The sequence below is a fragment of the Helianthus annuus genome, chromosome 7 (genome assembly GCF_002127325.2).
Source record: "Helianthus annuus cultivar XRQ/B chromosome 7, HanXRQr2.0-SUNRISE, whole genome shotgun sequence".
NCBI lineage: Eukaryota > Viridiplantae > Streptophyta > Magnoliopsida > Asterales > Asteraceae > Helianthus > Helianthus annuus.
This window is the reverse complement of record NC_035439.2, coordinates 138107474-138178237: the sequence shown is the minus strand read 5'-3', so window position 1 is coordinate 138178237 and position 70764 is coordinate 138107474. Positions and strand designations below refer to the sequence as shown.

General features: G+C 36.6%; 7 protein-coding genes across 11 annotated transcripts in view; 5 read left to right on the top strand and 2 right to left on the bottom strand.

Moving 5' to 3' along the window:
• LOC110868742 (ubiquitin-conjugating enzyme E2 22) overlaps window positions 1–2744 on the bottom strand; it is a 3373-nt gene extending 629 nt beyond the window's left edge. Inside the window, exons 1-6 of the mRNA XM_022117988.2 lie at window positions 2593–2744; window positions 1307–1387; window positions 758–902; window positions 571–648; window positions 208–320; window positions 17–120 (exon numbers count right to left, since the gene is read on the bottom strand). Of these exons, the coding sequence (XP_021973680.1) occupies window positions 17–120; window positions 208–320; window positions 571–648; window positions 758–902; window positions 1307–1309 (443 nt within the window). The 5' untranslated portion in view covers window positions 1310–1387; window positions 2593–2744. The remainder of the gene's footprint in view (window positions 1–16; window positions 121–207; window positions 321–570; window positions 649–757; window positions 903–1306; window positions 1388–2592) is intronic.
• Window positions 2745–5088: 2344 nt separating this feature from the next.
• Window positions 5089–12033, top strand: LOC110868743 (probable 2,3-bisphosphoglycerate-independent phosphoglycerate mutase). 4 transcript variants are annotated; one of them, XM_022117990.2, is made up of 6 exons: window positions 8424–8688; window positions 9934–10258; window positions 10367–10512; window positions 10637–10913; window positions 10993–11781; window positions 11845–12033. In XM_022117990.2, the coding sequence occupies exons 2-5, from the start codon at window positions 9950–9952 to the stop codon at window positions 11743–11745; spliced, it is 1485 nt and encodes a 494-aa protein (XP_021973682.1). In that variant the 5' UTR covers window positions 8424–8688; window positions 9934–9949; the 3' UTR covers window positions 11746–11781; window positions 11845–12033. The 4 variants fall into 4 exon arrangements, with proteins under 4 accessions (XP_021973683.1, XP_021973682.1, XP_021973681.1 ...); XM_022117991.1 differs by lacking the exon at window positions 8424–8688 and adding an exon at window positions 5089–5221 and having other exon boundaries at window positions 10993–12033; XM_022117989.2 differs by having other exon boundaries at window positions 10993–12033.
• A 10332-nt stretch (window positions 12034–22365) lies between these two features.
• On the top strand, window positions 22366–28411 carry LOC110868744 (protein FLX-like 2). Of its 2 annotated transcripts, none has more exons than XM_022117993.2 (5): window positions 22366–22519; window positions 24359–24945; window positions 26057–26202; window positions 26289–26392; window positions 27556–28411. In XM_022117993.2, the coding sequence occupies exons 2-5, from the start codon at window positions 24377–24379 to the stop codon at window positions 28198–28200; spliced, it is 1464 nt and encodes a 487-aa protein (XP_021973685.1). In that variant the 5' UTR covers window positions 22366–22519; window positions 24359–24376; the 3' UTR covers window positions 28201–28411. The 2 variants fall into 2 exon arrangements, with proteins under 2 accessions (XP_021973685.1, XP_021973684.1); XM_022117992.2 differs by having other exon boundaries at window positions 26286–26392.
• Window positions 28412–36131: 7720 nt separating this feature from the next.
• On the top strand, window positions 36132–39155 carry LOC110868745 (probable endo-1,3(4)-beta-glucanase ARB_01444). The gene is made up of 2 exons (XM_022117994.2): window positions 36132–37493; window positions 38226–39155. The coding sequence occupies exons 1-2, from the start codon at window positions 36287–36289 to the stop codon at window positions 39050–39052; spliced, it is 2034 nt and encodes a 677-aa protein (XP_021973686.1). The 5' UTR covers window positions 36132–36286; the 3' UTR covers window positions 39053–39155.
• A 2392-nt stretch (window positions 39156–41547) lies between these two features.
• On the top strand, window positions 41548–46886 carry LOC110868746 (proline-rich receptor-like protein kinase PERK8). The gene is made up of 8 exons (XM_022117995.2): window positions 41548–43019; window positions 43424–43834; window positions 44344–44430; window positions 44508–44578; window positions 44695–44771; window positions 46012–46159; window positions 46242–46403; window positions 46476–46886. Exons 1-8 carry the CDS (start codon window positions 42161–42163, stop codon window positions 46665–46667), a joined length of 2007 nt encoding a protein of 668 aa, XP_021973687.1. The 5' UTR covers window positions 41548–42160; the 3' UTR covers window positions 46668–46886.
• Window positions 46887–48560: 1674 nt separating this feature from the next.
• LOC110868747 (transmembrane protein 33 homolog) lies at window positions 48561–52286 on the top strand. The gene is made up of 9 exons (XM_022117996.2): window positions 48561–48798; window positions 49046–49169; window positions 49294–49388; window positions 49476–49601; window positions 49695–49815; window positions 49899–49983; window positions 50490–50603; window positions 50694–50733; window positions 51930–52286. Exons 1-9 carry the CDS (start codon window positions 48589–48591, stop codon window positions 52083–52085), a joined length of 1071 nt encoding a protein of 356 aa, XP_021973688.1. The 5' UTR covers window positions 48561–48588; the 3' UTR covers window positions 52086–52286.
• Window positions 52287–52503: 217 nt separating this feature from the next.
• On the bottom strand, window positions 52504–58588 carry LOC110868748 (protein CROWDED NUCLEI 1). Its single transcript, XM_022117997.2, has 8 exons — window positions 58115–58588; window positions 56980–57189; window positions 56622–56875; window positions 56266–56536; window positions 56100–56183; window positions 53641–55583; window positions 53136–53232; window positions 52504–53046 (listed from the first exon to the last, which is right to left on the bottom strand). The coding sequence occupies exons 1-8, from the start codon at window positions 58316–58318 to the stop codon at window positions 52795–52797; spliced, it is 3315 nt and encodes a 1104-aa protein (XP_021973689.1). The 5' UTR covers window positions 58319–58588; the 3' UTR covers window positions 52504–52794.
• Window positions 58589–70764: the final 12176 nt, after the last annotated feature.

Here is a 70764-nt window from a genome sequence, read left to right as displayed (position 1 = left end):
TGTTTGACCAACTAACCTAGCATGCCTAGCGTACTCTTCATAGTTCTCGAGCAGCATTTTTCCGGCCTGTTCGTTCAATGCGGATTCTGGAAACGGTTCAATCAACAAGCATCTGACTACCTGCACGTGCAACAAGGAACACGTTGACTACATATACACACGATAACTTTTAATTTGAAAGTGGAAAATAAAATTCTTGAAACTTACGATTAGAACATGACGTAAGCCGAGACTAGGGTTCCAATCCCTTTTCAATGTGTTGACACATATTTCACCATTTGACGCGATGTTTGGGTGGAAGATCTTGGTCAAAAAATAACCTACAAGTAGAAAAAAAAGTTTCAAATTTGATATGCGCATGAATAAAGAGTTAATTACGTTTTTCGTCCCTGTGGTTTTTTGAAATTAAGTATTACAGTCCGTTAGTTTAAAAATTGCCAAAACAGTACCAAGTACCAGCACTTTCACTTTTGTAACAATTACACTCCACCTCTGTTAACCCCATCCAATTTACCGTTAAGTATTTGTTGAAAAGACTAAAATACCCCTCATAACAAAACGTTGACAAACCTTTAGGAGGTGAGTGGGGGAAATCGCGAGACAGGATCAATTTCATCCGAAAAACGCCATTTTCGTATGGAGTGCCAGCTGCACACCAATGATAATCAGTTAGAACAAAAGAATTATGTCTAAACTCTACATATATATATGTTTGTGGTATATATACATATGTACACACACATAAGCTAATACGCACCCGGGCCTTCTATATCAGCGTATATTGTCGAAAAATCATCGTCGTTCACTCCTACTTTAATTCCTTCTGGTGGTGTTTCATCAAGATTCTTTAGCTCCCTAGCAAGTTGTTTGATTACATTTGGAGGAAGATTCTCGTTGGTTGCCTGCGACGATTACATAGTAAACTTTACGAGTCACCTTCCGGTTTACACAAATGGAGTGTATTTAATATTTTAGCGTAACCAGTGGCGAAGCTTGAGATTTCCGACCGGGGGGTCGAAAACTTATATACCCAAAATTTCTATAAGACTGGGGGGTCGAAAACGTCTATACCCAAAAATTTCTATACGAAAACTACATACTCTCCACTACTGAGCTAAAAGTTCGGGGGGTCGGCCGTCCCCTCCCGCCCTATAGAAGCTGCGCCAATGAGCGTAACGCACATGAAAAGGTGTTATTTTGAACAAAAAAGATTCGTTTGTGTAAAAGTTTCAATCTTGGTATTGAATAAATAAGTACAAACTTGATGTGCATAAAAAGAAAGATACAGGCTTGGTTTCGAACATACCATTAATCACAAAAAGAATATTCTCAAGCGTCGAAAGCGGAAGGCGATAACAGGAATGAATCGTCAGTGAAACCGAGTAACCTGTTAAGATGATAAATCATTTCAAAGTTCATATGCATCTCCGAAAGATAAAACATCAAACAAAAGGCCCCGAAGTACCAAATATGATCGCCAACATTGTTCAACTCTAGACGGGTTATTTAAAAACCCGAACTTTATCAACCAATTCGCTTCATAATGTTCACGTAGAAATGGCTAAAACATATGATTGTACAATAGCAACTCTATCTCCTTTGTAAAAACAAAGATCTCCCTAAATTCAATTAAAAAAACCCTAACCCATCAATTTGAAACCCTAAAATCCAAGAAACCCACACAAAGACAATACATTTTTGCATCAAATTAACTCAATCATAGGCAGAAATTAAAAACCCTGATTCTGAAAATCAAGATTCCTTCAAAATTAACCTAATTTAATCTTCAATCACCATAAATGAAACAACTTTAAACCAAAAAAAAAAAAAATCTCTTCTTTTACAATCAACACAAAAAGAGGGCAAATTAAAAAAAAAAAAAAAAAAAAAAAAAAAGCCTAATCAAAACCAACAAACCCCACTTCAGTAATCAGCTTCAAATTTCCATAAAAATAAACCCTAACCCATCAATTTGAAACCCTAAAATCCAAGAAAACCACACAAAGACAATACATTTTTGCATCAAATTCACTCAATCATATGCAGAAATTAAAAACCGTAACTCTCAAAATCAAGATTCCTTCAAAATTAACCTAATTTAATCTTCAATCACCATAAATGAAACAACTTTAAACCAAAAACACAAAAAAAAAAAATCTCTTCTTTTACAATCAACACAAAAAGGGGGCAAATTAAAAAAAAAAAAAAAAAAAAAAAGCCTAATCAAAAACAACAAACCCCACTTCAGTAATCAAATCAAATTTCCATAAAAATAAACCCTAACCCATCAATTTGAAACCCTAAAATCCAAGAAAACTACACACATTGTCAACAAATTTACTCAATTATATCCTGAGAACAAAAACCCTAATTCCCAAACTCAAGATTCCTTCAAAATGAACCTAATTTTGTCTTTAATCACCATAAATGAAACAACTTTAAACCAAAAAAAGTCACAATCAACACAAAAAGGGGGCAAATTGACAAAACCCTAATCAAAACAAGCAAAACCCATTTCAGAAAACACACAAAATCAAGAATCCCACAAATAATCAACTTCAAATTTCCATAAAATTCAAAAAAAGCACACACCTGAAGAGTCAAATCAGAAGCACCCACAACAAAGATTTCAAATCTTTAACAATTATTCATGATAAATCAAATGATTGAGAGGAGCGTTAAAAGTGTTCTTGCACCTTGCATATAGATACAGATGATATAGATATATACACAATGAACAAGAGTTTACCGTTGAGGGTTCTGAAAAAACTTTGATATTGGTACTTTGAGTTATGACTTTTTATAAGATAAGCCCCTAAAAGGGGGAGATTTTGTTGTTTTTGTATAGTTAAGGGGGTAAAGTGGGAAGTTTGTATTTTTGTTCGTCGGTACAAAGACAAATTAGGAAATTAAAAAAGTGTCACTGTCAATCACAGCTTGCTTTTTTATTGGTGTTATTATATTTGTAATTATTATATCTGCAATTATTAAAGTTGATAAAATAAAAATGAAATCGCATTAATAGATACACTTTCCTCACTTTCAGATTATGGAATATTTTATTTGTATAAATCTTATATTAAAAGGTGAAAAGATTATTCGATTAATTAATTAATTAGTTTGTTAATTTAATAACCTTGTAGTCTGACAAAAATAATTCGTAATGAAATCTAAAATCAGGTTTACCTTCTTAATAATGGTTTAATTTGTTTGGTTAATATTTTAAATTTTATAACTTTGGGTGTAACATTAAAAACTATAATTGTATTAATTTTATCCTAATGTGATAAAAAAAAATCACCTACTTATCTATGACACCGAGACAGATATGTCATTTATTCACTTCACTTTTAGACCACACGTAGTCGTCTCAAGTTTGTGCGTTTTTTTATAAAACCACACCCCACCACGCCGAGACACCCGTCCCCCGGGACGTTTTTCTTCCAAAAATTTGAAAAGCGATTTTAAAACAACGCCATGGCCCGCACGCTTTTCAAAACTTTACCGTTGATAAACGGTCAAATTCATTAAAAATTTATTTTTTTATTTCAACTTTTACCATATTTAAATCCCACTTCTCACATCATTTTTTATAAACTTTTCACCCACATTCTCTATTTTTTTTAACTTTCTCCACTTTTCACCCACAATCATGAACCTTTCTGACCCCCATTCGGTGTGCCGTTGAGACCCGGTAACCCCAATACATATCGGCCGAACACCACGCAACCGCAACCGAGATTCAACCTACAATACGTGGATCCTAATGTATTTGCGTACGCCCAAATACTAGCATCAGGCGGTTCGCAACCATTCTTTCGAGTTCCGCAAACCTTTCCAACCATGGGCGGTTCGCAACCGTCTACTCAAGATACCGATCCGGAGATAGAAACCTTGACTGTTAGGCCAGGAATCCGGGTCGGCTATGATAAAGGCAATGGAATTTGCAACTCCTAGCTTAAGGCCTATGATGTCTAAGCTTCGTTTACTTCGATCTGCCTGTGGGCTATTGTTGAACACTTGAACAATTTGTACTTTGATTATCAAACACTTTTAATGATATGAATGTTTATTTTTACTCATAATACTTCTGCTGCGTTGTTATTTAATTAACTGTGATTGTAACTGATATCCAACCGTCACGACTAAACCCTTCCGGGCCCACCGGAAATCGGGGTGTGACAAAACTCCACTTGCATAAAACTGATGAACAGGCTGACTACCTAAGCTAGTACGCCTAACACAACAGGACACGTGGTGACGCCCCCACCGTTCGCCTGACACTTCTACAGCCTGCACACCTAACAGACCAGTGGATAAAACTGCAAGTTGTCAGTCAGGCCCAAGGCCTATCGGAAGGCCCATTGGCCTACCCCCTTCACTCTTCGGCTATAAATACCAGACTTCGAATCAGGTTTGAGGTAATGTTAATCTGCTATCTCACACTTACTACTTAATCACTTATCTTGCTTCCTAAGCAAATGCTGACTTCGAATCAGGTTTGAGGTAATGTTAATCTGCTCTCTCACACTTACTACTTAATCACTTATCTTGCTTCCTAAGCAAATGCTGATTCTCACGCCGGAGGGTGGTAACAAGGACTCAAGGAGAAACCCCCACCTCATTCTCCTTGTTGCGAGTCATGGTGTTTCGTTGCGCATGTGACAGATACATGATCAACCAGTCATCGATCGAGGAAAGAAAGGATTAACCCTATCTTGACGAGACTCGACCCGTGGACTAACCACCCGGTTAACCACTGTTTCTTCAGGGCTGTTTGTTTACCTTTTAATAGGGTTATTAATGGTTCAAGCCTCTTACTGGTTCAACACTTCACCATTCAGACTGTTTGTTTCACGAGCAGATGTCTGAATGGTTCAGACATTTGACTCTGAATGGTTAAACATTATACTGAGTCTGAATGGTTAAGACCTCTAATCTGAATTGGTCAGACATTTGTCTCTGAACGGTTAAACATTATACTAGCTCTGTTCAGACCTCTTACTGGTTCAGCACGCACGGTTCCGAACTCTTACTAGTTTTCCTAAAGATGCTTTTATCACTTTTTAATTTTAATTTTATTCGGACACATGAGGTAGTCAGATTCTTCTTTGCTCCTTGCAAACCATCGAACAAATACCCAAAAATTCATCAAAACGCAATCTTTTTCAACACCATCTTCCCAAGATTTCCTCTAAATCAAAACCCTCAACTGAATCAGGTCAGTCTTTCTGTTTCTGTTTCAATCTTCTTTATATTATCAACTCCTGCTTTATAACTTGTAAATGCAACTATATAACATTTTTTCCAGATTTTTCATTCTTCACTAGTGATTCAATCTCACTACATAATCGTAACACAGATTATAGGGTTATCAATTTGGTTGTTCTTCCAATTTGTCTGTATATGTTTGATCAGCTGATGATGAACCCTAGTTTAACAGTATGCATTTGAGTTTTTGCATGTTCATATATAGCATGACTAGGTTATTGCCCGCGTATACGCGGGTTTTAACAAATGAATATATAATGTATATTTCAAATATAAACCTACTGTGGAAATGGACTGTATCGCAACACAACCGGAAATTAAGTGTTTTGCTTGAAATTTGAATGGAATTAATTTTTGGGATAAAAGTTTACCTCTCGGCCATCTCTACAACAATCCCATGAAGACCAACAGATGTGATTATATTGTTCTTAATAACAAAACAACATAAAATCCAATGTAGCACAAGATTTTTAATGAACAAATTTAATAAGATACAAAATAAAATTGCACATTTGTTCTTAACCTCTTCGATCAATAAGTAGTAACTTCGATGTGTACAACACACTAAAAAAGAACAAAACATTAGTGTCCCACATTTCATCCATTCACAATAATATAGATTACGACAATGAAATTAAAATTTTAAACTCTTGTAAGTAGCAAAACTTAGGACCAACTCTGTTCAAATTTTAAACCCTAAACCCATCCACTCAAGTTTCATCCTAAGCTTTGCAGACCTGCAATTTTATGTCAAACAACAATCATGAAATATGTTTGATCTTGTGAATGATGAGTCAAACCTTTCTTTAGTTGTGGTTTTGTTGTCAGTCATGAATGTCTTCTTTTAGCATGACCCACTATAGCGCTGGTATCTAAGGGAACTCCATAATCCAGATTTGCATTAGATTCCTACAAAGATAACAAAAACCTCTTTGATACTCGACATTTTATTAAATATTTATACTGTTTTTCGAATTTAGTTTTTAACTATCCACGAGAACATTGCTTAACATTAAATAAATAATTATTAATTGCTGTTAAAGAAAATATATATAACTTCAATCTTTATGATACTTCTAATTACCATCTTTTAATTGTAGTACATGTCATATTTGGTTGTTCTAAAATCAAACACGTAAAACTCGTTAAAGTCTTTTAAAATATTAATTAAAAAAATACATAGGTTTAACCGTCAATCCGTTTACAACCCAACAATTGTTTTTACTTGCTGACCCGTTTTATCTCGGGTTACACAGTTTTTAGTATGCCCATTTTAGGATTGATGTGCTGGGTACAAAGTAAATATACATACTGTGTTCAAGTTATCTGGTCCAACCAGTTAACCCGACAAGATATACATCCCTACTAAAAATCCTACGTTAAGATTATAAAGTATTAAAAGTAGAGAACATAAATAAGCTGAAATCTCATTTAATTTATGCAAATTTCAAGTGTATCAACAAATGATCTCAAATGTCACTATCATTAGTAAGCCACTAAACTCACTAATTAATATACCTTCTGTTTCTTCAAAAGTAATACACGCGGATGTTGTCAAGGAGTGTCATTGAATAGAAAATTACGGTTTAATATTTCTAGACGGAAGATAAAACGCATCACACTTAAGTTACAGAAAGAAAGGCAATATAGAAGACAGAACAAAGATTAAAGATACCAAAACCTGAAGAGAAAAGCTAACCATTAGCCATATGAATAGATTTTGCATGCTCTTGAAGTTCATCCTACATATCTGCAAGGATAAGTAACATCATATACATATTAGTAAAGTAAATACAACATATATGCATACTTGTACATCTTATGTTTTTTAGTTATTACATTTCATAAACTACAGAAGCTAACCAACTTGTATAAATGTATGAGTATCACACAAAATCAAAATCTGAACGCTAGCACGTATTCATCTAATGAAAGCAATAATACAAAAACAACATAAGTACAAAACAATCATAGAAGTGACTATTTACAATTCCATAAACCTATTCTTTCCAGATAAGGTTTCTAGAAAAATTTCTCTTCCATAAACCCATTATCCACAAGAACTTCACCCATTGACTATTTACAATTCCATAACATTCAAATTTGCAAAAAATCCCTAATTTCTAAAATTAAAAAAAAAATAAGATAATTAACTGTTCATAAACTAACCATCATGGCGGCGCTGCCGTCGGAACCCCACTGGCAGCGTCGGTTCCCTCTTTCTCTCTCCTTTCTTCGGTCGTGTCTACCGTCGTACGCCACCACCATCTGGTGGTGGCCGGCCGCTCAATCTGGAGGTAGGTGGAGGTGGTTCAGGGGTGTATGCATGTTCAGTCGACTGGAACACGACTCCGACAGCCGGTGAAGGGGTGAGCAGGAGAGGAGATAGGTGGGGGTTGTGAGTGGTGTGACGTAGCCGGCAGACACGGGTCGCCGGAGCACCGACCAAACCTGGCTCCGATCACCGTTTATGGGAGAAAATGAGGGAGAGATACACTGTCTGTGGGTGTGCGCTGACTGTGATTAGGGTTTGCGATGAAGGTGAAGAGTTGAAAAAAAAGAAGATCTTTTATGTAGAAGAAGACATTTTACAATAGATTGAGAATAGAGGAGAGAACAAACATTTTGAAACGGCAGAAATTTGGGGGAAATGAGATTAGGGTTAGGAAGAATAAAGGAACAAAAAAACCCTGGTTTAGAGAATATGAAACAGTAATACACAAAAGTTGATAGTGAGAGGACAGGGTAATGAGTTTCTTGGGATGAGTAAATGGAATTCAAATTCAAAAATTGAATCCACAGAATCTGGCCGCCCAAACATTTCAGCATATTTGAAAGAATTAATAATACACAAAAATTGAAAAATCTCACAAAATTACACCTAGGATAGGATGATGTGGACTGGCTAGAATTTTGACATGTGTATTGGTTGAATGTGGGGGTGCCAAGTGGCAGAACCTTGTTCTTTTATTAGGTATAGAGATTATGGATCAAGAATATCATAATATGAAATACCTAGGGGTGGCAATAAAAACTCAACCATGATATTTTGGGTCTCTTTAAAAAAGGAAATAAGTCAGAATGAGCTAAGAATTTAGTCAAGATGGGTTAGAATGGGTTTTAAGATATCCGTCTAAATTTTAACATGGGTCAGGATGGGTTTTTACTCCCTAAACCCAAAACACGCATTAGATCCCTAAATCACCAATGGTACGTCTGATGATTTAGTCTGATTTCAAACCTCATCGTGGATTCAACCCTAAACACGCATCAGATACCTAAATCACCGTCTTCGCGGATTCAACCCTAAATCACCATCATCATCTGATTTCAAACCAGTGATTATCCTTTCTAATTCTTCCTGTTTTCACCACTAATTTGCCTACACCTTCAGCATCAGATCCCTCTGTTTGATAGGTACCAGAAACAATGAGTTTTTTTAATGTTATTGTTAGCAAATATTGTTGGGTTTCTGTGCTTTTATAGGTTGTAATGATGCGTTAATTGTTGGGTTTCTGTGCTGTTTGGTAGGGGGTGTTGAACGAATGCCTACCAGGTGTTTTATGAAATGCTTGAGTGAGTGTGAAACACATAATGGTCCAAACTTTTCACCCGTTTAAATTACCAACAGTTAAACCATTTGTTTTTCAATCTTAGATACATAATCAATGGGTTTGTTTTCATTCAAACAAACGACTTGTTTTCAAGTTTGAGGGATTTTGTTTTGTGTTATAGACTAATTGCTATATAAATTTTTGATGGAAAAAAGGTTTGCAGGAACATAAGTATTACTAGTTACCCTCTTTTTGTTGTGCCTTTAGTTTTTGTTTGTTTAGACATTGAGGTTAAGATTTGTTCCTTTGTTCTGCAAGTTAAACAAAACTGGAATGTACTTGATTGGAACATGTTTCTGGGTTCTGTTTGTACGGTTGCTGGATTGAACTAAGTTGAGTACTGTTTCTTGAATTGGTCGCGCAACGAGAAGTTATGTCCTGTTGATCTTGAAACTCTAGGCAGTGTTTGAACTGAACTAAGCTTTATTAGGCTTCTGTTATTTGATCCGATATCTATTTATATGGTTATATGCAATTGGTAGTACTGGCGTTGATAAATTATATGGTTTTTTTCCGGACATTAGCGTTGTTGTACACTGTTTTATCCAAATTATATGATAAATTATATGGATTTGGCTGTTGATAAAAGACTGTAACTTGACAGTTTGTATTGGTGACAAAAACGACCAATATTAAACATAGTTCCGGTTGATTATTATGTATCAAGATATGATCTTTATTTGACTGAACCTTTTTTTAATTTTTTTTTAATTTTTTGATTTTTTTTTAATTTTTTTATTTTTTAATTTTTTTTTATTTTTTTATTTTTTTTGATTATTTATTTATTTATTTATATTTTTAGCCTAATGTCCAAATCCATCTTAACAAAAACCCATCTTGACCTAAACCCATCCTAACCCATTTCTTAATAAACCCATTCTAACCCAAACCCATCCTAACCCATACCCATCCTAACCCATTACCCAAACCTACCCAACCCACCCATTTTGCCACCCTTAGAAATACCCATATCATTTTTTTACGAAATTTTGAATCTTGAAGGATTCTCTACTTCAAGTTTGTTATGATTATGGTATGATCTTGATAGGGGTGTAAAGAGAAGCATGGTTAATTCAGAGACACCGCGTAAACGAGTTGCATTCGTGTTAATCGACGGGTTGGGGGATGTTTCGATTCCAAGATTTGGATACAAAACTCCTTTAGAAGCTGCCAAAGTGCCGAATTTGGACGCGATTGCTTCTGCTGGAGTTAACGGTCTTATGGACCCGGTTGAAGTAGGGTTGGGCTGCGGTAGCGACACTGCGCATCTGTCTCTGTTGGGTTATGACCCGCGGGTTTATTACCGTGGTAGAGGCGCGTTTGAATCGATAGGTGCTGGATTGGCGATGGCTCCGGGGGACATCGCTTTTAAAGTATGTAAGCCGTACCTTCTTCCTTATTGTGAATATACCAACTTTTGTAGCGTATTTGTTTATAGATAACGTTTGACGCCGATTTTCGTTGTGTTGACGATCCATCAGTCAAACTTTGCAACTTTCGATGAGAAAACCGGAGTGGTTACCAGCAGACGGGCCGATCGACACTTTGAAGAAGAAGGGCCCGTCTTGTGTGCAGCACTTGATAAAATGAAGCTGCCATCGTATCCCGAGTATGAAGTCAGAGTCAGGTGCGCAATGTGTTAAAAATCAGTCTCTTAACGATAATAATCGCCTACTCAACATATTAACTATAATAAACCTGGTAATCTTTTATAAATTAAATTAGGTTACACTATTTTGGCTTTTTTTCAGGTATGCAACTGAACACAGATGCGGAGTTGTCGTAAAAGGACCTAAACTAAGCGGAAACATATCGGGAACCGACCCGCTAAAGGATAATCGTTTGCTTCTAGAAGCAAAGCCTCTCGACAATACAGAAGAAGCCAAACACACTGCAAACGTCGTCAACGAATTATCCAAAGAAATTTCTAAAATTTTGGTCGCTCATCCTCTCAACCAAAAACGTGCCACCGAAGGCAAAAACATCGCCAATATCGTCCTTTTACGAGGCTGCGGTATTAGAATCGAGGTATGGTTTATACCCTTAACAAAAATCCCGCATCAAACAAATAACCATAACAACAACAACGACGTTGTGATTTTTGTAGGTTCCGGCGTTTGAGAAGAACCATGGGCTACGACCCTGCATGGTGGCCCCCACAAAGATCATAGCTGGCCTCGGTTTGTCTCTCGGGATTGATATTCTAGAAGCTCCCGGAGCCACCGGAGATTATCGAACGTTATTGACATCTAAAGCGACTGCAATCGCAAACGCGTTATCGGCTCCTGTGCGGGCTTGCCCTAACGTTTTTGTACCGGGAGAAGACGAGCACAAACCCGGTGTTTCCGATGGCTATGATTTTGGTTTTCTCCATATAAAGGCAATAGACGATGCGGGTCATGATAAAGCAACTGTTTTTAAAGTCAAAGGGTTGGAAGCGGTTGACAAAGCTATCGGGCAGCTTGCAAGACTTCTTTGGGAGGCAGAGTCAGCCGGTCAATTCCAGTTTTTCCTATGTGTCACCGGGGACCACTCTACGCCGGTTGAATACGGGGACCATAGCTTTGAGCCTGTCCCGTTTACGTTATGTCGGTTGAAAGACTATGTGGGTGCGGTTGGTGGTGAAACGGTAGTTTTACAAACTTCTCTTGATACGTTTCCTCTGCCAACTGTTGAAGCCGGTGACGACTTGTCGGATTATGTGGCCGCAGGAGAGGAAATAAGTCAACCGGGTCGAGCGTTTTCGGGTGATTCGGTTTGGAGGTTGGATGAAATAGCTGCGGCACGAGGTTCTCTTGGGCGGTTTCCCGGGAGTGAGATGATGGGAATTATAAAGAAGTTTATTCAACTTGAATTATGAAACTGCTTAGGTTCGGATGATCCTCGGAAGACATAACTAAAACGACCTTCTTTTTGTTTTTTTACTGTGTGGTTGCAGTTTCCTTGACGCTGCGAGGAACTTAGAAACGGTAAAAAGGCGTGTTACTGGTTCGGGTTGCGGTTAAAATCTGCTTTTCAGAAGCTATGTGCTGGAAATAAGAACTGTGTGTAAGAAATATGATTTTAATTAGAATATGCCAACTTTGAGTGATCTTTTCTGAATTTTTTTCTTTTTTTAATATGTTAAAACTATGGCGTCTTTTCCCGTTTTCGTTGTCTCCGCCGCACTAGTTATGTTCTCTCGTCTATTTTACGCTATAATGCATTTAGACCTCTCATACTTTGACTTCTTAATTTAAGATAAGTCATATGGAGATACTGCTCAATCAGTCAGTTGACTTTGACTCCTTTGATGAAGATGCATACACTTGGTCATGAACTTACTTCCTTCCTTCCTGACCCTGCTGTTCATTCAGGTAAAAAATTTCCATTACAACTTTTTCTTGATATAATTATTTAGAAGAGTAAATTGCCATTTTCGTCCCTGTGGTTTGTCGAAATTTTTCCCTGTTCCATCCAAAAAAATTTTCTTGCCATTTCCGTCCCCGACGGTTCTTAAACATGCCAGATTCATCCAACTTGTTAACCCCCGTTAAATCTGTCCATTAATAGAGGGGCAAATTGGTCATCCCAAATATTTATTTAATTCATTTTTTTTTTCACCTCATTTAAAGTTTTCTAACTTTTCTAAAGATTCATTCGACTTTTTTTCTACCAGCCAAACTTTGAACACTACAATATCTGTTGGATTTACAGTTTTATAATGCTGCTGCAACCAAAACCTTCGACTGTCAAAACTCCATATGAATTGGATTTACAGTTCTACACTTTGACCATATGCATTTCCTGTTGACTTGTGAATTCCATTTGAAGAATGGAGGCTGCTGTTCTTTATTTTTAGTGAACAAAACCCAAAACCTTGATTTGCATTACCATGGTTTAAAAAGGCTTTCCGAGGCCCGCCTCGGTTGAGGCTATGAAAAAACGCCTTAAAGGCTTAGCCTCATAGGGGTCAACTGAAACCTAAGCCTCAGTTATCCGAGGCTTTCCGAGGCGGTGAGGCTCACCAGACCTTGTGAAAATGGAAAAACTTTAGTTTTTTTTGGACTTTATTTTAGACCCATTTAGTGTTTATTAGGCTTAATTGGTGGGCCAACCCAATAGTTCACTTAAAAAACATCTACTAGGTCAAAAAAACCTAATCGAAAAGAAGATATCGGTTGGGCACGAATAGGATGAACAAGTTGGTGTACGTTATGTACAATAGGAGATTGAAGCAAAAGTTTATAAAGAAGACGAATCTAAAAGATGATGAAGTCCCGATAGTTGCCGATGATGTTTTGTTGGATGATGAGTGGATAGCTAACCCGAGTGGGGATGAAGATGGCATTGGTGGAGTTGGCTGGTCAAAATGTCAAATGAGGAAAAAGGTGAGAGTTCATCATCTAGGAGGAAAAGGAAAAGAGTTATTAATTTGGTTGATGACTATGACGATCTAAATACGCCAGATGAAAACTTTGAGGATGATGATGCGGAGGAAAACGAGTTCTATGATATTTAGATGTCATAAGTCATAACATAACTAATTTAAGTTGTTCGAACTATTTTATGATGTTTGTTTTATGTTAAACCTTGTTTGTTTTCCTATTTTCTATTTATGATGTTTGTTTTATACTTTTATGGTAATTTGTGATTTTATGAGATATATATATATATATATATATATATATATATTTCTTAATTTTTTTAATAATATTTTGAGTCTTACGCCTCGACCTGCCTCGAGGCTTACGCGTCGTGAGGCTAAGGGAAAACGCCTTAACACCCGTTTCCGCCTTTTTAAACCTTGTGCATTACACATGCAGCCAAAACTAATTTCATTAACCAAAATTTGCAGCCAAACAAAGTTTTCATTAACATGCTGTTATCTTTTATTCTTGAGTGCCATAATTCTAGCTTGCTCTTCATAAGAGGGGGGAAGGGGGTATATAAAAGGAGGTGAAAAAAGAAATTAAAAATTGTGGAATGACCTTTTACCCCTCTTTTTAACACACTTTTTTTTTTTAAATGGGGGTTAAAAAGTTGGATGAATCTGGCATGTTTAAGAGACGTCAGGGACGGAAATGGCAAAAAAAATTTGGATGGAACTTGTAAATTTTGACAAACCACAGGGACGAGAATGACAGTTTACTCAATTAAGAACAAGGCTTACATCAGATCATTAATTTACAACTTCATTAAGGAAGTTTAACAGTTTCTTCTCTGAAACCCAAAGATGCTGACTTTTTTTAGGAGTACAACATTACCATGGTATGACATCAATGGTTCAAGAATTTCAAGATACATCAATAGTAAACCTGACAAAATAGTCGGGTCGGATCATGCGATTTGGGCCAGGACTGACTGATTTAAGAAAAATTTAATTGCGATTTCGGCCAGGACTTACTGATTTAAGAAAGATTTAATTGGTTCGGGTCAAAAAGCGAGTTGTGACCATAATAGGTTTGGGTCAAAACAGGCTGATTTAGAAAAAAAGTATCAAATGACTAAAATTATCAAAATATAATCAGAAATTGTTACAAAATCTTTCCAACTTCTGAAAATTGGTATTAAATTCGTTCAAATGCATTGAAACATTTTATAACTGCATATCAAGTCTAGCAACAATCATACTATTAATTTAATTTGGTCTGCAGACACATAAAACAATTTCTGAAATTTTATTACTGCTCTTTGATTGACTTCACCAATTGAAAACAGTTAGTATCATAATATGTTTGAGTGCTCAGTCGCAACAGGTAGCCTTTATCCTAGTAATCATCCAGATGTAAATGAATAACACTGAACTAAGTTTCTCAGGCAACCCGTAACCACTTCAATCGCCCCACACTCGAAACCATACCCATTGATGTTCATCTTGAAGGTTTTAATCCTAAAACGATGTTGAAAGAAAGTTGAAGGGGTCAAAGTGGAAAGTTCAATCAATTATTTGAACGTTTAGAATTAAAAAATGTAATACGCGTAAGACCATGTGTAGTGGTTAAGAAAAATAATGCCCCCACCATGGGCCATTATCCGACACGTGTCATCCCAGTCAGCATGGGGCGTTATTGCAAAAGTGGCGTAGTGGGAATAATGCCCAAATAATGCTCCTTCCAATCATTAAAAAAAAAACTTATTTAAAAAGCTTTTTGGTCAGACCATGTCAGCCCACTTGGACCAAATACTCCTTCCCATTGGTCAGCCAACTTGGACCACTTGTATCTTTGAGCGTTTTATATAAAACGCCGGGCTCCTTTTTTTTCAAAAAAAATACAAAATAACGCCCTATGTAATAGGTGGGGAGGCGTTTTTGGGCGTTATTTTTGAAATTTTTTAAAAAAAAACCCCCCACTACACATGGTCTAACAGAACTTCAATGGTTAGAATATCTTATATTAGGGTATAAGATTAGTTATAAAAAATTGAGGGTATGAACGGGTGTTGTATTAGCTAATAATGGTTAGAATATCTTTTTTTTTTGAACGGAGAACTTCAAGTATAAGGTTACCACACTCTCTAAATCGGAAAGCTCCGAATTGCCCCACTCTAGCCATGCTATTTTGTCTTAACCGTGCCCACGCTGGCTTCAAAGTTTGACTTTTTTGGGCGTTCTCACAGGAAACCATACCGTCGGCCGCCACTTGACAGTCGTGTTACCACAAGAGCAAAACTTTCTGAGTTTTTGGTCAAACCCACTTTAGTCCAAATAGTTTTTTTTTTCTCCTCTGGGTCCATGAGTTTTTCATTTCCTTGTCATTTTGGTCCAACCCACTAACTTCGTTAAAAAATATCATTTAACTCACACTAAATAGTTTGGTGGTTGCCATGTTCATCCAAAAATCATTTTTTTTCTTTTAATCGGTTATATATAAAAAAAACTTTAATTAAAAACCCTTAAACTAAAAAAACAAAAAAAATACATATTAATATATATAAAAACCTTTAATTTTTAAAAACAGAATATTAAATAATATATATTAAAAAACCCTTAATTTTTTTAAAAATATTTTTATATATAAGGCCATGTGTAGTCATAAAGCCCCTTTGGGGACGTAATGCGACAAGTGGCACGCCACGTCATAGAAGGACTTTATGGGGCGTTATATCACTAGAGCGTGTAGTCATAAAGTCCTTACCCATCATTACCTAATCATTAATTTTCATTTTTATTAATTATTTAAAGAAACATTTTTCTATTTTTTTTCATTTAATCTCTAAAGTATATAAAAAAACACTCGTTTGCGGCTTCACGGTCTCACAAGATAAAGGTGCGCCTCAAAATGGGGCGTGGAGGAGAACGCCCAACGTGTTCTATGGCTTGTATCGCGAGAGCACATGCACTCGTAATCGCTTCTTCCTCCTCCGCGATTTCTTCGGGTGAAAAAAATCTTCGGTAAATAAAATATCGGTGAACGAATCTTCCGATGGGGAACCCATTATTTTTTAGAAGAAAGTGGGAGTAATTTTGATGAATGAGAGTGTGATTGAGGTGAATGTTTAAAAGAAAGATAAATGATATATATATATATATAGATTATTTAGGATTTTTTTTTATTAACATATGACCGTTTGTAACGGTCAAAAATTTGAAATTCCTTCTTCCTCGCGCCGCTATGCTCATCACGGGAGCTCCGATTTACTCCCCCATAGCGCCCCCGTAATGGTGTTGGGCAGCGCTATGGGGCGCCATAACCAGAAATGCCGCGATGTACCGCCTCATTACAAAAGACCTAATAAAAATACACCAACCCCAACCCACCCACCCCAATGTTGCATTTTATAATGGTTTTGGCCCTAGAAACTAACTTTGTTACATTTTTGCAGTTAAGTGTAAGGGTAAATAGGTTATTATATACCTTAGAGTTGTTTTTTATAATTACAAAGTTCTTTTAATATTTAAGAGATTATTAATGAAATTACTCAAGTTTTTTTTATATTATTTCATTATTTTCACGATTATTATTTAACAAAATGCGTTTTAAATATACAAATAAATATGTAATTTCCTTAACCTTTTATTTTTGTAAACATCGTTTTAAAAATATTTTTTAATCTTTTTTTAAAACCCTCTATCATTTTTAAAATTGTTCCTTTTTAAACTGTTTGTTTTTTAAGTCTTTTGTCTTTTAAAGTTTTTTTAAACACTTCATTCTATACCATTCTTTTTAAAATCATTTGTTTTTAAACATTTTTAAATAATTCACTTTTTTTAAGTCATTCATCTTTAAAATTTTACAAAATGACGTGCATAAAAAAACAAAAGAAATGGAAGATTTGAGAAAAGATGAACCATTCTAATAAAAAGTCTGCGAAAGATTTCTCATTTTTCAAACTCTTTTTAGAATGGTTTATTTTTTTCAAACCTTCCGACCGTTTATTTGTTTAATATTCGTTATATTTTTAACCTTTCGTTTATTAAATTCGAGCGTTTTTTAAACGTTACACTTGTTAACTTAGTTTTTTGAGGTTTATTTTTAATTGTCGTTTTTTAAAATCTTCGTTTTTTAAACCATTCGTTCGTTTAAAATTAGTCGATTTTAAATTCCTTCTATTTTTTAAATCGTTCACTTTTTGAAGTTCTTTTTTCGTAAAGGCTACAAGTAATTTGAATACAAAATTTAAAAAATGAACGATTTCAAAAATGGTTCTAAAAGTAACGGTTTAAAAAGAAACGCTTTTAAAATCAATGACTTAAAAAACGATTTGTTTTGAAAAGATATTTTTTTAAAGAGCAGTATAAAATGAACAGTTTAAAAAACTATGAAAGACAAATGACTTTAAAAAGAACAATTTTAATAAACAAATGGTTTAAAAAGAAACAATATTTCTAAAATGAGACGGTTTTGACAAAGGTTAGAAAATAAATGATTTCAAAAACGACGTTTATAAAAAACAAACCAGGTTAATGAAAATACACATTTATTTATATATTTAAAACGCATTTTGTTAAATAATAATCGTGAAAATAACGAAATAATATAAAAAAAAACTTGAATAATTGCATTTATAATCTCTTAAATTTTAAAAGAACTTTGTAATTATCAAAAACAGCCCTAAGATATATAATGACATAATTACCTTTACATTTAACTGCAAAAAAGTAACAAAGTTAGTGTCGAGGCCAAAATCGTTATAAATTGCAACCTCGGGGTCTGAAATGTCCAAAGATTACTTTTTGGACTAAAATGGTAAAACTAGCTAAACCACAGGGCCAAAACAGTAATTTACTCTTTTAGAAATATATATATTCTTTTTTGAGTAGAGTACAATTTCAGTCCCTGAGGTTTACACTCAATCACACACACGACACTCATTTGAAAAAAAAATGAACAATCAAGTTCATGTGGTTGTTGATTGCAATCAATCAAGTCCCTCTCACTAATATTCGTTAGTTAAACGTTGGCATTTTTATTAAAAGACCAAAATGCCCCTTAGAGACTCAAATTGGAAATCAAGTTAGTCTTCTCTTCTTTATAAACTTTGCAAGTCAGAACCCATTTTCATATTCAATTCAACTTACCCTAAAATACGGTACCCTGCACATAAAAGTAAGTGGAACCATAAAACCTATGCAAAATTTGCATTTCATGTGCTATTATTGATGACTTTGACTTTGAGGTAAAAGTTAGTACTTCTCACTTAATTCACACCTTTATTGTGAATTTAGCTCCAATAGTGATGCTTATGAGCTATAACTTAGTTTATTTAATAATATTTTTTAAGGAAAACTATGTTCAATTTCTTAAGTTCAAATACTTGAACATTTGACTCGAAGATATGTATGTCGAATTGGATACACCAAGTGATTTATATTGGCTTGATACTTTAAAAAAAGTAAGAATAAATGGGATTTGTTTTCTACAATCTATAGTTGCATTTTGTCATTTCTTTTTTTTCCTTTACTGTTATACTAAAGATACATAGTTTCATGTAGCTTCTATTTCTTTTTTTAAGTAACTGTTGTTTTATATATAAAGATCACTTAATCTTACATTTGGAAGAATTTAACTCTTTTTTACGAGAAACAAACACCATATCACTACTAAATTACTAAATCGGGGATTTCAAAAATATATTCATTAGACATTTTATTAAAGCATGTACAAACTAAAAGTAAACTTTATAACATTACCTACCAAACATACAAATAGAAAATTTAGACAGCTACTGTCCAATGAAATTTATTAGTATGCAATATTCGTTTTTATGTTTTTCGGTGTAGGTTTTGTGGAAATCAGAGTGTATTCGCAATAGAGTATTTTTTTTTTGGAACTCTAAGCTATAGCAAATGTTGATACTATACTGGTACCATGACGAATCAAATCGGCATCGTTCAGACAACATCGATATCAGTTCCCTATTCGTTTTTATCTCTTTTGGTTGCTCTATCGAGTACTAGTATCGTACTTGAAGAAACACCAAACTAATCTGGTGATTAGTTTGTGGTATGTGCCTCGACAAATAAAAGTTAATCTTCTTTTATCTCGTCTAAACGGCTATGAAGATCCTGCAAAACAATCAACACACCGTAAGCTCGTTACAAGGAGGAGAATAGGTGTGTTCTTCTTATAACCACCCTCCGGTGTGGGAGTAACTATCGGTTTTGAGGATAATATTGTGTGTATTAAGTGAGAGAGCAAGAGAGCAATCTTTAAACCTGGATGTGAAGTTTCCTATTTATAGCCGAGGTGGTTTGTGAAGGAGATGGGCTGATGGGCCCTGGGCCCGAAGTCGACAACAAGGAATATCAATTTTGTCCCCTCTGTCACGACTGTTAGTGATTCCAAGCGAGGGGGAAGCTGGGGCACGCTGAATGGATCCACGTGTCCTGACGACTGTTCTTGTTGTCTGATCTGTCATTAGCAGCTAAATGGAGATCATGGAGCAGTGGTCGGCGCACATTGATTGGTGCCACGTATACGTCTTTGTGTACCTTTTTGTCTCTTGTACGATTGTCCATCGTGCAACATGGTCGGATACAACCTGTTGAACGCTCATTGGCCCACTGCTCTGCCATTTGTACCTTTCGTACTTGTCCGAGGTTACTTACGCTTCTTACCTCCGTGCGACCCCCAGGAATGTCCCGTACAAATACAATTGGCGCAAGGTCAAGGAAGTCGGGGTTTCATCCAAGGAGTTAAAGTGTCAAATCTGATCTTGTGTTGATCCTCGTGCGTGACTTGGATTACACCTGATTAGTCGGCGCGAGGTCGGGAAAGCTACTAAATTGGCTTAATATGGGTATGATCTCGCGCACGACCTGAGGCTGACTCGTATAGTCGGCGCAGAATTTAGGACCATACCCTTTCAGTATTGGTACTGTAGCGAACCAAATCGATACTTACCAAATACGTGAGGAGCCCCACTAGTTGATATCTCGAATGATATTTATTTAGCAAACTATAAAATCAAAGAAGTATACTTCCATTTCTCTCAAACTTGTGATAGGATATAACCATAAAATAGATAAAATACATATGTGTGTTAATCAGATTTTTTTAACTTTCAAATGGATAATATTTTAACTTCTCAAGATGACCACTCAATTGACAATATTAAGCTTCTTAAATTTATACAAATATTCTGATTTTTAAAACTATGTGTTATGTTATACGAACCCTTAAAACCGTATGTGGAACCTTTTAATAATATTATCAGTGTGATGATGATTCCGACCTAACATTTGTAACGGTATCGATACTATCGGAACTATTATTGATATTCGTTTTTATGGGTTTTGATTGATGTAAAAAACACGTTAGATTTTTGTTGCGACTTTTTTTTTATTTTCTTTTTCGGTTGCTATACCGAGTGCCATTACCTTACCGATGTTGTAATGAACCGAAAATTGTGTCTACATTTTCATTTACATTTACATTTGGTTTAAAATAAGTTCATCTCTCACGGACCGCGTGTGCTGGTACCATAACGAACATAAACCTTCCTTATCGAATTTCCATCGTAAACACACGGGTTGAATCTGGCTAGTTTATTAATTTTATTTTTGTTAAAACCAAATTAGGGCATGGAATTAATTTTAATTTTATTTTTCTATAAGAGAAAAATGCCCGGATAGTCCCTGTGGTTTTGCCTTTTTTCACCTATAGTCCCCAACTTTCTAAAACTACCCGAATAATCCCCAAGTTTTCATTTTTTGTTCCCGGATAGTCCCTGGGTCTAACTTCAGTTATTTTTCTATGTTAAAATGATGTGAAATGACAAAAATACCCTTTCCTTGAAAGGCCAAACCATAGGGACTATCCGGGCATCTTCTTCATTTTTATTTATAAAACTCCACCACCACACTTCATCTTCAACCTCCACCCACCATTACTCTCCTCCACCCTCCACCATCACCGCCACAGTCACTCTACTCAAAGTCCTGCATCTCATTTTGAAAACCCTAGAACTAAAACACGCACACATACACAGTGCCCTATCTACTCTCCTTCTATCTTTATCACTCCCTTTTGTTTTTAGAACCCTAATTCTCATATGTACAGACATAATTCAGCCAACACCCTCATCATCTCTCCCTCACCCTCACTTACTGGCGACGGTCGGCAATCCGACGACCCCTCCGGTCACCGTCAAACATACCACGACCCAACCTCCTGCTCGTCTTAAACCACCACGCAACACCCCTATATTTCACGATTTGTGCGACCAGCCACCACTCTAGTGGTGGTGCACAATGGAGAAAAAGAGAGCGAGAGAAGAGAGAGGCACCGGCGGTGCGACGACGTGAACAGAGACGGAGAACGACAGTGCACGACGGCGTGGGATCTTTTCAGCAGTGACGAAATCAGAAATAAAGAGAGGGAACCGGAGAGATGAGAGAACCGGCGGAGCCGACGCCGTCTCCGACGACGGTGGAGCCGTTCCATTTTGACATTTCCTCGACATAACATCGTGGTGGTGCTCGACGGAGCTCCGGCACAGGTGCAGGTAAGATTGGTTCAGTCGGTTCAGGTTTCACCTAGGTTCGATTCACTCTCGGTTCAGATCAGTTATGAGATCGGTTCAACAAATCAAAACAACAGTCAACAGGTTTTGTTTGGATTGAATTCAGTTTGCGGGTTGGGTCGGGTCAACTTTGAGTTCACTTCAGATTCAGATTCGGTTCAGTCAACACGGGTCAACAAAATGGAGTGATAAAGATAGAAGGAGTTGCAGAGTGACTGTGGCGGTGATGGTGGAGGGTGGAGGAGAGTGATGGTGGGTGGAGGTTGAAGATGAAGTGTGGTGGTGGAGTTTTATAAATAAAAATGAAGAAGATGCTCGGATAGTCCCTATGGTTTGGCCTTTTAAAGAAAGGGTATTTTTGTCATTTCACATTATTTTAACAGAGAAAAGTAACTGAAGTTAGACCCAGGGACTATCCGGGAACAAAAAATGAAAACTTAGGGACTATTCAGGTAGTTTTAGAAAGTTGTGGACTATAGATGAAAAAAGGCGAAACCACAGGGACTATCCGGACATTTTTCTCTTTCTATAAACATATAGAAAGAAGCTTTGCAATTGCAACGGCGACCAACAATATCGGATTCCTTCCGTACATGGAAATCAAAATTAGGGCATGAAATTAGCATCATCCTCAGTCACAACCATCAAATCGGCTTCATAACTCATTCACACCGTCTGCGCAGCAGGTAATTCATTCTAGGGTTCTTTTCTTTACAATTCATCTTCTTACTGACTAACGTAGTAGTATAAAGTTGTCTTCATCTGTAGTAGAATTCATGAATTATGCCCCTAGAGTTGTTATATCTCTGCACGGAATTTAAGATTAAATAATGTTATGAGTGGTTGATTGTTTGTGCTACTGCTATAGGAAGGAAGACCTAGTTCCTGATCATGTAGATCAGTTATAAGTATTAGGTCATATTGCTCATTATAAGGATGCCAAAATCGGAATGATGCTGTTGATGAATTTAACTTTGTTAGGAGGCTAATTACTGTCCCCTTTGCTAGCACTTGGATTGTGTAGCTAAGTACTTATGCTTGTGTTAGGATTAAGCACACTGCACATATGAACACCGACGAAAGCAATAAATGACCTGTGGGTTTAACGTGGTTCGGTTTATACTTTATGCTGACCTACTTCCACGGGTGGCAATTAGGTAATTCTTTATTGAGTGACAAACTGACAATCATGATCACAAGTACATAGCATATGTGTATATAGACTGATCTAGGGTTGATAACTTAGTGATTTAGAAATCAATAAACGGGACGGGCTTAGGGACAGCTGCTCTTTTGCCCCTTCCTCTCTTCGACGCACCGCATGTGGTGGCTCGGCCTATGAACCCAACAGTTTGGATTACGGCTGGTGACAGCACGCCTGCAATATCGGTTGTATGGACCTAGATGTTCAAAACGTTCATAGTCCTTTTTTATTGTCAACCAATGAGATGCTGTAAACCGCTGGTAGCGCCATAGCGGTAGGCAAGCTCTTATCACTGCACCACCTGCTAGAAAAGCCAGATTTTAACTAGACAGTAGACACCTCTGCCTGAGGGACTCAAGCGCTTATCACTGCCCCACCTGCTAGAAAAGCCGGATTCTAACCAGCTTGGTTTAAAAAAGCGCACTTTAAGCGAGCTTAAAGCGTGAGGCGCTGAAGCGCTGGGAATGTCGCTTTTTTTGCTCTGAGGCGTCACAACACGTGAAGCGTTTTGAGGCGAGCTTTAAGCGCGAAGCGACCTTGGTTTGAGGCGACGCTTCAGCCCAATCAGGTCACATTTGGGTCATTTATTTAGGCCCAAAAGTCTTTAAATAGGGTTTAAATGAGGCCGCTACTTCTTTACCCTAAAAAAAGAACGTTAGCTATCTTTTAACATATTCAGCCACTCCCTAACCTCTTCTCCTGCGATTAAAGATTAAAGACTATTTTATGTGTGTTTCGACTTTAATTTATGTTTTAACTATGCTTTTTATGTGTTAAGTGTGTTTTTAATCATGTTTTTGTGTTTATTATTGATTAACAAGTAGAATAGGTCATATTGATGTGTACAATATTTTTTTTTTATTTTGAGTGCTTCGTATACGTGAAGCTTGCGCTTCGCGCTTGAAGCTTCGCTTAAAGCTTTTGGAACCAAAACGCTTCGGAGCGCCTCACGCTTTTTTAAACCAAGCTAACCAGATACCTCTGTCTGAGGGACTCAAGCGCTAATCGCTATACCACCTGCTAGAAGGTTTTTATAGGCCTTTCTAGTGCACGCTTATGTTGGAAAGAATTTTTCACATGATTTTAAGTTTTTAACTCTGTCTTTGTTTTTTACAATTGTTGCGGTTATATTATCTTTTTGGAAGCTCTACACTAGTAGTAACCTGAAGTTTGTAGTTATGCTTTAGTTTGTATACGTTATATTTTTCAACTTGAGTTATTGAATTTATGAAAAGAACACTTGCATTGCATGCAACTGTATAACTGTGAAGTGCAGATAGTTATTGGACATATAATCATTATGATGTTAACCTGGTCTCAGGGTCAACTACCAATTACAATGGGAAGTAAAGGTAGACTTCCGCCACCTCATCATTTACGGCGTCCTCTTCCCGGGCCCGGCATGGGCCATCACGATCCAATACCTCCCGAAATGCACCCTCATCACGGCGGTTTTCCTCCATACGACATGCACATGCCGCCACCTCCCGAAATAATGGAACAGAAGATCGCCGCACAACACGTTGAGATGCAGAAACTTGCAACTGAAAACCGTAGGTTTGCTGCTACACACGGAACCTTAAGACAAGATCTCGCCACCATACAACATGAGCTGCAGATGTTGCATAATCACGTAGGAGCGATAAAATCCGAGAGAGAACAACAAATAATGGGACTTTTAGATAGAATCGGGAAGATGGAAGCGGATCTTCAAGGTGCAGAGCCAATTAAGATGGAACTGAATAAGGCAAGAGCTGATGCGCAGAGCTTGCTTGCAGCTAGAGATGAACTTGTTTCGAGAGTGCACCAGTTGACGGAAGATAATCAACGGGCTCACATGGAGTTGCAGCAGGTCCCTGCGTTGATGTCGGAACTTGAGAGCCTTAGACAAGAGTATCAGCATTGCAGGTAATTTTTCTGCTTGAAGATGATGTTAATAGGCCTGTAAATGAACCGAATGAACACGAACATATAATCAAACACATTTTTTTTGTTCTTGTTCATTTATTAAGAAAATGGGCATGTTCATGTTCGTTTAAAACCTAAACGAACAGCTCACAAACATAAACAAACAAACTTAAACGGACATAGTTTAACAAAATAATAAATAAGTAATAACACAAATGAACATAATTGAACAAGCATAAACGAACAAATTAACATAGAACATTAACGAACATAAAGTAATTTTTTATATAAATTAGTGATTAGTTATGATATATTTAATTGGAAACCCATTTTTATTACTAGAAAGCCCAATTACCAATTAGTTATATTTATATAAGTAGTTAGAAAGTTCCTTTTATGTTTAATATTTATATAAATATAAGTACTTATGTATTTAAATTTAAACGAACAAACATAAACAAATGTTAATAAATGAACCTAAACGCATGTTCATGTTCGCTCGTTAAATTAAATGAACAAAAAATTGTGTTCATGTTCGTTCGTTTATTAGATAAACGAACATAACCGAACTTCCCACCGAACAAGTTCACGAACAGTTTATGAACGTTCGGTTCGTTTACAGGCCTAGATGTTAATGTTTGATACAATACAAGTATTCGATAGAATGATGCTTTCTGTGAAACATGTTATGCAATATGTAATGAGGTTTTATAGAAGTTATAGAATATCATTCTGGATACTTTTGTGGAAGTTTTGGTCATAGTTATTAAAGCGAGCGCCCAGGCGCGCCTAGGTGCAAATAAAGCCCCGGGCCCAACAAATCGCCCTGAGTGCGCCTCGCGCCTTTAATAACTATGGTTCATGTCATAGTTATTACAGTGGGCGCCCAGGCGCGCCCAGGCACAAATAAAGCCCCGGGCCCAACAAATCGCCTGAGTGTGCCTCGCGCCTTTAATAACTATGGTTTTGGTCTTTGTAAGGTAAATTCAAGGGTGCTATTTCAGATGTTATAGCATCATACTCTTTAATTCTGCTGGCAATGATTTTAAGTTTTATAAATATATCATTGAAGTTATTTAGTTATATATATCTGGTTATGTGGTCTTTTCAGGCAAACTTATGACTATGAGAAGAAAATATACAATGAGCATCTTGAATCTCTTCAAGTGATGGAAAAGAACTATATGACCATGGCTAGTGAGGTGGAAAAGCTTCGAGCAGAATTGAAGAAACAAGCTGAAATTGATAGAAGGACGGGTACATTACTTGTAATCTTATTTTTAATATTGTTATTGTTATTATTATTATGTTTATTATTTTTTTTTTCTCACCTTATATAGCAGCAGCTGGGCCCTATGCTGGCTACGCTGGGCACAACGACAAAGAAGCTTCTGGTCATTATCCTGTTGGACCGAATGCTTATGAGGATTCCTATGCTGCTCCCCAGGTTAAAACAACCTTCCGATTATCTTTTTTTTTTTTAGTAAAATGCCATTTTCGTCCCTGAGGTGTGACGACTTTTGCGACTTTTGTCCAAATGTTTGTTTTCCGCATCTGGATCCAAAAGGTTTGAAATCTTGCCATTTTCGTCCGGCTCGTTAACTTCATCTATGTTTCTCCGTTAATTTAAGGGTATTTTCGTCTTTTTTGTTAACTTACAGGGCAATTCGGTTTTTCGTTAACAAATGAAAAGAGTAAAATCTGGGTTTTAAAAATCGCGCCTGAGGCGCGAGGCGCATCAAGGCGCAAGCCTTGGCGCCTTAGGTAGCCCGAGGCGCGCTTTTTACAAAAAGCCCCAAAAAAGCGCAAATTTTGGGGGTTTTTCTGGCCTGAGGCACGCACCTCATGTACATAAGGTGTTTTTATGCTGTTTTTAAGCATCAAACTGTTGTACAATAGGGTTTTTGGCTTGTACTTGTAGGTAAAATCATATATAAACCTTATTTATAGCTATATTTTGGATAAGTGATGCTAAAAAACTATGGGATAGATATAAAAATTATATAATCACTTTGCGCCTCGGATACGAAAAGCCCACCGCTTTTGTGCTTTGCGCCTTGGTTTTAGACCCCGTCGCTTTTGTGCGCCTCTCGCTTTTTAAAACCAAGAGTAAAATGCCATTTTCGTCCCTGAGGTTTGGCCAGTTTTGCAACTTTCGTCCAAAGGTTCGTTTTTCTCATCTGGATCCAAGGATCCAAAAGGTTTGAAATCTTGCCATTTTCATCTGGCTCGTTAACTCCATCCATTTTTCTCCGTTAAGTCAGGGTATTTTCATACATAAAGTGAAAAAGATCGAATTGCCTTTTAAGTTAACAAAAAACGGAAATACCCCTGACTTCACGGAGAAAAATGGATGGAGTTAACGAGCCGGATGAAAATGGCAACTTTTGGATCCAGATGCGGAAAAAAAAAACCTTTGGACGAAAGTCGCAAAACGCCAAACCTCAGGGACGAAAATGGTATTTTACTCTTTTTTTTATTTATTTTTTGGTTTGGTTTAGTTTGACTTCTTAATTGTTTACTCTGATGTTACTATTTCCATACGAAATTTGCATAGTTTGATGTGTCCTTTTAGTTCATTATACGTGTTGACAACATATTGCATTGCAGGGGCGGGCCCCGCTTCCGGTAGGTGGTGGAGCTGCTGATGGGCATACGGCTGTTGGATCTCAATCTGGACCTACTGCTTTGAGGGCTGGTTATGATGTTTACAGAGGACCGGGTCCTGCTGTTCCAGGTTATGACCCACAAAGGGGATCTGGTTTTCATAAAGGACCCGCTGCACTAGCCTATGACCCACAAAGGGGACCTGGTGCACCTGCATACGACCCACAAAGGGGACCTGGTGCACCTGCATACGACCCACAAAGGGGACCTGGTGCACCTGCATACGACCCACAAAGGGGTCCTGGTGCACCTGCATACGACCCACAAAGGGGTCCTGGTGCACCTGCCTATGATCCACACAGAGGCCCTAACCCACCTAGTTATGATCTGTACAGAGGACCTGGTGGGACCGGGTATGATAGACAAAGGGGGCCTGGTGGACCGGCAAGAGGACCGCAATACGGTGGGCCGGGCTATGAGGCGCACAGAGGAACCAGCTTTGAGTCACCATCAGGCCCTTCTGGGCCCCAAGGGCAGGCAAATAATACTACGTATGGTTCTGTGGCGGCAACCGCTCATGCTGGCGGTGTTTATCAGGGAGCACAGGTGCATCCGCCAGCAGATGGTAACCACCCTGGTCGCAGATAAGGTTTCACTTGTTTTGGAATCTGAACTAAATCTTGATTTTGTTTCCGTTTCACTTATCGGATATTTAAAGTTGATGTTGTAAGGAGTGACGTTTATAAGATTGCTTTCTTGAAGGAATTTGCCAAATACATAACACTAATTCGGTCTCCATCTTTATATGTTTCCGGCAGTCGACTGCAAAATGGTAATCTAAATATCATGACTTTCTGTATTGTTTGTTATATTGAGCAATTTGTGTAGCAAACAACAGCCATAGGAACCCTCATCCTCTTATGGACTAATGGTTCAGATTCTAGCTTTTTTGAGTATTTCAATTCAATTCATTGACTGTTAATATCGGTTATGTAGTTATATTCATTTAGGCTTCTAGCTGACAGCTCTAGCCAAAGCTCTCTTTTTCTACTTTATTTTCTCCATCTTGCTAAGCCAAGGGTCTAAACTATCGATCCTTGAACTGAGCGGGTTTTACCTCACCGCATTGCCGTGTCTTCAGGTGAGTGTTCACGGGCTTTGGCCCTAGGTGAGGATTTTCCCCAGTTTGAAGGCGAGTGTATCCTGATGTGGTGAATGTCGCCAGTAGCCCATTTGGAGGATTCGTTGTCTGTTCAAAAAAAAATGTTTAGGGGCTTAGACCTTAGTGAGTTAGTGATGTATGTAGATGTGAACAAAAAACTGGTTTGTGAGCCGAAACTAGTTCCAAACTCTACTCGAAACCGATTTTGAAATGGTCCCTGTCTCATATCAAACCACCGATTTGAAAAACTCAATCCATTGAAACCGGTGTAACGCCGAACCGATCCGACCATTTTCTAATTAAAAACCGGTTCCAAACCCAAACTTGTTTTGACCAGTGTTAACCCAAACCGGTTTGGGAAAGAACCGAAAATGTGCACCTCAAGTGTATCAGGTTGATAGGTATGGGTATGACAAATAAATAATATTATGTGTCAAAACTAAAATTATTATAAATAACCATGTAAAATATAAACAGAAAAAACAAAAACAAAAATATAAATGATTTTTTTCTGAATAGTTAAACGGGTTAAAGGGTCAACCCGAACCCGAACCATTTTTAATCCGGGTCAACCCGAGCCAGACCCGTTTTTTAAACGGGCCAGTTTTAGTCGACCCAAACCTATTTTTATCGTGTCGGGTTCGGGTCAGGTTGGCGGGTCATGTCAAGAATTGCCGCCCCTAGTATTTACTCAGGGAAATTGGACCGAAGATTATGTGACCAATTAAAGCCCAAATGAAGCGTGAATTCTCCGTTCAGCCCAATTAAAATAGTTGTACAGGCATGGGCCGGCGTAGCATAGTGGAGGCGGGAGGGGGCGACCGACCCCCCAAACTTTTCGCTTAGTAGTGGAGAGTACGTAGTTTTCGTATAGAAATTTTTGGGTATACACGTTTTTTACCCCCCCGGTTTTATAGAAATTTTTGGGTATATACGTTTTCGACCCCTCGGTCGGAAATCTCAAGCTTCGCCACTGTGTACAGGTGTTGTGTGACCAACATGAATTCTCCTAATGGTACTTTTGTGTCATGGTGGATGTAATCTATATGATTAGGAGAATGAACTTAGAAGAATGACAAAGATTTGAAAGTAACTATGGACCACACTTTGTTTATTTGCATATCTAATTGATAATTGTAAGTTGGATAGAGTATATGATGGTTTTGTTTTTTTACTTCTTATTAGAGACCGTTTCTACAACTTACAAAATTCTAAATACGAAAACCGAGGTTTGACAAAATTTCGGCGAATGAACACTAGATTCAACGAAAAACATAAAAACAACATATCAGGTTGGAAGTTGGGTTTGATTTGTCTTCTTTTCAAGGTCATGATCCATAGGCGGTATTATCAAACTAAAAGTGTATCCATTAGAAAGCAGTTAGAACATATTTATATATCCGATCGATGGTGATGGTGTATGAGGGTTGTGGTAGTTGGACTGTGTGGCCTTCTATCGATGTTGTTTGCAACAAACGAGTTATCCAAATCAAACGTATTATGGTGTTGTTGTGAGAGAGTCAGCGATACAAAGTGTCCGAGCAAATTCAAGAGACTTATTACCAAGAAACTTGATAAAACAAGATACAATATTATGGATTATTGATAAAAGTATAAACACTATACACTTTGGAAGCCCATATACCATCTTTATACTACAAAATAAATATTTTAAAACTATGATTTTTTAATATTTATCTAGTACACACATACATTTTTTTCCTTGACAAAAACCAAACTAAAGAATTCTTAGGCATTTAAAACTTTATTTAATACATGTAAGCATATTAGAGGTATAATTATAACAAAATTACAAATTTGGGAGGTAGGGCCTTCGGCTTCTTGCTTCGTTTATCTGTCTTAATTCAAGTTGTAATAAAAAATACCTATTAAACAATATCCATTTGCCCATCTTCACACATTTAACTTCATTTACAAAATGAATGAGTATCATCCAATCCTCATAATTGCAATCAATTACTTCACATCCCACTAATCAGTGGCGGATCTCCCACTAAAATTAGCACTACGGCCGAAAAGCTTGCCAGGGCCGAACATAGTATATATACAAAATTTCGATCGAAATGTGGAAAATTAGCACTACGGCCGAAAAACTTGTCAGGGCCGTGGCCCTGCCACGGCTCTACTAAGATCCGCCGTTGCCACTAATGGTATTGAACTTGTACCCAAATTTACGCGTGTTAGATCTTGTGGGCGTTAATCATGTTGAGTTGGCGGGTTAAATTGTTCAACCTCGGCATAATCCATATTTTTATTTGTGTCAAAAACATCGATCAAATCTTACGTGTACACACCTAAAATCATGAAACCCGATCACAACATGTTTAGCCCAATTATCTAAACGCGTTTAAGGGTTGATAGATAGTAATCAAGATGTAAATTTTCTAATCGGATTGGTGGGTTGCTAAAACGAGTTACTCTTTAATTAAACAAGTCAATCCTAACACAACATATTTATTAAGCAGGTCAGATATGACAACCCAAAACTTAATAATTCAGGTGTTATCTTTCGGGTCGTGACGGAAATTGCAACCGCTCTTTGATCCTACATATAGTTATAATTTGGTTAGTCCGTCAAATCAACTATACAAGTTAGCTTATGAAGTCGTACGGTATAAACTTCTTTTGATTCTTCCCTTTTGAAATTCACATTACTATTATCATAATTTATTTGCTATTAAGGAAAAGGTTATTGCTTTCAGTAATGAAAAGGTTATTGTTTTTAATTATGTCTCATGATTATTAAAAAAAATATAGTTGAATTTGGTGTTATCAAAATCATTTTAGTAAAATTAAATAGACATTTTTTTTACAATGATTAGATTGAAACACGACTTCATTCTTTTCTTTTTTGAACGCTAAAAAAATCTTACGTGTAAACCCACCCTGTCCGGGGCTATGTCTAAGGTCGTCTCCTCGACTGCCATGAGACCATGCCCTCTAATGCGCGGGAACCGGATGGAATCCGTAAACCCTCGCCCCCCGTCAGATTCGAACCCTGGATTAAAATCCTGATTCGTCCCTTCACTCAGATGTCCTTCGAAAATGGTCCAAACGGGAATTAAACCTACGTCTCTACTAAGGAGAACAAGCCTTTTGACCACGAGACAAACATCAAGGCACACGTCTTCATTCCTGAATTTTCAAATCTTCATGTTTGTTCTTGTTTTCTGTTTAAGTTATCCAACTGATTTCCTATTGAGTATCATCGGAATATTTTAATCTAATACGTTATACGATTTGAAAGGTTACTTGATTATCACTGAATTTTATATTTGTCATAAATTCAAAAATTAAAAGTCAAACCTTCTCTCCCAGAATCAACTTGGGGTTGATTGAAATCTTGTTTTCCTAGTTGTATAAAAATATAAGTTTATTTGAGGTATTTAACCTTTATATTATTAAGTTTTATTTAAATAAATGTTTTCAACGAAGCAAACATGTTACATTTCTAGCGGTGTTAGGTTAAAGTCGTGATAATTTTATTGTCTTTTCTTGGAACTTTAGTTTTTTTTTTATAATATATTATCGTTTAACATTTTTTTATCATTTTATCATTTCGTCTTTCTCTCTAAATATTAAAATCCTCCTTTCTAAAACCCGCAACCATCATCAATGGCTTCCTCCACATCTATAGGGTTGAGTCGTTTTTTCATCACTTTCACCGACTTTAAACAAACAAACGTAGCAAGTAAATAGTTGAAGGAAAGAAAGAATGAAAGATGAAATCACGTGTATACTATGAGTGGATCTTATTAAGTTAACGTATGTTTACACCCGTACTTTGACAAAAAGTTTTTATACAATATATTAACATTCTTCTAGATTCATATAGATCGTCATTAACATGTCTCACCAACTAGATATTTGTCTCCTTAATTCAATATACTTTTATCAACTCATTTACTGTCTGATGAACGTATTACAAACACATTCGTTATACTATCAAATAAAAAAAAAAATTAGTGTACAAACACATTCGTTATACTATCAAATAAAAAAAAAAAATCTAGTGTGCGTGAAGAAAGTAAATAAAAAAAGCCAAGACCATTTATGAAGACAAAGAGATGAGGCAAACCAACTTCATAATAATAAAATGAAAGTTGTGTTCATGAAGGGTTAAAAATGATTAGTTACATTTGATCTTTATATAGTTTTGATTACATTTTAGAGTAAATTACAAAAATCGTCCTTTATGTATTTCACTTATTACAAATTGTGTCCTTTGTCTTCAATAATTTCAGAAAACGTACTCAATGCTTGCAAACCCTTGCATGTTATGTCCTTTAGCCCTAACTCAGTTAATTTTTATGGTTAAATCTGACCAAATGGACCCCACATGACGGTATTTTTGTGGTTAAATCTGGCGAAATGGACCCCACATGAGAGTAAAATGACCAAAATACTCTCATGTGGGGTCCATTTGGTCAGATTTAACCACAAAAAATTAACTGAGTTAGGGCTAAAGGACATAACTTGCAAGGGTTTGCAAACATCGAGTATGTTTTCTGTAATTATTGAAGATAAAGGTCACAGTTTGCAATAAGTGACATACATAAAGGACGAATTTTGTAATTTACTCTAGATTTTATCTATTTTTTTTCAAAACAGTCGTTTTATAACAACGATAGTTCCTGCAACTCAATCAAAGCTTTTGCTATCATAACATTTCCGCCACACCTCTTGTTATTCTGTTGTGACCTTAGACTCGTTGTTTGCTACAACAATATTTTCTTATTGTGTAAGCTGTTATGGTTTTGTTTTGCAAGATTGTGCTTATATAGACTGATTTGACTACTAGGGACTATTAGATTATAGAATATTATAAGATTTATTATAGTTTTTTATTATAATTTTTGCAAAATTATTCTTCATATAATCTTATTAATGGTTTTCTTTTTTTCTTTCTTTTTAATCTCATTACGTAAAATTAAATATGGTAACGTGGACGGTTTTTCATTTATTGTCGTGTTTAAGATTTCAAACCAAAACGTCACAAAAAGCTAGTTATTATCATATCTCTTTTCCTTGACTATTTCGAAATATACATGTAAAGTTTTATTTCGATCAACTTCTTTGACCCTAAATATAACAAAGTTTAAATTAGTAAAAAAATTATCTAATGTGTTAGTTGGTCTACTCAGAATGCTTTTTGATATTTATTTATAATTCTAATAGTTTAGTACACTCTTAATTAAAAAAAGATTATTTCATGTATATATCTAATATCCTTGAAATTTGGATAATACTATATTTATTATATGAGTAATACAAAAATATATTAATTACAATTTTTTTGATACATACTGATCTATCTTCTATACTATATAATAAAAGGACACATGTCATTCATTGAAAACATCTATTTTTATAGATAATTAATATCAATTAAAAAATAATTATAAAATTAAATTTCATATAAATTTAAACAATTTGTATAGAAGATAATTTAATATCTTATAAAATTTATAACTCTGTTATGGTTTCTTTCTTACCTTAAAATTTATCAAATTTTATCTTTATCCATTCTTAGTCCTTAAGTTCAGGAAATGCAATTTTTAACCACTTAACTTTTTATGAACTTTGTAAATGCCACTTTGACCCCTTCAAGAGTTTTTGCCTAGACGATATAAATTCGAGTTAGTCGGGTCATGTATAATACGTTATGATTGTACGATATAAATTCGATCTACGTTACGTTTTGATCCAATCGCAATGCAACTATAGGATATATTGAGTTCAATCGGATACGTCAAAACGTGAGTTTTCATATGGTTAACACATCAAATATCGCTTGGACTACTCCCTTCGATATAAATTAATATAATGTAAATGATTTTTTAATTTTATTAAACTAAAGTAGTTAAGAATAGAATCTATTTCAAAAATGTTTATAAGGGGTAAACAAAAATATTAATCAATGTTTATTGGTTCTATACTTTTATTTCCGTGTTTAATTCTCAACTCAAATACGGTAATCGCTATGTTTACGTGACATTTATAAGAACCATCATCGCAATCACCTCATCCATCGTATATCAAGTATATCCGTTAGTTTTTTTTAAAGATATTACTTCACAAAATTACATTTATACAACTTGTGTAATATACGGGGTTTTTAAAAAATATAACTTTTTTATAATGTAGTATATAAAATTAGATTTTTTCAATCCATATAATATATAGGGTTTATAAAGATATAACTTTTTATTGTTTGGTATATAAAATTACATGTGCTCAACCTGTATAACACATGATGTTCTAAAAAATGTAACTTTTTTCATTATTTGATATATAAAATTAAATTTACTCAACCCGTACAAAGATATAACTTTTTTTATTATTTAATATGGAAAATTACATTTATTCAACCCGTGTAATACACGGGGTTCTAACCTAGTATTTTATAATCAAAATCAAAATACAAAACGAGCTTGAGAGCATCAACACTATATTTTTTATATTAATACAGTTTAAACTCTTATAACCTACCATTATTCGTTATATAAAAAATGAAGTATTTATGCATAAATATATTTGATGTTAAGACTTTTTACAAGACAAATATGATATTATTCCAAGTCTTTGCTAGGAGATAAATTTATTTTTTTGGTATATTTACAGGAATGACACATGTGGTGCAATTATTACTAAAAAGTCTCCCATTTCTTCCTCCATAATCTCATTTATGTTTTTTTTTTCAATCTTCATTATTGTGTTGATGACTTAAATTTAAAAATCAAAACTGAAATTCGAATGATCGATTTCTTCACGACATCAACCTGACCATCTCTTCACGCATTAGAACCATAGAAAATAACTTCTAACTGTGTTCCTGAGATTAATAAACGAAAGAAGAGAAATGTAAGGAGAGAAAAGAAGGAAGGGAAAGCGAATTAAGGAGAGTAAAGAAAGAGAAAGAAAATAATAGTTTAAATTCGTGTTTTTAAACTTGAAGGAAAGGAAAAAAAATCGTGTTCTTTCTCTCCAAATCCTTCCGTTTCATAAGGAAAGATAGGAAGGAAAATTATTAAGAATTTTCATTTCTTTTCTTTCCATTTCCTTCCTTTAAAAAACCCGGGAACATAATTTTTTTAATTTCCTTCCATTTCCCTCCATTTAAAAACTCGGGAACACAAATCATTTCCACTTTCCTTTCATTTCTTTCTTTAAAGAAGACTCACGAACATAACGTAATTCGTTCGCATATCAGATTCTACACCTACACGACCATAAAAAAACCGATTTTACTTAAATACGTTAACTTGAGATCTCACTTTATTAAAACTCCAAATCATCATAACCGTATAACTTACTCTTTATTACAATACAAAACAAGATATTATTATTATTATTATCATATACTATTCAATTATGTTCCAATGTTCCAAACCACAACAAGAAAACTTAGCAGCCTCAAATGTTGAGGAAAGTTCAAGGAAACATGAAATCATATATCATTGTCAAACATTCAAACCCTTGACCCACACTTCACAACAAACCCTATAAAACCCACAACACCCCATTTTGACCCATCCAAACTACACCACCATGAACCACCGTCCATTCACCTTCCCGGAGACCACCTCCACCGTGGTCCCCTCCCCCACCACCTTCTTCTCCCCTAACCTCCTCTCATCCCCCCTCCCCACCAACTCATTCTTCCAAAACTTCACCCTCAAAACCGGCAACCAACCCGAATACATCCACCCATATCTCATCAAATCATCCCTCTCATCCCTATCCATCTCATACCCATCTTTATTCTCCAACCCCTCTTTCACATACCAAATCTTCAACCCGGATCTCACCATATCCGTTTCCAACAACCCTGACCCGACCCGACCCCACGTCATATCCTCCTTCAATGACCTCAGCCTTACCTTAGACATTCAACCCAACCTAAGATTCTTCCTTGTCAGAGGCTCCCCCTTTATCACATGCCAAATCTTACAACCCCTCCAACTTTCAATCTCAACCGTCCATGCTATTCTTGATCTTGCCCCAAATAGCTCCAAGACCCGGTTCAAGATCCGGTTAAATAACGGTCAAACTTGGGTTTTGTACTCTTCTTCACCCATCAATCTGACCCATAATGTTTCCAAGATTGAATCTTTAGAGTTCTCCGGTGTGATCCGGATCGCAGTGCTACCAAATTCTGATTCGGGTTCGGATTTCGAAACAATTCTTGATCGGTTCAGTTCTTGTTATCCGGTTTCGGGTCGGGTCGAGTTTACCGGACCCTTTAGTGTGGAATACAAATGGGAAAAGAAAGGGTGGGGGGATTTATTAATGCTAGCAAACCCTTTGCATATTCGATTAATCGATAACTGTAACGGTTCGGTTTCGGTTTTGAATAATGTTAAGTACACAAGTCTTGATGGGGAACTTGTGGGTGTGGTTGGGGATTCATGGGTTTTAAAACCCGACCCGGTTTCTATCACTTGGCATTCTATTAAAGGGGTTAGAAATGAAGGATACTCTGAAATTGTGGAGGCATTGGTTAAGGATGTTTCGGGTTTGGATTCGAGTGCGATAGAGACGACTTCGTCGTATTTTTATGGGAAATTGGTGGCTAGAGCGGCTCGGTTCGCGTTGATCGCTGAAGAGATTGGGTATCTTGAGGTGATCCCGAAAGTTAGAAAGTATTTGAAGGAAACCATTGAGCCATGGTTGGATGGAACCTTTGGGAGTAATGGGTTTTTGTATGATAGAGTGTGGGGTGGGCTTGTAACTAAACAAGGGGCTACCGATACAGGTTAGTGGTGTGTACGGGTCGGTTTTGGGCTCAAACTCTGTTTCGGTTTTTTAGGTTTTCCTATGATGGGTTTTTTTGAAACTTTCAATACTGATATTTTCGGTAGGTTCGGTATTGGTTGGTACCGAGCTCATCCCTAAACTGAACTAAGAACCCATACATTCGGTTTTTGGGTTTTTAAAAACCGTTTTGTTTTGTTTTGTTTTGTTTTTTTTTTTTTTGTTTTTTTTTTGTTTTTTTGTTTTTTTTTTTTTTACATGATAGGCTTGGGTTGGCTTTCGGTTTTATAATTTGAGCTTGAAATTTACGGGCCGAAAGAAATGGTCTAAAATAATGAATCTGAACCAAACTTTGTGTCTTAAATCTTTTTACTAAATAACTAATTGATTATTATTACGTATTTGGGCCTAGTAGTTACATATTTGGGCCTAATAGTTTTTGGGCTAAAATAATGAATTTTAACCTTAACATCGTGTCTAATTTTCTTAACTAAATAATTTATTGATTATTACACGTTTGGCCTAATATTTTTGAGCTACATCATCTGTTAAAACGGGTTCGGTTGCGCGGTTTCGGTTTTTCAGGGATGGGTACAGGCATAACCGAAATCGAAACCGAACCCGAAAAACAGACTTGAAAAAAGTCATGAAACCGGACCATCAGATTTCTGTTGGGTTCAGTTATTTCGGTTACTGGTCTGTTATTTCAGTTTCGTGCTAACCACTACTACAGGTGCAGATTTTGGTTTCGGCATATACAACGACCACCATTTCCACATCGGTTACTTTCTCTACGGAATCGCGGTTCTTGCAAAGATAGATCCCATTTGGGGATTAAAGTATAGACCTCAAGCATACTCATTAATGGCGGATTTCATGACACTGGGTAAAGGTCCAAACGCGAAGTATACGCGTTTAAGATGCTTTGATCTATGGAAGCTACACTCATGGGCATCAGGCTTAACCGAATTCACCGACGGAAGAAACCAAGAAAGCACAAGCGAAGCAGTAAACGCGTATTACTCCGCCGCATTAATGGGCCTCGCGTATGGAGACGCCCATTTAGTCGCACTCGGATCACTCCTCACATCCATGGAGATCCACGCCTCTCAAACATGGTGGCATGTGAAAGAAACCGACACAATCTACGCTGCGGACTTCACACGTGAAAACCGAGTGGTGGGAGTTCTTTGGGCCAACAAAAGAGACAGTGGGCTATGGTTTGCTCCGGCTGAGTGGAAGGAATGTAGGCTCGGGATCCAAGTGCTGCCGTTGTTGCCGATAACCGAACCGTTGTTTTCGGATGCGGAGTTTGCGAGGCAGCTTGTGGAGTGGACATTGCCTGCTTTGGAAAGAGAGGGTGTTGGTGAAGGGTGGAAAGGGTTTGTGTATGCATTGCAAGGGGTTTATGATAAAGATGTTGCACTTGAAAAGATTAGGGGGTTGAATGGATATGATGATGGGAATTCATTAAGTAATTTGTTGTGGTGGATTTTTAGTAGGGGTGGTTGTGAAGAGGGGACCAGTGGACATTGTTGGTTTGGTCACTATTGTCACTAAAAGTTGTTACAGTCGGTTATTTGCTACAGTTGTTATATATATACCAGTTCAGATTTGAAATTTGTGTTGTTTGATTTAATAAATAAATTTTTGAGAGAGTTAATTACTGTTTTCGTCCCTGTGGTTTGTCAAAAATCACTATTTCAGTCCATTAGTTTAAAAATTGCGATTTTAGTCCCTGTGGTTTCACTTTCGTAACTATTTCAGTCTCTGTGGTTTCACTTTCGTAACTATTTCTATCCATTTATTCTGTAAGTACAGGGACTGAAATGGTTACGAGGTGGACTGAAATGGTTACGAAAGTGAAACCACAGGGACTGAAATCGTAATTTTTAAACTAATGGACTGAAATAGTGATTTTTGACAAACCATAAGGACGAAAACAGTAATTAACTCTTTTTGAGACTATAAAAGCAAGGAATCAATTGTCAGGTTTTAAATCTTTCACGCTAAGCAAGTGATGACCCAATTTTAGCTGGATATCTGAAGTCTTAACTAACATCAACTAACATGATGTGTAAATATTATATTATATTTTGACACCTTGACTCCTTTTCATCCATATTAGCGGTTACGTCTATGGAAATGTTTCCTTGTGGTATGCGCATATAATGTATATGTGCGGATCATCGGGAGTCAAAAGTGAAAGTGTACTAGTTTTAATGTTATTTTACTAATTTCGTGAAAATAACGTTAAAAGCTGAGGACGGCTAATCATGCATCATGTGGTGGTGTTGATAGCTGAAAGATAAAATGGTACATGCACTAATCGGTCTTTGTCCCGATTGCTGAGTGTTATGTGTCTTATGTCCAAGGCTTGATGCAAAACTACTATCGAGTCGGGGGTCTCACTGGAAGCAGCCTCTCTATTCCTACGGGGTAGAGGTAAGGTTGTCTACATCTTGATGATGATGATGGGAAATTTCATCTTTCATATCTTAAACCATTTTTCAACCTTTTGGGTTGTACATTAATTTTATTTGGTTCTAAATCACACACGGGTTATTGATACATCTTAGCAAGCCACATCATGACACCACCGCCTAGCGAGATTGTGGTGGTCACTCAACCATCTCAGTCGACCCGAAGGCACTCCCACCCCTTTGGAAAAAAAAATTGTTTTGGATGAATGGTTGTCTAACATTTTATGTTTTGAATGATTTATTTGTAACTTTTGAATTTGGATGATTAATGTTTAAAGCTCTCCTAGAAAAACGATACGAGTGATCTAATTAGAATACTTTTAAAACTTCTTTACTATTTTGTGACATTTTCCCTAATTTTTTTCTTTAAAACTTTATAGTTTGATTACCAGTGAACATAGTATAGTTTCAAAACATTGAAATTGTAATTACCCAAAATTTTATCTAAATGTTTTTATATATGTTGTAAATACAAACATATTTGAGTTTTATTAGGTTATGCTTATAAAAGAAAATAAGTTTTGAATAGTTATTGTTTAAATAATCATAGTTTTTAGAGAATTTTGTTTATATAAACAGTGATTTTTAACTAAATAATAACTAGAAGATATTAATCAGAAATTTTTACATGAACCCCGACAATATGAACTTGAATTTGTGAGTTATTCAAAACCTGAACATGGTTTTATCTATGTGTTGATACAAACACAAACCTTTTAACATGTTTTTTTTTTTCATTTGCAAGTTATTATCCAAAATATAAATTCACGCAAAAGCATAAACTTATATAAAATCAGTGTCTAAAGTAGGGGTGTTCAAAACCGGATATCCGAAATATCCGAAAATTTTGAAAATCACTATCCGAATCCGAATCCGAAAAATTCGGATATCCGAGTTTCGGATATCCGAAATTTCGGATATCCGATTTTTCGGGTATTTCGGATTCGGATATCGGATATTTCGGATCGGATTTTCGGATACGGATAGTTTTGAACACCCCTAGTCTAAAGTATATAACACGCAGTCTATTTGTTTTTTACTTTTAAAGTTCGACAAAAAAAATATGCACACCTACTTTAAAGTCTGATGTAATATATCTTTTAAAAACAAACACATTACCCACAAACCCGTCTATTTAACTCAAAACCAAGCCCTTTTAACTAAACATGTTTATAAGAACGACTTAAACTTTCACCAATCTAAGTATATATCATCGTAATTGTTTTTTCGGAAATTTCATATTAGAATCGTGTTGTAACACCATACGACTCCTTTTGTTTTTTTACGGAAAACGAATCATTCAAATGGGCTACTGGTAAAATTCACCACATCGAGATACACTCGCCTCCGAACCAGGGAAAATCCTCTCCTAGGGCCAAAGCCCTTGAACACTCGCCCAAAGTCACGACAGTGCGGTGAGATAAAATCCGTCCAGTTCAATAATCGAACTTGCGATCGCCGCCTACTCTCCTAGTCTCCCAACATCACCAAGTGTCGCGTCTCGTTTTGTTTTAACCGTAAAAACATAGAACAGAATAATGCAAAAACATAGAATAGAATAATGGGTCAAATAATAAAAAAGGTATGAAAAGGTTATCCCTGACTCTGTCTTCACTCGGTCGCATAATCGTGGTTGCAATCAAAGCAAACAACCACATGTCAGACCTCTAATATGCGCTTCATCATGTCTACATTTGACTTCCCTTCTACGATCACCCTCTTTCTCTCGATCAACATTCTCAGAACTTGTCCAACCCTACCATAGGTCTTACTTCATTTTGTGCTGCATTTGCATTTCAATTTCAATTTCAATCTGAATTTGGTGGTTCCAATACTTGTTGGAACTCTGGGTTTGAGTCAACTTAGAGTTTGTGTTAGTGTAATTCTCGAATTCTTGACTTTTTTTTTACATCATAGTTTGCCCACCAGGTGTTTGTTGAAATGTTTGGACTTCAATTTAGGGATTTTTGAGGTGTTTCATGTGGAGATCTTGAATTTCTGTGCTGGGTTTTTGTTGAAATGTTGGGAATTTAGGTTACTGATTGATAAATCATTAATTTGGTTGGTTTTAAAATCTTGACATTCTAGGGTTCTTGAGGTTTGACTGTTTAAGAATCGGTATTTTCTGCTATATTTTGATGTTAATGATGAGAAGTTGAGTGAAATTTAGTTGAATGTTGTTGAAATGACTTCAACATCACCTTCTCCTAGCTCTTCACCCTCATCAATCCCTCCTGTTTCTTCGTCTTCGAACTCTACGCTTATTCCGCCTGCGTCTCAGCCCGATCCAGCTACGGTAACTCCACCGCCCCCTGCTACACCTGCAACTTCCGCTCCCCCTCTTCAATTGCCGCCACTACCAGTTGCCAATCCACCACCACCACCAGACACATCACCACCACCACCACCACCACTGGATACATCACCACCTGCAGCACCAGCACCGGCATCACCTGCAACCACCCCACCATCACCGCCTCCTGTCACCGCCACTCCCCCTCTCCCGGATGCTCCGGTTTTGTCTTCACCGCCACCGCCAGACACAACCGCTTCTCCACCATCTCCAACCGGACCGGACCCAACACCTTCCACACCATCTCCGCCACTTTCTCCTTCCCCACCGCCTCCCGAGACCATTCCATCACCGCCAGCCCCCACCTCCCCCCCTCCACCCCACGCAAACCCACCCGAAAACCCTCCACCAAATCAGGACCGAACACCCCCTTCAAACGCCTCCATCACCCCACCAGTTTCAACAACATCATCACCGCCTTTGCCAACCTACAATTCATCGACCTCCGGAACCCCTGACGTTCAATTACCAACCTCACGCACAACCGATACTCACACAACCGGTAGACAAAATGATACATCTGGCGGATCGAAAACAGGAGGTGTCGTGGCAATCAGTCTTGCTGTCGGGTTTGTCGCGCTCTCTCTCTTCTTGATGGCTGTGTGGTTCAAACGAAGACAAAAACGACGAGATCGTCGCCCTAATGTTAACTACATTATGCCTTCACCGTCTGCTTCTTCCCAAAAATCAGGTAATCTACTCAGTGGCGGACCCAAAAATTATTTGCTGGGGGTGCGGATGAGGTGTTCAACCGTATTTTTAAGGGGTGCGGTCGGGTTTTTTTTGCCTAAAATATACACTAATTTTTTTTTTCAGGGGGTGCGGTCGCCCACCCTGACCAAAGGGTAGGTCCGCCCCTGAATCTACTATACCACGTCTTTATTACTATGCAGTTAATGCGGTACAAAATCGGTAATATATCGGTCAATATCGCCAATAATATCAGTACTGATATTTTACATGGGGACCGATAACCGATGTATCACTGATATTAACTGCATAGCTTTATTATCACACAACCGCATTTTTATATTTAGCATGTCTATATTTCGGGTAGTTGGTTACTAAATTTCTTAACTTGTATGTTATCTACAGACTCCCATTTTCTGAAGTTCCAACCGTCAACTCACCCGTTAGTCGGGAACCCGTCATTGACTAACTCCGTGTACTCACCAGACCACGGGGGTGTAGGAAACTCGAGGGCGTGGTTCACGTACGAAGAGTTAGCCGAGGCTACAGACGGGTTTTCAGGAAGCAATCTGTTAGGTGAAGGTGGGTTCGGGTGTGTTTACAAGGGTTTATTACCAGACGGGCGAGAAGTTGCCGTTAAACAACTGAAAATCGGTGGCGGACAAGGAGAACGCGAGTTCAGGGCTGAAGTTGAGATTATTGGTCGAGTTCATCATCGTCATTTGGTTTCTCTTGTTGGTTATTGTATATCTGACCATCAAAGGTTGCTTGTTTATCAATATGTCCCGAATAATACCCTTCATTACCATCTTCACGGTAAGTTTTGAGATCATGTAGTCCATTTGTGAATTGTGATAATATAGTAAAATGCCATTTATCGTCCCTGAGGTTTGGCCACTTTTGTGGCTTTTGTCCAAAGGTTTGTTTTTTCGCATCTGGATCCAAAAGGTTTAAAATCTTGCCATTTTCATCCGACTTGTTAACTCCATCCATTTTTAACGTCAAGTCAGGGGTATTTCTGTCATTTAATCTTGCCATAACGTCAAGTCAGGGGTATTTCTGTCATTTAATCTTGCCATTTTGATATAAATAAACAAAACAAATAGCTAAAATGACGAAAATACCCCTGACTTAACGTTAACAAATGGATGGAATTAACAAATCGGATGAAAATGGCAAGATTTCAAACCTTTTGGATCCAGATACGGAAAAAACAAACCTTTGGACGAAAGTCGCACAAATGGCCAAACCTTAGGGACAAATATGGCATTTTACTCGTGATAATATGTTGTCCAAGTTTTATTGTAATTTTAACCTCTTTGTAGGTGAAGGCAGACCGGTTATGGACTGGGCAACGCGAATTAGAGTTGCGGCTGGTGCAGCTCGTGGTTTAGCTTACTTGCATGAAGATTGTAAGTTCATATTGTCGAATTTATCATTTCCTTTATTTTTTAATTTGGTAATTTTCGATGCTTATATTGTGTATTAGGTCATCCGCGAATCATTCACAGGGACATTAAGTCATCGAACATTCTATTGGATGACAACTTTGACGCCCAGGTATCTTACACTTTTCACCATGATTTAGCAGTTGTATTTAGCAGTCATCGAACAACGTGGGATGGTTAGTAAAGTCGATAACTGCTTTTTAAAAGTGATATTATTCTAATCGGCAGGTGGCAGATTTTGGGCTTGCAAAGATAGCAATTGATTCGAATACACATGTCACAACTCGTGTCATGGGAACGTTTGGGTAAGTTACTTCTTTCAAATAGTTGAAAAATGCCATTTCTTGCACTAATGTCTCTTTTTGTTTTATTTCTTTTAAAAAAATTGGAATTTTGTAAATATATTTTTTAAATTACAAGTTTTGTACTTTATCTTTATACCATTATTATTAGGAAAAATTACAAGTTTTGTACTTTATCTTTATACCACTTTTCAGGCGGTGTCCTTTTTAACGAATGTTGACAGGCGGTGTCCTTTACTAGGTATTTTGTTGCAAGTTTAGTCCTTTAGACCCAACTCAGTTAAAAAACTTTGTTAATTGTTGACAGGCAGTGTCCTTTACTAGGTATTTTGTTGCAAGTTTAGTCCTTTACCTAGGTATTTTGTTGCAAGTTTACTCCTTTACACCCAACAATTAACAGGGTTTTTTAACCGGGTTGGGTGTAAAGGACTAAACTTGCAACAAAATACCTAGTAAAGGACACCGCCTGTCAACATTCGTTAAAAAGGACACTGCCTGAAAAGTGGTATAAAGATAAAGGACAAAACTTGTAATTTTTCGTTGTTATTATTATTATTATTATTTTGTGTTTTGGTTAAGATACTTGCTCTTTATGTTTTGATGAACATGAAAAAGATGAAGTTTCTTGGGTTAAGGAATTAGGATGATTGAAGATGGACATTTTTAGGAGTAAAGTGCCATTTTCATCCCTGAGGTTTGGCCAGTTTCGCGACTTTTGTCCAAAGGTTTGTTTTTTCCGCATTTGGATCGAAAAGGTTTGAAATCTTGCCATTTTCATTCGGCTCATTAACTCCATCCAATTTTCTCCGTTATGTCAAGTCAGGGGTATTTCTGCCTTTTTGCCTAACTTAAAGGGCAAATTCGGTCTTTTTCACTTTAAGTAAAAAGACCCAATACATCTGAAAATGACTGAATTGCCCTTTGAGGCAACAAAAAAGATGGAAATACCCCTGACTTAATGGAGAAAAATGGATGCGTTTAACAAGCCGGATGGAAATAGCAAGACTTCAAGCCTTTTGGATCCGGATCCGGAAAAACAAACCTTTGGACGAAAGTCGCAAAGCTGGCCAAACCTCAGGGACGAAAATGACATTTTACTCTATTTTCAGGTTAGAAAAATATAAATTGCACTAGGTGGCTTGTCAAATGCTCATTTTTAATTACAACTGTGTGCATGTTATGTTATCCGTCCATCTAATCAATCTATACATATTACAAAAACGACTTTTTTTGATCCACTCAGATATTTGGCTCCAGAGTATGCTTCAAGTGGGAAGTTGACCGAAAAGTCAGACGTTTACTCATTCGGGGTAGTGCTCTTAGAGCTCATCACCGGTCGTAAGCCAGTGGATGCATCTCGACCCCTAGGCGATGTGAGCCTCGTTGAATGGGTAGGTTTATTATAAACTAATCAGAATTACAAACGATTTCTTAAAACTTATATTCATCGTACCTTTTCATAACGTACTTTAGGCCCGACCTCTGATCAACCGTGCGCTTGAAACCGACGATTTTGAAGAATTGGTAGACCCGAGGCTGGGAAAGAACTATGTGCAGGTAGAAATGTTCCGGATGATTGAAGCAGCTGCAGCCTGCATACGCCACTTAGCCCCCAAACGACCTCGAATGAGCCAGGTAATGATCATTTCGCTATCATTTCATTGAGTATGAGCCCAAAAGTACTAAAAACTGACACGGTTGGTGCAGGTGGTTAGGGCGCTAGACTCGATCGTTGAGTTCACAACAGATTTATCAAACGGGATGAAACCAGGGCAGAGTGAAATAATCGACTCGAGAGAACAATCTGCACAAATTAGATTGTTTCAAAGGATGGCGTTCGGCAGTCAAGACTACAGTTCTGACTTTTTCAATAATTCTCAAACCAGTTGGAGGAGTTGAAGAAACATCGAATATGTTTTCCTAACGAATATTCCTAACGTGTAACGACATTGTTTTAACGGGCTGCTGGTATATAAGTATGATATGCGCTAGATTGTATGTTATAGGAGACGTGTCAGGGTCACGATCTGAGTTTGTTTTTGTGAGTTTTTACGCGGTCAGTGGCTGCTGTCTTGATGATTCTTTATGGGAGATCTTGTGCATAGTTTTGAATGTAAATTTTGCTATCAGTGTTCTAACAATGAACAATGTAAGAATCTTTTGTTAGGCTGCTCGGTATGGTTCCCGTCTCCACCCCGGCGCCGCCACGTCACCACCGTCCTCCCACGCCGCCCCCCCTCCGTCCCCCTCCGTCCCGTCCTCCCCGTCCGAGTTGTGCCGTTTGCGACGGACCAAACAGGTGGGCCTCCCCCCGGCGACGCCAGTCCTCCCACGCCGCCCCCTCCGTCTTCATCCCGTCGCCGGCTTCCCTCCGTCACCATACCCACCAGCCTTATAATTCTCTTTTAATTTGTGTATCTTGATCATATCCAAACAAATGTAATAAACTTGCATTTAATCAAACAACTCTAACTGTGAGCCCATTCATAAATATAATTATAAAATAATATGTTTAATAAGGTCAAATTTGTGCTAACTTGTTTGACTCGTTCAGATAAAATGAGTTAAAAGCGTCGTGTTAGGGTTACATGATTGTAAGTGTGTCCTGGTTAGGGTTGATGTCATTGATGCCGTTAAACAAACCCGAAAATTTGACATGAACCCGAACACAATCGAAACCCGAAAGTCGTGTTAGACATGTGAATCATAACACACCACAAATACTCGCAGGCTAACATGAACACGATCCATTTAACCTGAATTTTGTTTACTTTATTTTCGCATGCTAAAACTTTAAAAATTACAATTTTACAACAAAAACACGAATGTATATAAATCAATTACATTTTAGTTGTTAAATTTGATAGTCAAATTCTCTTACATGTTTTAAAAAACTTGTATAAAACACCCAACCAATTTAAAATATAACATAGTACACTTTAAAAACAAAATAAAAAATAATTGGGCTAAGCGATTAACCCGTGAACCCGGCAGGTTGACACGAACACGACATGTTTAACTAAATGGGTTCCCCAAATCAACCCAAAAATAATCCATGCCTGTTTACAACAAACCCAAACCCGCAAAATTTGTGTTCTCTTGTAGGGATGAGATTTTATACCAAAATACCGGTACCGTACCGATGCCGTATTGGTAATAGATTTTTCGAAATTCGGTATCGGTAAAAAACGGTATCGGTACCGGTATTTTTCAGTAAATACCGGTATTAAGATCAAATTTAATAATGACTTTATGTATTTTGCTATTATCTTAGATCCCACTATGAAGTTATATTTTCTTGAACATTGTTTTACAAAAACCAATATCAAATTTCTTTTGTTTGGTTATTTTTAATCAATTATGATGAGTTTTTAGACATGTTGGAATTTGGATTTTGAAAGTCGAACCCATGGATGTTTACATTCTTCTATATATTACTCTAGTTCAGTTAATAATGGATGGATGAGTTGCACATGAAATTTTTTTAGGTAAAACAATGGATGACACCAAAGCGGTATCAATGTAGTAAAGTACCGAAAAACCGATACCGGTACCGAATCTATAAATACAGTACGGCGGTAATCGGTATCCATATTTCCTCAATTTTGGTAACAATATTTATGGTATCAGTACCGGTATTGTACCGATCCCATCCCCTATTGTCTTGTAAATTGACACGAAAAAGAATACGGGTTGTGTTGGGTTTCATCAGTTCAACCCACTAACAGCGACCCGACCCGACCCGACCCGACCCGATCAACAGCCAATCTGAAAGCTAAAGTAAAGTGTTAGATTAGAGGATCTAAAACCCACCCACCCAATGGTTAGATTGAGTGAAAGAAAATTGGATAAAATGGGCGAAGAAGAAGAAGATCCCCAGAAGATGAAGAACATATCAGCAGCAGCCTACGACTATGATAACGATCCTAGGTGGTCGGACTACTGGTCCAACATTCTCATACCGCCTCACATGTCTTCTCGATCCGATGTTATCACCCACTACAAACGCAAATTCTACCACCGTTACATTGTCAGTCAGTTACCCTTTTCTGTTCTTATTTCATTCATGTAGAATAGATACATCAGTTTATATATTCTTCAACCCTATACAATAATAATAATAATTTGGTTTATAATTGTTACATGCTCTGATACTATGATGCTATACATGTTTACACAAATGTCATATGATGTTTCTGCAATGTGTATGAATTTATATGTAGTTTTTTTTGTGGGTTTCGTAATTCGGGTTCGATGTGTGTGTGTGTGTTTGTTAGGATCCTGATCTTGTTGTGGAACCAATGACTACTACTACACGAACTGCCTCTCAATCTGCCAGCTCAGCGACAACACCGCCATTATCATCGTCCGCAAGTGAACGCCGGCCGTCTCAAAACTCGGGTATGTTTGTATAGGGCATGATTTTGTTATTATAAACAAACAAGAATGAGTATTTCAGGTTTTGAAATGAATGGCATCATTCATTCTTCAACCCCTTTTCGCTTAACGAAATTGAACTTTGTAGGGTCCACCGCAAGAGTATCACGAGCATCATCGACTGCAAATTCAGCTCCGTTGTCCTGGGATCGACATACGATTCAGTTTTCCGTCAATGCTTGTGTATGCATATTCTACCACACCAACATTTCAGAATCATATTTTCTTATAATATAAACTGTCATATTTTCAGAATCATCGTTCCTGCAGGTATCTGTTGTGACCGTGCTCGCTATTTTGCCCCTCGTACCAAAAAGTCTTTCTAGTCGAGCATATCGGCTGTCATTTATGGGCACTCTATGTTCTTCGATTTATTCCATCTACTCTCTACATGGAGTAACGATTTCATTTCATCCGACTTCCATTTTTAATAATTTATTATTTCATTATATTGGTATTAATTACTAAATTACTAATAATTGTTTGCAGAAACCAAGGGCATGGAATTTGCAGGCACTGCAAGTGTGGTTTCAGTCGGTAATCGTAACAAAGGATTTTATCCACTTCATTTATTGCCTCACGTTTATCTCTTCAAACCTTCAACTTAAATGTTAGTACTGCTTGATTTTGTTTATCATGCTTTAAATTTGTTAATCGTCCGCTCATATCTCGCAATTTTAAATACTTTTGCAGTTGCTTTGCTTCCCATCTTACTTCCAGCCTTGGAACATTCGTCAAAATTCCTCAGACGTAATTTCAGACAATCATCCTTGTATAGGTACCCCCCCCCCCCCCCCTCCCAAACCCACACCCTCTTTTTCATATTATCATGGTAAGAATATATTTTGATTAGAGTAAAATGCATTTTTCGTCCCTGAGGTTTGGACAATATTGCGACTTTAGTCCCAAGGTCCGTTTTTCCGCATCTAGATCCAAAAGGTTTGAAATCTTGCCATTTTCATCTGGCTCGTTAACTCCATTTTTCTCTGTTAAGTCAGGGGTATTTCTGTCTTTTTGTCAACTTAAAGGGCAATTCGGCCTTTTTCACTTTATGTAAAAGGACCAAGTTGCCCTTTAAGTTAACAAAAAAGACGGAAATACCCCTAACTTAACGGAGAAAATGGATGGAGTTAATGAGCCGGATGAAAATGGCTTTAAACCTTTTGATCCAGATGCGGAAAAACAAACCTTTGGACGAAAGTCGCAAAACTGGCCAAACCTCAGGGATGAAAAATGCATTTTACTCTTGAGTATTTTGTGGCTCAATCATGGCTTTTTAAACAGGAAGTATTTGGAAGAACTTTGTGTTTGGGTGGAGTCAAACCCGACAACACTTGGCATACTGTCGTCACAAGCTGAGATTGGAATCGGATTCCTTTTAATTATCTCGCTTTTATCGTGAGTATCTATACTCGATTTACGTGTTCTTATATTAGCTAACGAGATCTTGTCAATTTCTTTATCTGAAATCTTTGATTGCATATGTAGGTCGCAGCGTAACATCGTACAAACTTTCATGTACTGGCAGGTTGGTTTATGCTTCTGCTTATTTACTTTTAACTTTGTCACGTGGCCAAATACTAATAGTATTGTATATTAAACCAATAAACCCGAAAGAAAAATCTTTTTTGCACCGGAACTGTGGTATTTAGCCCCAAAGGGAATCTTTTTGCACCGGAGTTGTGATATTAAGCCCAAAAGGGAATCTTTTTGCACCCGAGTTGTGATTTTAAGCCCAAAAATGTATCTTTTCGCACTGGAGTTGTGATATTAAGGCTAGGGCTGCAAACGAACCGAATGTTCAGCGAACAGTTCGTGAATCGTTTGGCGGGAAGTTCGTTTCATCGTTTGTGTTCGTTCGTTATGAACACAAACAAGACATTTCGTTCATTTAGTTAAATGAACGAACATGAACAGAGTCCGTGTTCGACTATTCATTCATTTATGTTCGTGAACGTTCGATAACGTGCTCGATTATGTTCAATAGTTCATTAGTGTTTTTAGTTTTTATATTTTATTTAAATATTTCAAAGTTCGGACAAATAAAATATTGAGTTAATTGCTCGGATGGTCCCTGTGGTTTTACGTTTTTTCACGTTTAGTCCCCACCTTTCGGAAATAGCAGGTATGCTCCCTATGGTTTGTCATTTTGTTACTCGGATAGTCCCCTGACATTTACTCAGCGGACTATCCGAGTAACAAAATGACAAACCATAGGGAGCATACCTGATATTTCTAAACTAATTGACATCTACCCAGGGGACTATCCAAATAACAAAATAACAAACCATAGGGAGCATACCTGCTATTTTCAAAAGGTGGGGACTAAACGTGAAAAAACATGAAACCACAGGGACCATCCAGGCAATTAACTCTAAAATATTTAAAAGTATGAGTTTATTATATATTCCATTCATGAACGTTTGTTTGTGTTCGTTTGTTTCCATTTGTGTTCATGAACATCAGTTTGTGTTTATGAACGTTTGTTTGCGTTTGTTGCCTAAAATTAACAAAAGAACACGAACGTAATCAATTCCTTAACGCACGAACACGAACATAAATCTCGTTCAATAAGTGTTCATGAACAGTTCGTGAACACATATCGCCCGGTTCGTTTGCAGCCCTAATAAAGACCAAAAGTGCATCCTTTTGCATTTCACTTTTAGTGTTTTACTCCACTATTTTGTAATATTAATTTCCTTCTGCATTTTTTTTTTTGGGCAGCTATTGAAGCTGATGTATCACGCACCTGTTACGGCGGGTTACCACCAAATTTTCTGGCGTAAAGTTGGGACGACGGTTAGGCCTCTCATTCATAAACATGCACCGTTTCTAAACAGTCCCGTCTCTGCAATACAAAAATGGTGGTTCAGGCAATAATAATACCGAGCTTTCGAGAGGAAGAAACAGAGAATAAGGATCCATGTAGGATATGCATTAGTTTTTAATCCATTTTTAGTAAACAACATGCAGTTCACTTGCAATTGTTTATCCGGATCTTATTGATTTAGCCTAACCGGAATGGTATTTGATCGTTATGTCGGCCTACCCGGTTTTGTTATTCGGATATATTTGTTTTTAGTTTTTTTGTTTTTTTTTTTTTTGAACGGCCAACAAACTCAATCCCGAGCACTTTCAGAGCACCCACTGGACAAACGGAGTACTCCAAGAGTAACCCGAGTCCACCACCAATTCCGGGGAAAACCTGGTAACCCACCCGCCCGTAGACACGCCGGTGAAATTACCGGTAAAACCCGTTTGGCTTAAGAGAAGACACAATCAAGAGAAGACAAACATATAGAATGAACAATCCAAGTCTGGTAATAAATAAAAGAAAATGAAAAGCAAGCATGTGAAGGTTTACATAAATTTTATGTAGCAAGCAGCATTTGCTTTGCAAAAACAATCTAAGACTCCTTGTAAATTAGCTACTACTTACCATGACTACTACATAAACACAAATAATAATAATCAAGACCCACCGACCCACCGACCGACGCTAGAAACACAACAAACAACTCTCGACACCAAAAAGGAAAGAGTTGCTTGGACTCTATGCATGCATATTCATATAAAACACTTTTTCGTCTCATGTCGAAATAAACGTCCATAGCTTTCTTCCTATCGAAACTTCACCCGGATGCTCCGTCTCCTCCTCGTCGGATTCAACTTCCGAATCACCATCACCGTCACCGTCGTCTTCTTCCTGTTGAGTTTGGATCTCATGATCATCGTTGTGATTCTCTCTAACCTGTTGTGGTGTCCCGGTGACTTCTTCACTCAAAGCCACATCTTCTGGAAGCTTGTTTGCAAACTCATTCTCGTCATCCACAACTTTCTTCTGCTACCATTAAAACCAACTGTTTAATATACGGAACGTAATATTTCTTCAGAAAGATACGAAAAAAAAATCAAATTAAATTTGCATACACTGGCTTGCAAGCCTCCGTTAGCAGTAGTCGTTGAAGCTCCACGCTGGACCTTTGAATCGATTCCGTCCTCTTTACTTTGATTCGACGAGGCTCCCCTGATTAACAATTATATATGTGTAAACTTATTAAATGGCAATAAGGTTTGATAAATATTTAAGCAGTAAATTACATGGATGGTCCCTGTGGTTCACCAAAATTTTGGATTTAGTCCCTAGCTTTTTTAAAATACACGGATGATCCCTGTGGTTTGCAGTTTGTAACATATTTAGTCCCGAACTTTTGCTAAAAGTGCATGGGTGGTCCCTGTGGTATGCACTTTGTAACGCATTTAGTCACTAAACATTGGGGACTAAATACGTTACAAAGTGCAAACCACAGGGACCATCCATGTACTTTTGGCAAAAGTTGGGGACCAAATACGTTACAAAGTGCAAACCACAGGGATCATCAGTGGACGTTACTCGTATTTAAGCGAGCAAGGAAAAAATACGCAGTTTATCTACCTTGTGGATCGACGTAGGTTGTACCGTGCTACTTTAGGAGCCTCCGCAACTTTCTTTCTCCGGGTCCTGCGGCCCCCGTTTGTGACGCTATCAGATTGTTCGCTGTACGCAGGCTCCTGTTCACTCGTGCGCTTGCGGCCCCCACCTTTCGAAACTCCCTGACTCACTTCGTTTGTGTAAACAGAGTTTTCCGCAACGCCATTGTTATCACTAGTAGCTTTGGACCGTGTGGCTCGAGGAGCCCTGGGCCTCTGCCTCTTGGTTGACTTACTTTGACCTTCATTCTCATCAGGCTGCTGAGCAACTTCCTCAATCTCGTGTGCGATGTTTTTATGACCTTCGTCAGCTGACTGGTCCGCATCGCGTTGGACGTCGAAAGAATCCGGTACGACTCGAGCCGACACTTCCGGCTCGTCCTCGGAGCTCAGTATAAACTCGGGTATTTCTCCGACGTCTACAAGCTTCTCTTGCGCTTCGATTTCCGTTTCACCGGCTTTATGCTCGTTCTTCTTCCCGGCTGAGAAGATAAACGTACATTTTTTCAACCAGTTTAACGTTCTACTACCAGAACCGGGAGATCCTGAATTACCGATAGAAGTCCCGACATTTGGTTTACTCTCGGAAGTAACTTGAACCGATTCTTTCAAATAACCATCTGCTAATTTCGGTAAAGCAAATTCATCAGCGTTTTTAGTTTCGGCTAACGATTGAAGATCGGACAGCACAAACGCGGAAACTCGCTCTCCGCATTCCTTGCAGCCCTTTTGTTTCTCGACAAACGCAACAAACCGTTCACGTTCTTTTAAGAATTGTTCGCGTTGGTCTTTTAACTTCACGCTAAGCCCAACGAGTGAATCAATATCGTTTTTCATTTCAAGCTGTTGACTTTCTAGATGCTTCTGGTTCGCAAATACGTCATGTTTCTCCTTTTCTAACTGTGCGCGTTCGAATTTCACTTCTTGCATTTCTCGACTAGCGACGTCTCTCAGATACTGCACGTTTGCTAACTCTCTTTCTCGCTCTTCTTCCAATGACCTTTCCCGTTCGCGCATACGGTTCTCGAATTCCATTTCTCTGTTTCGATTTTCGGCTTCGAGTTCTTGTTTTCTCACTTCGAAATCATGAAGCATTTGGGATTCTTTATTGTTATATTTTTCTTCCAACACCGACTTCTCGTGATCCATGTAAGCCGCAAACGATTCTTTATCGAGTTTGAGAGATTCCAACTCTCTCTCTACGTAACTCTCGGTTTCCGACCGCATATTTTTCAACCGCTCCTCTTCTACACGATTCGATTTCTCCATCTTTTCCGTCTGTAAAGCAACCGATTCCAATTCCTTCTTTATCTCTGCTCGTTTCTCATCAAGTTCTTCCCATTCCACTTCGAATTTCTCCTTCTCACGCTTCAAATTCTCCCTTTCCGACAAAACCAATTCCCGTTCTTGTCTCGTTTTCTCTATCTCTTGCTTTAATTCCGCCTGTAAACGGACGAATTCCGCACGTTCCTCTTCCGTTACTCGAAGTCTTTCCCGTTCTTTGTCTACTTTTGACCTTTGTTCTTCAATTTCACTACTTAATTTCTTGAGCTCAGCCTCGAGACTCGCCAAATTCTCCATTTCGCCACGTAATTTTTCCCGTTCTTTCTCTAACGTCTTCTGCTCGGCTTTAAACGTCTTCTCCTTCTCCTTCAATTCTTTCAACTTTACGTCAACATCCTTCTCTTTAGAGTTAATTTTCTCGAGTTTCTTCTCGAGAGCTTGTTCCCGTTTTGCGATTTTTCCTTCCAAGTGATTGACTTCAACTTCCTTTTTCTCCACCTCGATAACCTTAACTTTGAATTCATCGTCTAACGATTTTCTCTTTTCTTCCATTTCTAACTCAAACTCGCGTGTCTTTGCATCCAATATGGCCTTGTGTTCATCCTTGAGTTTTTGAATCTCTACCTGCAAGGAAACGATATTAATAAAATCTACTAAAAAAATAAAAGATAAAGAGTAAAATGCCATTTTCGTCCCTGAGGTTTGGCCAGTTTTGCGACTATTGTCCAAAGGTTTATTTTTCCGCATCTGGATCCAAAAGGTTTGAAATCTTGTCATTTTCATTCGGCTTGTTAACTCCATCCATTTTTCTCCGTTAAGCCAGGGGTATTTCTGTCTTTTTGTTAACTTAAAGGGCAATTCGGTCATTTTCACTTTATGTAAAAAGACCGAATGCCCTGAAAAAGGATGAATTGCCCTTTAAGTTTGCGAAAAAGACGGAAATACCCCTGACCCAATGAAAAAAATGGACGGAGTTGACAAGCCGGATGAAAATGGCAAGAATTCAAACCTTTAGGATCCAGATGCGGAAAAAACAAACATTTGGATGAAAGTCGCAAAACTGGCCAAACCTCAAGGATGAAAATGGCATTTTACTCTAAAAAATAAAATAACTTCTGCGATATATTTCTATCTACTAACTTTTTCTCTCGCGTTCAGCTTCTCTTCTACCCCTTGTAATTCCTTTTCTTTTACTTCTAGATTCTTTCTCATAACCGCAGCTTCCTGCATATGTTTATATAGATAAAGTAAATACACAACTTTCAAGATATCGATATATCGATCAGCCGAAACCTAAAAGATTTACCTTCTCTTTCAAAGCTACGTTTTTCATCCTCGTGCTGATTTCATCGTCTTTAGCTTTTAAAGCCGCATTACCGATTTCAATCTTCTTTTGTTCTTCTTCGAGATCAAGTTGTTTCTGCTTAACGATTTTATCGTTATCATTTGCTAGCTCCTCTCTTTGATTAATCAATCTACGAAGCTCAACAAGCTTCTCTTCTCCCTCTTGTAATTTTTTCTCCCATTCTCGTAAATCCTCCCGTTGGTGCGATAAACTACGTTCATGTGCGTCTCTCCTGACAATACACGAAACCATAGAAGATTCAAAATAAGTTCAAGAACATTGTGAAAGTGTAAAATTACGAAAAAAGTGAAGCATACTCGTTATTGAATGACACGCGTTCTCTCATGAGTGAATTTTCTTTTGCCTCGATCTCCGCTGCTTTTCGTTGAATCTCCGATGACTTCCTGCTGATCTCAGCAAGCTTAGCGTCAGCAGAACGTAACTTTGCCTCTACTTCTAACGATCTCCCTTCTATGCTAGTAGACAGCGCGTGTGCTTCTTCTAACTTTGAATCAGCGGTGAATTTTATTTCTGCGTATTCTGACCGCATTTCCCGCAAAGATTTCTCTAACTGCAATAACCAATCGTTAAGTATCGATAATTTGCTATTGAATATCATGGTTTATGGTTGAGTTGTTACGTAAACGAAGGTAATAAAGTTAGTTACGATGTTACCTCATGGACACACTGTTTTTCAACTCCCAATGCTTTTCTTAACTTCTCTTCTCGTTTCTCTACTTCTGACATTGCGATAAGATGAGCCGTTTGTTCTCGTTGGAGGAGCTCCTTGGTTTCGGCTAATGCTTGCTCAAATTGTTCGTTTTTTGAGATCCATTCTTTTTTCTCGATGAGAAGAAGGCCCATGTTGTATTGGTATTCATAGAGCTGTATAAGACCGATAATCAGAAGAACTTCGTTTTCAAACAGTCCGCTAAAAATACTAAACAACAAACAGATTGAAGAAATACCATCGACAAAAGGAAAGATAAGTATCCTTCGACTATTTGCAAACATATTCTTTTGTTCTTATAAACTTTCGAAACCAATTCGAGTTTGCTTCGTTTATGTTGATGGGATTGTTGGCAAGGGTTTACGACTCGTGAATGACACAAAAAGAACCAAAGTTTACTACCAACCAAGACCAAGAATAAAACTACCAACCAAGACCCATCACCTAGACACACTACATGCATGAATAAAACTAATAACTACCCAACTACTAAGACCCATTTATTCACCCACTGACCCATATTTCGAACAGCCCCGGACCGACCCTGACCCAGATCCATAACCCGAATTTAACCCGTCAACATTAACCCTACACTATGCTGCTAAAAGCAACCCGGTTACAAGATTTATAAAGGTTAGTTTTTTGGGGATTTGTCCAAAAACTGAACTTTTTTTCGTACTTCTTCCGTTGAACTTATAAAATTTTACCGGGTGCCGTTCCCCTTTACCGAAAAAATAAAACACCCCAGTTATGTCACTCAAATTCACTAAACATATAACTTTTCTTACTAGTGTTTAAGCCCCAGATATACCCATTTATCTTTTTACATATATAGATATATATAAGATCACTAATTTATGTATAACCCCCCCCCCCCCCCCCCCAAAAAAAGGCCTAATTGCTTAATTTTCCATGCTTGAAGTCCCCAAAAGGCTCTACTTAGACCCAATTCACTCACTAAAACTTAACCCTTTAGATTCAACATCTCCTACAACTAATTAAGAAACAATAATCAAGATCACAAAATCAATTAATACCAAAACAACAAGATACACAAACAAATTAACAACCACCACTAACCTCCTTCTCAAGCTTATTAATCTTATCAACCACAACATCTTGATCCAAAACCCCAACGTTCGACACCAAACCCTTGGGTGTCAAATCACCGACACCAAAACCCTTATTAGGGTTTGAACAATTAGGGTCCGAATTACCAGACCCGTTCTTCTCGTCTCTAGCACCCGACAGCCAGCCCGACAACACTTTCTGAGGCGTAAACATCTTTAATCTTGACGAAATTTCAGATCCTGAATCTGACAGTCATAAAGAGTGGTAAAAATTTCAACTTTTTTGGGGGGAAAGATTGTACTGATCCCGAGAGTGAGTGATAAAGATGAGGGGTGAGGAGGGTTGAGATTTTGAGCCCTAGCCGGACGTGAAAAAAGTCCTGAATTCCGGTGGATAAAAAGGGTTGAAGTCCGGTAACGTCTACAAACTAACTTTTTTTTTCTCTCTCTCTAAATAAAATGTGTTACAAGTAGGCACCACCGTGGATGGCTCACGTTCTTTTCTAAATTTTATTCGATTGTACAGCAATGCGACTGTGTGAAATTACATTATTGCCCTTGGGTTTTATGAAAATATTTAATTGTATAATAATTTCAGTGTCATACAAATGTTTGTTAGGTTAGGGGTGTGGCTTGGCGCTCCCTTGTCACCTCATGAACTTTAGCGCCCCAATCTAGTTAAATTACCTCGTCTCCGTTAAAGGGGGCGCCATCCTTGACTTCCGCCTAAGGAGTAGTACACGCGAGAGATGAAATCAAGGGGTCTCACCTAATGTAAACCAATCAGATTTTTTTATTTATCTTTTTTTTTTCTTTTAATATAGTTAAAAAGGGGTTTTATAAGGGGCCCTATTCCACACCGTGTAAGTTAGCGATAAAGCCCCCTGCTTATGTGTCGCCTACGTAGCGCTTACGTGGCATAATAAAACTCTTAGGGCTTTAAACCACACCCTCTAGCCTTATGGTGAGAAAAATAGTGTTTTCTGAACAATTTATGAAAATGAAAATAGATTTTAATAAGTGAAACTGTATATCATGGATCGATAATAACTCATATTGATTATGTAATCTAGCAATTTTAACTTTCACTTACGTTATAAATGTCGTACTTCAATGAAAAAAATTATGTTCCTAATGCACAATTAGCTAATTTTTTTTACTAACTAGCACGATGAAATACACGTGTTGTAGGAGGGTGTTAAAATTTGTAAGGCTTGATTTTGACATTTGTATATTAGTATTGATTCCATTAGAAAAAAGTCAAGTTGAAACAGTTGCTACTGATGTCGATATTGGTGTAGTCTGTCATGTATTGATATGGTACCATCACACGATATAACTTGCGATTAGGGGTGTGCATGGGTCGGTTTGGGTCGGTTTTTACTATTAACCATAACCATAACCGCTAGTTTGGTTATGGAGTTTTGGTAACCATAACCATAACCAAACTTCGGTTATGGTTAATCGGTTATGAAGTCGGTTATGGTTCGGTTTTGGTTAATTTCGGTTACGTAACCAAGCAAGGTTTGAAATAAAATAGGGTTGTGCACGATTTGAACTTAGCTTGAGCCTATTTTATAAGATAACGAATACTAAACTTTTTGGTTAAACTACCGATTTAGAGTTCTTTTTAATAAGGTAATTCTCAAAAAAAAAAAAAAAACAATTATGGCTATAACACCTTAGTTCTTTATCAAAATAAATGACATCTACATCAAGATCATTTTGTTACTAACATACTTTTATCTTAGTAAAAACCCTCTATATGGTTTTGTAAAACACAAATCTATTATATAAAGTTAACATCACAACTTCGGTTCGGTTTCGGTTATATTCGGTTAACCAAAGCTTCATAACCATAACCATAACCGATTGAGCGGTTATACAAAGTTTCATAACCGTAACCATTGGTTGTATTGGTTATCGGTTATTAGTGATTCAGTTATATCGGTTATGGTTCGGTTATCGGTTATGGTGGTTAATTTGCTCACCCCTACTTGCGATACCAAAAAATACTCTACTTTGAATATAATTTCTTCTTATTTATACAATAACATCGAGGAAAAAAATTAAACATATCTACATATATAATCTCTTTTTAATTAAAGAACACAAGTTATTAGATAAAAATCAATCTAACATAAATTAAATAAGTTGAAATGTATTTTATTAAATCAAACATAAATAAAATAAGTTAAAACGTATATTACTAAATGTATAAGAGTTAAAATTGAAAACTTAAAAAACTTACATGTCACAATATGAAGTAGAGGTGCACAAATCAGTTAATTCTAATAACTAGTTTGGTTAACCTGTTATATCGGTTAATTTGACTTTTTAACTTTAAGCGGTTATTTTTTAACTATTACTGTAACCTGTTATTTTGTCCTTTTTTTTTTTTGAATTTTTTGAATTTTTTCGGTTAACCGGTCTCTCGGTTAAAAATAACCGGTTTCTATACCAAATACTTATAACCGGTTACTAACATACGGTTAAAAATAACGACTAACCGGTTATTCCTAACTTGATTATTAACCGGTTACGGTTTCTGTTAATAATCGGTTACGATTAATTAACCAGTCATTTTGTGCACCTCTAATATGAAGTGAGCTAGTATATATCGTTGTACAACGTTAAAAAATTGGAAAGACATCAAGTTTCATAGAATTTTTATAAATCGTACAACTTTAAAAAAATTGGAAAGAACATCAAGTTTCATAGAACTTTTTATAAAAAAAGGGTGATGAATGTCATACGCAATTCTTGTGAACTTTTTTTTTTTTTTTGAACGGCAATTCTTGTGAACTTTTATTACCGTTTTTTTTCGAGTGGCAAAATCCTTTTAGATCTTTTTATTATGGAATTTTGTTCCGTTAAAGCATGATGCTTTTTGGAATTTTATCAGGCCGCCTTTTGAGAAAGAATGCGAGTGTTTGAAAGCGTACGAAATGACGATAATGTCCCTATGTGTGGGGGAATAAAAGTGCACCAATAGTGGTTGTGAGTAGTTGTACTTTGCTTTTAAGAAGTTGTACACATATTTGTTAAAGAATATAAAGAGGCATATTCTTCATCTTATACAAGATGGATGGATAAGGTCAATTTAACACTCGTATTTTTCAAAAATCTATTTAATGCAAGTAACGACAATAACAACTACTATTCCGTTTGGTTGGTGAGCTTGGGTATCGAACACTGAATGTTTTAAATTTTTACATCTAATAATAAATTGGTGTATTCAGGAATTTTATTGTGAGGTTACTAGGTTAGGCTGGAGGGAGTGGTCTCAATGACTCAATCAGAGAGGGGAGTTTGCCGCGTGGGGAGGTGTTATCAGCCCTATTTCAGTGATCGGTGAGGGGCTTGGGCGGTGACTACTCACCGAGTGTTTGAGTGATTGTTCTAGAAATAAAAAAATATGTATTAAAAAAAGAGTGGGTGCTTAACCATTGCTAGTGATTGAGTGGAAAATAGGGAGTGAAGTACTCCCTCCACCCTTATAGTTTTTTGAGTTTTGTATGTGTATCAAAAGGATTTGTCGTTAGGTCTAGAGGTGTGAATTTATGACACGACTCGAAAACATGATACAAACCTAACACAAAATTCGTGTGTTTAGGTTTAGTCTAAGCAGGTTCGGGTCAACCCGGTCAGGTTGACAACCCATTTATAGTCTGTTTTATTTTTATACAATATGTTTTATGTTATAAATTAATTTAGGTGTGTATTTTATACATAATTATAACTCAAAAAGAGAGAATGAAACAAAGTTTATAACACCAAATGAAATTCATAGACACATTATTTAAAACATGGTTCTCACATAGTTTAAATAAAATCCATTTAAAACTTTATTGATACTCTTTATATTTTAGTTGTACTAGCTCATATACTCGTATAACCATTGAATTAGACATCTATAGGTTACCAAATTTTTAGTTATAGTTCTCTTGTGCAGATTGATGTACTATATTAATTTCAAACATAACCGAACAATAGTGAAATGACGGTGACGGCTGTTAGTCAATTATTTTCTTTCATTTCCTATATTTTTTTCTTTTTGTTCGATCTATGATGTTCTTCATCATAAGACCTGCTCATATCATCACCACCATATAGATCCCATCATCCTCAACGACGATGTTTATGCCGGTGCTTCAAACCCAGCCACCACCAGCACAGCAGCCGGTAGCATTGGGTTGAGATGGAACTGAAGGTAGGCGACCATGGAGGATGTCAGGGCTTTGGTTGCCAACTGCTGTAACACCTCGGAAAATCAAAACGAATAATATGGAAACACGTGTCCAATCAACTCTTAAATATTCTCGATTAGTTGGACGAGAGGGACCAAATACAGAAATATGTGGAAGGATGGAAGTGGAGGGGTCAAATATGGAAAAATGCCAAATTTTTTGGCTTCTGAAGGTCCCTTACGGACCACAAGGCATATGCCTTACGGTCCGTAAGGCATTCAAAAATCTTTTTGTCTCTGATGGTCCCTTGCGGATCGCAAGGCTTATGCCTTACAGTCCGTAAGGCATTCAAGAAAACAGTGAGCGCTTAAGGTCCTTACGGACCGTAAGCCATTACCCCTTACGGTTCGTAAGGGGTGCACGCTGGCTATCACACCCTCAATGTCCACGTGCGGAATACCACCGCGAGGCGTGTAACTGACCAGGATCAAGCCACCATTCATATTGAACAATATAACAATAAACAGTTTTTATCACAACCAATATGATCAATGACTCCAGTTTAAAGTTCGTAGTTTAAAAACAGTAATTAAAGTAAACAGCGGAAGCATAAGTTTAACAGTTTAAAACAGTAGTTAAAGTTCATAATTATTAAAAGGATAACCCAACACGGGTTAACGCGACCACTACACTCCCCAGCTGCAAGCTCCTGATCCATCACTGAGTACCTGCAAGCATGCAGTAGGGTGTCAACATAAGGTTGGCGAGTTTACGAGTTGTCCAGTTTTAGTTCCAAAAACAAGTGTTGTTAAATTACTCATTTATACCATGCCCTGGGGAGGTACCCCATAAGTACAAGCTACTAAACTCCACGATAATACCGAAACTTTCGCACTTAAGTTGTTGGTGCCCCGTTTGTCAATGTCTATCATTATTGACTTTGTCGAGGACTATTAGTTCACGCCCGTCCACTCAAGGCATGGTGTGAGGTTAGTGAGACCTAAATAGCGCTATTTAACTAATATCTCGTTCGCCTGGCCCCGGCGACTAATCGATATAGTAATGTAGGGACTTTGTGATAGAGTTCCGTTTAGTAGGCTAGTTCATGAAATATAAATAGCATTTAACTTGAGTATCCCACACAAGGGGAAAGTGTTGTCAGTTCCGTTCCCAACCACCAAGAATACATGCTTTAGTAAAGTGTGTGAACTCACATTGGTTTGCTCGACATATAGTTTACTTGTTTTAATAGTTGGTCAACCACGTCCTATTATGGTTACCAATACTAGTCAGGTTTTTGTATGCAAGTATTTCGCATAACTAACAAGTAGCATACATGGTACATATAGCACAAGTGTACATATGGGTCACATAGACAAACAGTAACTTAGACAGCCCAAAATATAACATGTGGTATGCGGCCCAAATAGTTTGTAGTCCAACAATACAGCACATTAGTGTGCGGTCCAGAATTAAGTGTGCGATCCAGTTACAAAATTAGTTTTAGCATTGTCCACAGTCAAAGTAGCCACCTTCATCTCAATATTCCAATCCTTTAAACACTTGAACAAACAATCATAGATATGAACTCTAGAATATGGCGGAGGCACATCTACAAAACTCAATATTCATTTGTGAATATCAAAATCTGAGTCTATAAAGTGGCATGTAACTGCCATGTAATGGATATTTTGAACGGATGTCCACATGTCAGCTGTGATGTTCACACGATTAACAGTATTCAACATTTTTTAATACTTTTCTTTCCAAGTTTGTAACTAGAAACACAATCTTGTCGAACTGATGCACGAGAGATCTTCTCAGATTCCGGATTAGCTTCCTTCATCATCACATTGAACAACTCATACTCAACAAAATTAAATGGCAATTCCTGCACCATGATCATATGAAAAATATCCTCCCTCATCCTCACATTGCTAAACTGTAACAACCCTCACTAAAAATTAATATTTAGTATGATAATTATGCAATAAGGAAACCCTAATTAAGTTTAGTATGATTAATTAATCAGTTAATCAATATTAATTAAGCTAACAAGATTAATTAAGCTAAGTAAGGTCTATTAAAAATAGATATATATAAGGTTGTATAAGAACGTTTAATATTAATAATAAAATATATTATTTTATTTTCCTTACTCCGTTTTTAATGAAACTTAGGTTAAAACGTAGATAAAAATATTCTCGTTCTATTGACATATTCGTCGTTTTATAAAACGTTATATTTTAAAAGTTATACAAGAAAAACGAGTTAAGCAGCTGAAATAAAATAACTAAGCTAGCTAGCTAGCACGTCAAGCTAGCTAGCAAGCACGTCACTTAGTCCCACATCGACGAAATTATGTTGAGGTGCCTGCCTGCCTGCTTACTATAAATAGGAAGCTTAGGATTCATTTTTCTTTGCTCATTTCTTTTCTTCTTCTCTCTATACGTTGGTGTTCTAACCAATAATCACTCGATCGCTATTACGATTAAGTTTCCAAGCGATCAATATATCCAAAGAATGTTTAAGTGCCGCCCACATTGGGTTATGCTTTATCTATCGTCGGTAATCCGATGACTGAGCCGAAGCATTGTACTTTATCGTTGTCGATAATTCGATAATGAGCCGAAGTATTATACTTTATCGTTTGTCATTATTGATAAATGAGCCGAAGTATCGCACTTAGACATTCATTAGAAATTGATCTCGGGAAATTATCGTAACTGCTGTATTGATCATTAACCCGGTTTTTATGAAATTCGTTAAGGTTCGAATCTCATGACTACCGTTAAGGTTTGATTTGGGTTTTTACACCAATACGTATTCTATTCTGTTAAACTACCAAAAATACTCCCAACTACACCCTTACAATCAAACAAACTATAAAATCATCAGAAGATCCGGAATAATAAAGTGCATGCCTAATTATCGGAAGAAGTAGAATCAGGAAGTTTGTTAATTAAATCCTGCATGTTGATTTGTGAGTTATTCTCTTTTTATAAATTCTTTTATCACAGTTTGTGATTGTTTACAATACTCCAAATTATTTTCAGAATTATAACTTACAGTGATTAAGTTTATGTGAATCACCAAATTACAGCCGGTATGTGGGGTATTGTATACATTACTTGATAATCTTCACCATTGGGGCAGCCATTGGGTGATATGACCATAATCACAGATACCATTGGACGTATGGGCCAATGGATCGAGTGGTAAAGTACTGTGGGTAGTTGGTTGATATCAGGATACATTGTAAAAGATCTTATCACTGTGAATTATAATAAATGTGTCATTTTCAGAAACTAGAATAATTCACTCAGTATTTCCCGCTGACAAAATCTTTTTAAAACGCGTTTCAGGTAATTACAATAGATTGGAGCAAGGATTGGATCCGACACTAAAGGACTTCAAGAAGTGGCTTATTTTCAAATTAAGAAATATTATTTTTATTAAAAGCTACCTTTGTAAAACATGGAATTTATTCCATCATTTTAAATAAAATCCGGTGTTTCTAAACTCTGATATTTTTCCTAACTCACGGTCCTGATGAAATTTCCGCTGCAATGTTTTTAAAATAATCACCGGTACCACTGGACTGCTCACGGCACCGATTCCGGCTAGATGGGGTCGGGGGTCGTGACAGAAGGTGGTATCAGAGCTAAGCCACTACTTTAAGCCTATAAGTGTTGTGATAACAATACTTAAGCTTAAATATAAGAGTTAGGAAATTGCTATTAACTTAACTGGTAGCACATCTGATAGTATTTAGACTTGAACATAAGAAAAGATGCCTTAGTATAAGCTAAGCCACTTGTTTACGCAAATAGGTGTTATAATAATACCTAAGCTTAAACGGAAAGTTAGAAACTTAATATTATTTGATAGCACTCTGAATGATATTTAGACTCGAACTTAAGAATTTTGTCTTAATATAAGCTTCAAGATAAAATTACTTATATGAGTATAAATAAATATAATTGGTATTCAATAAGAATAACGACTAGCAGGCAATAGCATTTAATTGCTATTTATTCTTGTTTATTGGTATTACTTGGTCAAGAATAAAGATATATTATGGAAATACAAATTTCCTTAATTCTGGATAAAAGCCCTAATAAAAAAGAGGCACTTTTTGAAAAGATACTGTTTATGGGAAATAGGAAATTTTCTCCGGCAAAACTGGGTATAGAGTAGCAGACTCTCCAGCTTGTCCGGATATACTGAAATTACCGCTCCGGCGCGAACCGGATAAGACGGGATAAATGGTATGTCAAACCAGTAACAAGATTTCCCTAAATAGTATCATGACCAAATATCTGACTGGTTTTTGGAAATATGAATCTATTATATACATTTAACCCTATGAAAGGTATGTATATTACAACATGTGAAATATATAATATAGATATGTATATCTATAAGGAATTCCAAAAGTCAATTAAGAATAAAGCACAAGCATATGTATATAGATTTCTTTATCAGAAATCTTTCGCATATATCTTTAATTTTGATGTCAAACATTCTTTCGTTTGATCATCTACCTCGTAACTCGTGCAACAAAATAATACTGGAAACCCATTAAGTTGGGACACCATCAAAAATATAAGAATTACCAAAACGTTACCATAAATTATTAACGCCATAAATTATGAACGCAAGTAAGAAACATGTCAAGTTGTGCTAATGCACAAGAAAACACATGAAACTTAAATTATACATCCACAGATGTCGAAGTTTATCACACACGACTTCCAAAGGCAAGATCTTTGAAAAATATAAATTAGGCACGATGATACCTACACTAATTCTATCAGTAAAAGAACTCCTAAATCAAAAAATCGGCACTTTGCCACATGATCTTACAAACGATCAAAATGTCGCTGAGGTACGTTAGAACAATATTTCACAAACATCGGTGCATAGTCTAACCTGAGTCATAATTATTAGCACTACAAAAGAAGTCATATATTTTTGCAATTCCCTGATTTCATTTCACTTCATTCGACATTCTCTGATAATGTTATTTAACAAATAGTTATCACACGAAATTTCAGATAAGAAGTTCTTATATTTCTTTCGTTGCAATTCTAACTTCTGCCTATAATAAGTTGACTTTCGTGTTCTTTTAATGGTCATCATACCATAAAGAATTCTTTCATAATAGCAAATATTGATCCATTTCGTTTCTTGGTAAATCCACACGATACACATGCACTATTTGTTGCGCATGTGGTTCATTTGAGTTATAAGACCCTAGGAAGGCATCATTTCAATTTGTTGTTTTATCAAAAGTTCAAATATCGTTCCGCTATACTTGATCTTTGCATTGTAAACCGCATTTTTACAAAGCAATGACTCTTTAATATCGAATCAATGAATTTATTGAAAAACTCGATTTTCTTTTGAAAGGGATACATGGTTTCTTTGTGATCATGTTTGAACTTTCTTATTAAAACTCGTTTTATCCAAACCCAGTTAACTTGCTCGCAATACGTACTCAATTCAAAGTCCCATATGATGGATTGAAACTATCATATTCAAAATAGTCCTAACAAGCACTTCAATTCTCTTAAACCATAATATGCTTGTTTAGTCTTCGAATTCATCAAATCATCTCTTTGATCCCGATCACTTTGTGATGACATTTTCACAAAATTGAAAATTGCGCTAATCTAAGATTTAATTATTTATTTATATTGAATCCGCTTTATTTTATAAAAGCAATCTTAACACAACTATGTGCTAAAATAATGATCCACCATTTCATGTCCTAAATTCCGTAGTCCTTACAACCAATCGAGCCTTTCGTGATATTTCTTACCTTATCATCATTAATCGAAAAACATTGTATAAACTTAATTGATTATATATAGAAACTTACAATATAGTATTTCTGTAATTAAAATTTTTGTTAAAATCATTAAGGTAAAGAAATTATATTTTTACGTATAAAATTTTGTTTAAAGTATATTCTCATTTAAGTTTATGCATTTATTATTGGTAATTAATATTAGTTTTATTATTAGCAATAATATGTTAATAATAATAGTGTTAATATTATTTTTAGATACTAGAGTTATTATCAGGGGCATGTATTGGATAGCCTAGCCTTAGTTAGGCATGGACTGGCCACCTATGCTTAAACAAGGCAGCACTAACCAATATCCGCCATGATAATGACTAGTTAATTAAGTCATCATACTTATTTAATAAATTTTAATTATATATAAAAATATTTTACTTTGTACTAAAAAGAAAAGACATATTTTTATAAAACAATACCAGAATTAGAGGGACGAATAAAAATATACAAATAATTATGTATCACATATTTTGTGATAACTATGTACTATAACACTCTAGCAAGAAAATAACCATGTAAGAATAATATAGTAGTCAGCGACTACATTGGGTTAGAAGAACATTGTAATACATAAAGAATCGTCACCATAACATTTGTAACTACATTTTACAACGCTATATGGTTTCAAAATAAAAATAAGTAATCACATAGAATTGACCCAGTGTTATATAAAATATTTTACAAATACTTTTACCCCTTTTATTCACAACTTTCATTTAAAAGTTATAAATAATAGTGATTCTTTTACAAAATCATAATACTAAAATATTTTGTAAATGTAATAACTTCACTACAGTATTTTGTAATCTATATTACATAATAAATATAAGTTATTTTACATAGTATAATAAATACTAAAATAATATTTATTTGAAAGTAGTAACCATTTACACATAGTAAAAATGCGAAACAAATAATATATATTACATTGGCTTTACAAATATAATATAATGGTTAGTCATGTCAAAACAACTTATTTTTTTTTTATTATATTTTCATCTCTAGGACATAGCATATAGTCACTAATATTGTACTATCACATTATTTCACCATTTAAAACAATTTGGAACTCTAATACACTAACTCTATTGTCCTTTGGTGTATCTTTGCAATTCACTCATCTCAACACATAGACTTTCTCATATCATAATTTACTGTTTGACAAATCAGTTTTCATGTTTTCATTTCATTTTGAACCAATCAATCTTAAGTCTTCCTTAGGTACCAATCAAGGTAAGGTTCCTTCTGACAAAGAATTTTACTAATTCCAAAAAGTTCTTCACATTCATTTTAAGAATCTATAGATCATATATCTTTTGGCTTAAACCCAATCCCCTTGAAAAACTATACCATTTCATCTTATTCGTTTGAACATTTCATCTTTTGAAATATCCAAATTCGCTTCCTTGAAACTCTCAATTTCGAACAACGGTGAATTTGTTCGATCATCATTGAATTCTTTCAATCATTACAAACACTTTGTAGCATCCGAATAAAGCTGTAGCCTGTGTTAAATCCTATTCATAAGTCATTCGTTCGATTTGTCATATTCCTGGTACAATTATGTACTCAGATTACGATACACTAAATTCTATTGTCCAGTACCATTTAAGTAAACAATATTGATTTTCGGATAATCATTAACAAATCATTTTTATTTTTAAAATGTCCATACCCCTCAAAATATCTTTTGATTCCATTCAACGCTACATTATTCCTCTTAATTAAAAGAAGAAACATAACCCCAAGAAAATATCATAGTTCAAATCTCGAGGACGAGATTTTTATTAAGGTAGGGAGGATGTAACAACCCTCACTAAAAATTAATATTTAGTATGATAATTATGCAATAAGGAAACCCTAATTAAGTTTAGTATGATTAATTAATCAGTTAATCAATATTAATTAAGCTAACAAGATTAATTAAGCTAAGTAAGGTCTATTAAAAATAGATATATATAAGGTTGTATAAGAACGTTTAATATTAATAATAAAATATATTATTTTATTTTCCTTACTCCGTTTTTAATGAAACTTAGGTTAAAACGTAGATAAAAATATTCTCGTTCTATTGACATATTCGTCGTTTTATAAAACGTTATATTTTAAAAGTTATACAAGAAAAACGAGTTAAGCAGCTGAAATAAAATAACTAAGCTAGCTAGCTAGCACGTCAAGCTAGCTAGCAAGCACGTCACTTAGTCCCACATCGACGAAATTATGTTGAGGTGCCTGCCTGCCTGCTTACTATAAATAGGAAGCTTAGGATTCATTTTTCTTTGCTCATTTCTTTTCTTCTTCTCTCTATACGTTGGTGTTCTAACCAATAATCACTCGATCGCTATTACGATTAAGTTTCCAAGCGATCAATATATCCAAATAATGTTTAAGTGCCGCCCACATTGGGTTATGCTTTATCTATCGTCGGTAATCCGATGACTGAGCCGAAGCATTGTACTTTATCGTTGTCGATAATTCGATAATGAGCCGAAGTATTATACTTTATCGTTTGTCATTATTGATAAATGAGCCGAAGTATCGCACTTAGACATTCATTAGAAATTGATCTCGGGAAATTATCGTAACTGCTGTATTGATCAT

Excerpts from the sequence above, each read along its gene's own strand:
- LOC110868747 (XM_022117996.2), top strand. The coding sequence starts at position 48,589 with ATGGTTAGATTGAGTGAAAGAAAATTGGATAAAATGGGCGAAGAAGAA. Across the intron at positions 48,799-49,045 it reads AATTCTACCACCGTTACATT|GATCCTGATCTTGTTGTGGA; the intron begins GTCAGTCAGTTA and ends TGTGTTTGTTAG. Across the intron at positions 49,170-49,293 it reads CCGGCCGTCTCAAAACTCGG|GGTCCACCGCAAGAGTATCA; the intron begins GTATGTTTGTAT and ends TGAACTTTGTAG.
- LOC110868748 (XM_022117997.2), bottom strand. The coding sequence starts at position 58,318 with ATGTTTACGCCTCAGAAAGTGTTGTCGGGCTGGCTGTCGGGTGCTAGA. Across the intron at positions 57,190-58,114 it reads TTAATAAGCTTGAGAAGGAG|CTCTATGAATACCAATACAA; the intron begins GTTAGTGGTGGT and ends GGTCTTATACAG. Across the intron at positions 56,537-56,621 it reads CGCGTGTCATTCAATAACGA|GAGAGACGCACATGAACGTA; the intron begins GTATGCTTCACT and ends GTGTATTGTCAG.
- LOC110868743 (XM_022117991.1), top strand. The coding sequence starts at position 9,950 with ATGGTTAATTCAGAGACACCGCGTAAACGAGTTGCATTCGTGTTAATC. Across the intron at positions 10,513-10,636 it reads GAGTATGAAGTCAGAGTCAG|GTATGCAACTGAACACAGAT; the intron begins GTGCGCAATGTG and ends GCTTTTTTTCAG. Across the intron at positions 10,914-10,992 it reads GCTGCGGTATTAGAATCGAG|GTTCCGGCGTTTGAGAAGAA; the intron begins GTATGGTTTATA and ends TGATTTTTGTAG.
- LOC110868745 (XM_022117994.2), top strand. The coding sequence starts at position 36,287 with ATGAACCACCGTCCATTCACCTTCCCGGAGACCACCTCCACCGTGGTC. Across the intron at positions 37,494-38,225 it reads ACAAGGGGCTACCGATACAG|GTGCAGATTTTGGTTTCGGC; the intron begins GTTAGTGGTGTG and ends CCACTACTACAG.
- LOC110868746 (XM_022117995.2), top strand. The coding sequence starts at position 42,161 with ATGACTTCAACATCACCTTCTCCTAGCTCTTCACCCTCATCAATCCCT. Across the intron at positions 43,020-43,423 it reads TGCTTCTTCCCAAAAATCAG|ACTCCCATTTTCTGAAGTTC; the intron begins GTAATCTACTCA and ends TGTTATCTACAG. Across the intron at positions 44,579-44,694 it reads ATGACAACTTTGACGCCCAG|GTGGCAGATTTTGGGCTTGC; the intron begins GTATCTTACACT and ends TCTAATCGGCAG.
- LOC110868744 (XM_022117992.2), top strand. The coding sequence starts at position 24,377 with ATGGGAAGTAAAGGTAGACTTCCGCCACCTCATCATTTACGGCGTCCT. Across the intron at positions 26,203-26,285 it reads TGAAATTGATAGAAGGACGG|CAGCAGCTGGGCCCTATGCT; the intron begins GTACATTACTTG and ends CACCTTATATAG. Across the intron at positions 26,393-27,555 it reads ATTCCTATGCTGCTCCCCAG|GGGCGGGCCCCGCTTCCGGT; the intron begins GTTAAAACAACC and ends ATTGCATTGCAG.